At 45.2% G+C, this 72,089-nt stretch overlaps 1 protein-coding gene and 1 pseudogene across 2 annotated transcripts; both read left to right on the top strand.

Annotated features, from left to right (window-relative positions):
• Window positions 1–32,407: 32,407 nt before the first annotated feature.
• Window positions 32,408–35,036, top strand: LOC143764307 (nicotinamide N-methyltransferase-like). Its single transcript, XM_077249737.1, has 3 exons — window positions 32,408–32,595; window positions 33,701–33,908; window positions 34,199–35,036. Exons 1-3 carry the CDS (start codon window positions 32,445–32,447, stop codon window positions 34,620–34,622), a joined length of 783 nt encoding a protein of 260 aa, XP_077105852.1. The 5' UTR covers window positions 32,408–32,444; the 3' UTR covers window positions 34,623–35,036.
• A 5,146-nt stretch (window positions 35,037–40,182) lies between these two features.
• LOC143768800 (nicotinamide N-methyltransferase-like) lies at window positions 40,183–52,794 on the top strand (annotated as a pseudogene). Its single transcript, XR_013214034.1, has 3 exons — window positions 40,183–40,345; window positions 50,911–51,116; window positions 52,295–52,794. The product of XR_013214034.1 is annotated as a nicotinamide N-methyltransferase-like (transcript).
• The last annotated feature ends 19,295 nt before the right edge of the window (window positions 52,795–72,089 follow it).

The raw sequence follows: 72,089 nt of genomic DNA, 5'->3' as shown, positions 1-72,089 counted from the left end.
AAACTACTACTAAGGGCTTGTTTCCATTTGCGAGAAACACGTCCGTGTCTCGCATGTGGAAATCAAGCTCTGGTGCCAGCACTTGGGAGCGGAGCGTGCGGCCGCATAGCAACACATGGAGCTGCACGCTCCGCTCCCAAGTGCCGGCGCCAGAGCTTGGTTTCCACATGCGAGACACGGACTAATACTACAGCTATTAAAACAACTAATACTACTACTAACCCACAAACTTGCTACTAATATTACAGCGTCTAATACAACTAATACTACTACCCATGTAACTACTACTAATACTACTGCTACTAATACAACTAATACTTCTACTACCCATGCAACTACCACTAATACTACTGCTACTAATACAACTAATGCTACTACCACCCACATAACTGCTACTACTGCTACTAATACAACTAATACTACTATTACCCACATGACTACTACTAATACTACTGCTGCTAATACAACTAATATTGCTACTACCCATGTAAAAACTACTAATACTACCGCTACTAATACAACTAATACTACTACTACTACACACGTATCTACCACTAATACTACTGTTACTAATACAACTAATACTACTAATAATACTACTACTAATACTACTGCTACTACTGCTACTATTGCAACTAATGCTTCTACTACCCACGTAACTTCTACTAATATTATTGCTACTAATTCAACCAATACTACTACTACTCACATAACTACTACTAATACTACTGCTACTAATACAACTAATACTACTACCCATGAAACTACTACTAATAACACTACAGCTTCTAATACAACTAATACTACTACCAACGAAACTACTACTATTACTACTACTGCTGCTTATACAACTAATTCTACTACCCATGAAACTACTACTAATACTACAGCTACTAATACAACTAATACTACTACAGAAAAAAATGTGTAAGGTAGCGGCGCTCGTGGGATGGATAGGGATAGCTGCGGGTATTGCTCCTTACCACACAAAGGAGAAAAAGGGAACTAGAACAATAAAAGTAATATTTTAACAATATTTATACCTGCGCTAAACTTAAAAGTACACTAGTCAACATTCACAGTAGGAATTTACCTGTTTGATGAGGAATTTGTTAGAAGTTTTGCTTGTGAGCGTATGTAACGGGTCAGGGTTTGATCATAGGAAGGGACTGGAATGGGAAACAGTAAGAATTGTAAAATAAGATCACAGATACTTGGTCACTCGTGTGTCACTTGATTAATGCATAAAAATAGGATAGTACCATATAAAATAGTTTGTGCGCTATATAGGACTAATACCGATCCATACGTGCTAGATCACTAGTGTGAAACTTAAAAGCTGACACCCTGCAAGTGTGTTACCTAAAATTGAAGGTATGTGCTTCTCCACTTAGTAAGCTAAAATGCGAAGTCCGATACCTGTAGTGCTGACGCTTATAGGAGAAAAGGAGAAACAGTGTCCATATGTCCTTGGCGATAGTAGAGAAGTAGGTAAAGCAGTTTTACTTAGCTGAATGGATGCTTTCCTTGTTGCTTCTCAGGCGGCCTATGCAGGCACCGTCCCGGCCGGTGACGAGCGCCTGCACGGCCTGTGCTCTGTAGATCTTGTGCGGTGCTTCGCAGGACCTGCAGTGGCGTTCGGGTCACGTGATCACTGATCACGTGGTGCCCCTGGCGGTGATACGGAGCGCTGTGGGAGCCAAAAACCAACGCGTTTCGGAAATGCTGCGGTTTCCTTCCTCAGGGTTGGCTCCCCCTGCGCTTCCTGGCTTTTTATACTCATGGCCTCCTCCTCCATAGGTTCAATTAAATGCAAATAGTTCTACCTCATTATTTAGGCCCCTTGGCTTTAAAGTATCCAGTTCGAAAATGTGCCTGGTTTCTTCCCGGGACATCTGTTTAATAAAGTCCCCATTTCGCCAGTCATGTTGGACTACTTTTATTCCTGCCACTTTAATTCCCTGTATAGATCCTTTATGGTGAATGAGAAAATGTTTGGATAATGGATGTGCATCATACTTATTGCGTATGTTCCTGAGGTGTTCATTGATCCTTTTATATAGGGGACGTTTTGTGCGCCCAACATATTGTTTACCACATGGGCATTCTATAACATAAATAACTCCATGTGTGTTACATGTTATAAAATCCGTGATGGGGATTTCTTTACCGTTTCTTGATGACACACATTTTTGTTTCATTGGTTTCAGGGTTTTGCACATTTTACATTTATGACAAGGGAAAAAGCCATGGATTACTTGCTTAAATGGGCCTTTTCTATTGGCTGCGGAATTAGGATGGCGTACCGTAGGGGCGATAATTAAACCTAAATTACGCGCTTTCCTAAAAACGAACCGCGGACGGTTTGATAGTAAGTCCCCTATCGTTTTGTCCTCCTTCAGGAGACCCCAATGTCTATTTACAATTTTCCTCAGTATATGAATATTAGAATTGTACTGTGTAATAATTGGTATTGTAATTTTGGCCTGTTGATCCGGGGAACAGACCTCATCCTTTCCTGCTTCTATGTTCTTGTCTTTTTCGCCCAGGAGTTTTATTCTGGGGATTTCCTTCTGCTACTAATACAACCAATACTACTACTACCCACATAATTACTACTACTACTGCTGCTTATACAACTAATTCTACTACCCATGAAACTACTACTAATACTACAGCTGCTAATACAACTAAAACTACTTCACCCACTACCCACGTAATTACCACTAATACTACTGCTGCTAATACTACTACACACGTAACTACTACTAATACTACTGTTATTAATACAACTAATACTACTACTACCCATGTAACAACTAATACTACTGCTACTAATACTACTACTACCCTGGTAACTACCACTAACACTACTGCTACTAATACAACTATTGCTACTACTAGCAACATAACTACTACTAATACTTCTGCTACTAATACAACTAATAAGTGTGAATAACTTCTCAGATACACCATGCCACTTACAGGTGAAAAGGAGGCATAGGCAGATAAATGCACTATAAAAACATCAGTTTATTTAACATAAATATAAAATAAAAGAAGACAAGGAAATTTCATAAGACTACTGAGGGTAAACCAGGAAAAAATGGAAGAGCTAAAAGGATATCAAATACAAAAAAATTCATTTAAACGCTGCTATATGCAGTATGGCTCATTAGATAGTATTTAATCAAAGTGCATAGTGCTAGATAGTTTTATCCTAAGAGCAAAATAATATTGATTCCTTCAGCAAGTTATTAGATAAAGTGTCTAGTGCAGAAAGTGCTTCAATAAGCATTATCTCCCCTAGCCAATGTATCCTCTTACTCAGATAAGTATAAGTCCTGCCCTGGATGCCTGTCAGTGACCCCGACAGTGCCGTTTTGCCATATTGGCTTCCTCAGATAGGGCATATGTGTACGCTGCATTGTGCCCATTTATTTATAAGCTGATCTCAATGTCAGCGTTACCGGCCTATATTTGCGCATGCGTCGATCTATTAACTTCCCTTAATGTAAACAGTGACTTCCTGTTCTCCGCGCCTGGAACGCAAGCGTGGAACGCTCTACGTTACCGTACTTGAGCGGAGCAGGAAGTCACAGGGTCGTTCTGATCTGCGCATGCGTCAACCGCGCGCTGAGATGAATCAATGAAAAGAATAAATATACTACTCCCCAGTTTGTGAGCTGTTCACGGGGGATAAATAAATGGGCACAATGCAACGTACACATATGCCCCTTTCTGAGGAAGCCAATATGGCGAAACGAAGCTGTAGGGGTCACTGACGGGCATCCAGGACAGAACTTATACTTATGTGAGTAAGAGGATACATGGGCTAGGGGCGATAATGCTTATTGAAGCACTCTTTCTAAACACTTTATCCAGTAACTTGCTGAAGGAGTCAATATTATTTTGCTCTTAGGATAAAACTATCTAGCACTATGCACTTTGATTAAATACTATATAATTAGCCATACTGCACATAGCAGTGTTTAAGTGAAATTTTTTGTATTTGGCATCCCCATAGCTCTTCCATTTTTTCCTGATTTACCCTCAGTAGTCTTATGAAATGTCCTTGTCTTGTTTTATTTTATATTTATGTTAAATAAACTGATGTTTTTATAGCGCATTTATCTTCCTATGTCTCCTTTTCACCTGTAACTGGTATGATGTATGTGAGAAGTAATTGCTATTTGTGGGTGGTAATTCTATTATTGGATTGTTTGATATGCATTAATAAGTGTGAATGACTTGGAATTACACTGTGTTTATTTTTTTTAAGCAGTGCATATTTAACAGAAGCTTTGTTATGGGTTTCTATTCAGATAGATAATGTATCCCTAAGAGAGTGTCAATGGCATCCAACCCGTTGAACACGATCGGACTGGCCCACCGGAGAACAGGAGAATTCTCCCATGAGCCCGGGCTCTGACATCTGTGGTTATACAGGGCGGCAGCTGCTTAGGGCCTCACTGCCCCAGGGGCCACAAGCCAGTGGCATGTCACTAATAGTAGCACACCACACAGCTGCTATAGGGCACATGAGTCAGGGGGGCCTGCCTGGCACCAGCGGAGTGGCAGCGGCAGGGAAGCGGGTGACAAGAGACAGGAGCTGGCTGCTGCGGCCAAAGCCTGTGCCCGGTGCTAAAGAGAAATGAATATTCACTGCTCCCCACGCCTATGGTGTGGAGAGGAGTGAATATTAATTTCTCTTTAACAGCGGGCACTGGCTTTAGCTGCAGCAGCTGGCTCCTGCCTCCTGTTACCTGCTGCTTCACTGATGCTGCCCCCTGCGCACATCGCATTCAACTGTATCAGCATCATAGGAGCCAACACAGTTCAAAGCAATAATGGAGGCGAAAGCGTCAGATGATGCTTCCTCCCCCATCATTCCCCCCTGCATTTGATACAGCCGGTGTGCGATGATGTCTCTTCATTGTGCACCATGCTGTGTGCCGGGCAGATGATAATGGAGCAGATCCGGAATCAGTGTGGGAATGAGGAGGAGAGGTGAGTATTGTGTTTTTTGGGTTTATATATATATATATATATATATATATATATATATATATATATATATATATATATATACACTGTGTTCCAAATTATTATGCGAGTAATATTTCCTCATATTTTCTCTAAATTACCTATCTGAATTGCAGTCATTGTTATTTTCCAGTCATCTACTATTCTAGTATAATTGCAATGTTTTGGAACAAACTGCCTATGAAAACAGTATCTTTAAAAAAAAAAATAAACACTCAAAATGCATGTTCCAAATTATTATGCACAGCAGAGTTTTCAACCTTTTTTTTTATTTTGAACAAAAAAATGGTCAATTGTGAAGTTATAAGCATTATCAGCTTATTACAAAATGAAATCAAACAGTTTTCAAGTGAAAACTTTATTCTAGGTGATGTTGCATTTGCACATAGGACCCCTTGTTCGAAAGAAGCTTCTGAACTCTCTCGTCCTTTGAATTTGTCAGTTTTTGGATGGTTTCTGCTTCAATTGTTTTGCATGTGGACAGAATACCCTCCCAGAGCTGTTGCTTAGATGTGAACTGCCTGCCGCCATCATAGACACTCCTTTTGATGATGCTCCAGAGGTTCTCAATGGGGTTGAGGTCAGGGGAAGATGGTGGCCACACCATAAGTTCGTCCTCTTTTATGCCCATAGCAGGCAGAGATGCAGATGTGTTTTTTGCAGCATGAGACGGTGCATTATCACGCATAAAAATGATCTTGCTGCGGAAAGCACGGTTCTTCCTCTTGAACCATGGCAGGAAGTGTTGTTTTAGAAACTCCACATAGATTATGGAGTTCATCTTTACCCCTTCAGGGATCATAAAGGGGCCGACAATCTCTCTCCCCATGATTCCAGCCCAAAACGTTACTCCACCTCCTCCTTGTTGGCGCCTTAGCCGTGTTTTCATGGGGTGTCCATCGACCCGCCATCCTCCACTCCATCCATCTGGACCATCGAGCGTTGCACGGCACTCATCGGTGAACAAAACAGTTTGGAAGTCAGTCTTCATGTATCGTATGGCCCACTGGAGCCATTTCAGCTTGTGGGTAGTGATAGAGGTGGTTGACAGGATGGCTTACGTACCTCTGAAGGACCCTGCATCTTGTTGTTCTGGGGACGTTGGAGGCATCAGCAGCTTCAAAAACATGTCTGCTGCTATGACAAGGCATTTTTGCAGCTGCTCTTTTAACCTTATGCAATTGCCTGTTGGAAAGAGTCCTCAATTTTTCCTTATCAGCACGCACACGTGTGTGCTGGGAATCAGCTACATACTCCTTGATTGTGCGATGATCACAATGAAGTGTCTTGGCAATGTTGATTGTAGTCATGCCTTGACCTAAATACTCCACAATTTGTTGCTTCTCAGCAGCCGACACATCCTTTTTCTTTCCCATTTTGGCAAAAAATGTAGGCTGCTTAATAATGTGGAACAGCCTTCTTAAGTAGTCTTGCCTTTATTTGGACACACCTGCCAAACTAATTTGCACAGGTATCTGCAATTGCTTTCAGTGATATAAAGAGCCCTGACACACATCACCATCCATGAGTTTAAATGACAAACAAAAAAATTCTAACCTTATCACTCCTAAACTCTTTGTGCATAATAATTTGGAACACAGTGTATATATATATATATATATATATATATATATATATATATATATATATATATATATATCACTGAGTGAGTACTCTGGGGCTGGATTATGTTGTATGGAAGGGGCTACATTATATTCTATAGAGGGGGGCTGCATTATACTCTCTGAGGGTCTACATTATATTCTATGGGGGGCTGCATGATACTATATGAGGGGGGCTACATTATACCCTATGAGGGGGCTGCATTATACCATATTGGGGGCTGCATCATACGCTATGGGGGGGCTGCCTTATATTTTATGAGGGGAGCTACATTATATTCTATGAGGGGAGCTACCCTAACCCCTGCCATATCATTAAAACGTGTGCTACCTTATATTATACCCTGATATTAGCGTACTTTACAACACAATTGATGGTCTTGCATTTATTTCTATGTAGCTACATAGTGGGCCCCAAGAATGATTTTCTCTGGTGAGCCCAAGGTTTTCCAGTCCAACGCAGCAGCTGAACCTGAAAACACTATGCCAAACTATTGGATCACAGTTCCTTTTCGGTTGAATCCAGGGTTGGACTTCATTGTCTGGTTGGTGTAGACTTTGTTCAATAATGGGTGCCTAGTACAGCAGAGTCCTTGGAAATGATGACCCATTGGAATTAAATTACTCTAAAGTATATTTCTGTGTATGCTGGGGTGGGTGTGCACAGAATCATAACCTATGATTGGAACCAAAGAGTTCACGAACTTAACACTTTGGTTCAGACATATCAATACTTCCATACATGAGAGCTGTGTCTGACAATGTAGGCAATGTATGCTTCAAGATAAATCACTGGAAAACCCTTTTAGCTATCATGTGTTTGGTAAGTCTTATCTAATCGATAGTCTCATCAATGCTACACTCTTAGGACTCATGCAGATGTCCGTGAATTTAGGTCTATTATTGGGCTACAATGCATGGACTGACCACAGCCCTCCTTATCAGAGCATGACAGCTTTTTGTATTTCTATGGTGCCTTCACACTCACGACGGGGAGCTGCAGTCAGAACGTGCATTAGTGCATTAGCGGTCTGTTCTTGGACTGATTTGTACGGACGTCTGAATGAGCCCTTACATGTTATCGTAGCAAGCATAAAGCACTTGTCCAGATCAGTATAGTGGCCAATTGAACCTGTTTCTTTCATATTTAAATGAGCATTTTCTAAACTTGGTGGCACATAGTGTGTTATAAACCTGGTTATGCAGTGACATCAGTATCACTTTTAGACCCCAAAATGATTTAGGGTCAAAACATTTGTTGGGTTCTGAAGAGGAGGCTGATGTGGTGACACATTCTATTATTATTTTTTGGGAATTTCTGATATAATGCATCTTTATTAGTAATGCGAGAACGTGTTCAGATCAGGTGTTATCCAATCATGTTCAGGTGCTAACCGAGTCACTTCGGCATGATCGAATAATATGTTCGAGTCCATGCAGCCTGTATTGTGGCTGTTCGACAGCCACAACACAAGCGTGGATATACCTGTCTGTGGCCCTGGGACTGGGGCAGAGCAGCACTTGTCAGTCCCGGCCCCAACGTGCAGCGGCGTGACAAGGACGGTGGTGCAGAGGACATGGTGGGCACCGGTAAGCGCTCCAGGAGCCGAAGATGAAATGTTTATTTCCAGGAGCCATTATGGAGCAATGGGAAAAACTATGGGGGCCATTATGGGGGACATAGTGAAGCTATGAAGGACATTATGAGGCTATGGGAATTATGTGTACATTTTTATGCTTATTTTGTTTTATCAGAAACGCTGGATCTCACAGACTCCTGTAACCTGAGGTGATCACATGACCTCAGGATACCATGATAATCATTAAGATCTTTTAGTAAGCAGTAAAAGAAGTCTCGCACTCAACTTAAATATAGATATTTTTGCAGGTTTTATTGGTACTGAAGTAGCACTGGAGAAACGTTTCAGCCTCAACTAGGCTTTCATCAGTCACTACAACATTCAAAATGAAAACAAAATATAATATAATACAGTGTACAGATAACAACCCAGTATATATAATAAAATAAAGTATATACAATTCATAGACAGAGCCATATTTGTAGACTATTTCAAAATTCATGACAGAGTGTAACCAAGTACAATATTCTCGCTAAACATGGCGATCTCTTAATCAAATGTGAGGAAGACATAACGGGAGAAACACATACCATACTGTGTCTTTTCAAAGTGTGTGGACAGTTCCGATAATCGGGACGCAGATCTTACGTGTTGCCTGAAATGGCGTGACAGAGGAGGACAATCATTCACAGCTGTGTATGACGTGAGAATATAGCTGGTAGTGCATTGGGAAGGATAGTGGTACTTACAAAAATTAGCCGCTTTGTGGAAGCGTGCGGTACTGTACGAATCGGGATCTGAGATAAACTGTGAAATAATGATGGTGACATAAGAAAGGAATGCGGGTATGTTTCCACAGTATCTTGCCATGTCAATTCTAATGACACCTCGCCTATTGTGTGATTACCTCAGTTAGACTTGCCAAGATATAAAGCAATAACCTCCGAGTGCGACCTGTTGTGGACTATGCCGGCTGAAAAAATAAATAAGGGGGCTGGATGTTGCACTAAGTGGATTACCGGTTATATAGTCATGGGTATCGGAAGTCACATCCTACCTGGAGGGGAGCCGCTGTGGGGAAATGCGATCCTCGCAGACGCGGTGTCCACCGCTTGTCTAAAACAATGTGAGAGCGGTACTTTTTTCTATCTCTGGGTATGAGTCATATGCAGGCGTTCTGACCGGAAGTGACGCTGTATTGCAGCGGCCAGACCGGAAGAGCATGGCCGTGCGTGTCAGCCGGTGTGGATGCGTTCCACAGTGTCAGCGGTAATGTATCTAGCCAAAAAGCTAGATATTACGCTGTTGGCAGGTTGCAAGCTGCAAGATCTAGTGGCCGATATGTGGGCATGTGAAAAATAATATTTGTACAAAGCTGGTACCTCAATACAATGGAAATGAGATGGGTGGACCTAAAAGGGGGTGGGAATAAAGGGTGGAGGCAGGACCTAGTTATAGTGGTATGTGCTGTCACCGAGTTACTGGGATTGAAAACCACAGGGGGACACAGTGTATACCGAAATATGTGTAGATATGTAAATATATATTGCAGGGCGCAACATGCGGGCCATATGTGATACATGGTGGTACATAGAAGTGAATATGGTTGAACATACACAACACAAGTGCCAACAGACAAGATGGATCTCAGGGTGGTCCGTGGTGCATAGTGACAAGTGATTGATCCGGTGGAAATTCATGCTGTGTCAGACATCATTAATACAGACGATTCTAAAAGATAAAAATAGATGTCAATCAAACATGTCATGTCACATATGCAATAAAACGTTATACAAACATCCTGCGATGGTACCAACCAGATCGATAATGTCTTTAGATGAAAGCAGACAACTCATATTCCCTGTTGAGTCCTTTTGGGGACAGTGTGTCCAAACAGTGAATCCAATATGCCTCACGTTTTTTAAGCATAAGTACTCTGTTGCCCCCCCTGCGTTGTGTGGGGACATGTTCCAGAACCTGAAATTTTAGCTGTGAGATACTATGTCCTGATATGTGGAAGTGGTGGGGTAGTGGTAGTAGGAGATTATTGCAGCGTATAGTGGATTTGTGCTTAGACACACGATCTCTAATGGGTTGTGTCGTTTCTCCTACGTACAATAAGCCACAGGGGCATTTAATTACGTAAACTACATAGGCTGAACTGCACGTGAAAAATCCTCGAATTTTAAACTCCTTCCCGGAGTATGGATGTCTGACTACGTTCCCTTTCAATACGTTATTACATTGGACACAATTTAGGCAGGGAAAGGTGCCCTCCCTTGGTGTGCTCAAGAAGCTCTGTCTTATAACCGACTTGGTGCCAATATCCGCCCTGACAAGATTATCCCTCAGACTTGGGGCTCTTTTAAAGCAAGGAAGGAAGGGTTGTTGGAACTCCCTGACCTTAGGAAAGGCATTGGAGAGGATTGACCAGTTGCTACGTATCGCCCTATGTAATTTGTACATGTAGGGATGGAAAAAATGTACAAAGGGGATACGTGAGGTGGTGTCCATTTTCGGTCTATTGGTGGCGGTTCTGGATGTTTCTAGAACGGATGAAGGATAACCCCTGGCCCTGAATTTTTTCGTCATCTCTTGTATGCGTAATTCCCTGGTGTCACTATTGGAAACTATGCGCTGTACCCTTTGATATTGTGCTTTGGGTATGGATTTCTTGGTTGATGGGGGATGAAGACTTTGAAAATGTAGGAGACTGTTGCGGTCTGTATTATAGAGTAGTATATATTTGAACCCCCTCTTTAGGGAGAATGTTATCGTATGGAAGAGGTACATAGATGATGTTTTCTGTGTATGGCGGGGATCTGAGGAGACCCTCCACACCTTCCTATCGTTTTTGAATACCTCTTGGCCAGGTATCACATTCACCATGAACTATCACATGTGGAACATGAATTTCTTGGACACTCTGGTGATTAAGGACACTAGCGGTCTCCTTAGTACTGATCTATATTCTAAGAATACAGACCGCAACAGTCTCCTACATTTTCAAAGTCTTCATCCCCCATCAACCAAGAAATCACTTGTCACTATGCACCACGGACCACCCTGAGATCCATCTTGTCTGTTGGCACTTGTGTTGTGTATGTTCAACCATATTCACTTCTATGTACCACCATGTATCACATATGGCCCGCATGTTGCGCCCTGCAATATATATTTACATATCTACACATATTTCGGTATACACTGTGTCCCCCTGTGGTTTTCAATCCCAGTAACTCGGTGACAGCACATACCACTATAACTAGGTCCCGCCTCCACCCTTTATTCCCACCCCCTTTTAGGTCCACCCATCTCATTTCCATTGTATTGAGGTACCAGCTTTGTACAAATATTATTTTTCACATGCCCACATATCGGCCACTAGATCTTGCAGCTTGCAACCTGCCAACAGCGTAATATCTAGCTTTTTGGCTAGATACATTACCGCTGACACTGTGGAACGCATCCACACCGGCTGACACGCACGGCCATGCTCTTCCGGTCTGGCCGCTGCAATACAGCGTCACTTCCGGTCAGAACGCCTGCATATGACTCATACCCAGAGGTAGAAAAAAGTACCGCTCTCACATTGTTTCAGACAAGCGGTGGACACCGCGTCTGCGAGGATCGCATTTCCCCACAGCGGCTCCCCTCCAGGTAGGATGTGACTTCCGATACCCATGACTATATAACCGGTAATCCACTTAGTGCAACATCCAGCCCCCTTATTTATTTTTTCAGCCGGCATAGTCCACAACAGGTCGCACTCGGAGGCTATTGCTTTATATCTGGGCAAGTCTAACTGAGGTAATCACACAATAGGCGAGGTGTCATTAGAATTGACATGGCAAGATACTGTGGAAACATACCCGCATTCCTTTCTTATGTCACCATCATTATTTCACAGTTTATCTCAGATCCCGATTCGTACAGTACTGCACGCTTCCACAAAGCGGCTAATATTTGTAAGTACCACTATCCTTCCCAATGCACTACCAGCTATATTCTCACGTCATACACAGCTGTGAATGATTGTCCTCCTCTGTCACGCCATTTCAGGCAACACGTAAGATCTGCGTCCCGATTATCGGAACTGTCCACACACTTTGAAAAGACACAGTACGGTATGTGTTTCTCCCGTTATGTCTTCCTCACATTTGATTAAGAGATCGCCATGTTTAGCGAGAATATTGTACTTGGTTACACTCTGTCATGAATTTCGAAATAGTCTACAAATATGGCTCTGTCTATGAATTGTATATACTTTATTTTATTATATATACTGGGTTGTTATCTGTACACTGTATTATATTATATTTTGTTTTCATTTTGAATGTTGTAGTGACTGATGAAAGCCTAGTTGAGGCTGAAACGTTTCTCCAGTGCTACTTCAGTACCAATAAAACCTGCAAAAATATCTATATTTAAGTTGAGTGCGAGACTTCTTTTACTGCTTACTAAAGGATTTGGGTACCTAGTCTCTGCACCATATTATAGCAGTGCACACGGTGTTTTCCTTGTAATCATCAAGATCTGTGACTCTCATTGCGGGGATCCAATGGTTACTAAGGGGGTCTTGTGACCCACATGTGACAACTTAAATACCTCTGTTGTGATTGATAGCTGTATTTAAGAGGTTAATCATCCCCAAAATTGTTCGGAAACGAACTTGCAGGGTGTTAGCTGTCATGTACAGGTGACGATCCATGGTCGGCTTTATTCTCATATTCCCCATCTCCATTTTAAAACACCAATGAGGGAGTAAGGCCCCTTATCGACCACCGGTTTAATGCGTATCGGTGATCGTAAGGGTTGAATTGGGGATTTTCTCTTATATTTACTGACCGGCTTGGGATTTTCTTTTATATCATTTGGATTTTGCACCCATCTGACCCAGGAGATGGCAATCCTGTGGGCTGATTTTAACCCTCCAAACTCATTCTTAAAAGTTTGCAAAAGCTGTAAACATTAAAAGGCCTAATATATTGTGATGATAGCATGGGAAAACATATAGTGAAACCAATCTCAACAATGCAATAAAAAATCTGAACTATTGATCTTATAACACACAATTTCAGACATTTCTTTCTAGAAAATATCTTAGTTTTTTTTTAATGGTCTTAGGCTCAATCTTGAGGCACGGTGACTTGATGGATGAATAATCTATAAGAGGATCGATCTTGCGCAAGCCTAGATAGATCCACCAGGGTCTTCTCCATGGTTATCTTGATTCTGTCAAGTCATAGGGTTGCTGGTCTTCCTCTTTGTCTTGTTCCTTCTATTCTTCTGACCATGATGTTCTTCTCTAGTGATTGTTCTCTTTGTATGATGTATCCAAAGTAGGCAAGTTGTAGCTTGATGATTCTTGCTTCAAGTGACATATCTGGCTTGATTTATTCCACAGTTGATTTGATTGATCTTCTTGCCATCCATGATATTGATAACATCATTCTCCAGAACCAAATTTCGAAGGCATTCATTCTTCTTCTTTCTTGTTTCTTTATCGTAGAGGTTTCGCATCTGTATGTTACCACAGAAAACATCAAACTATGCATGAGCCTCAATTTAAAGACCTTGTCCAGTGACTTCATTGATGATTTGTCCATATATATTCTCTTATTGACTTATGTTGTACATTACTTAATACACCATTAAAGGTGTTACCTTCACCTGCAGCCAATCCATCAGCTGTCACTAATGAGGATACAGACTATCTGCATTGGTCACCATCTGCACGACCAGAGCAGGAAATGTCTGTTTATTCTTAACCCAAACTATTCACACAAAAATGTAAGGAAGGAGAATGGCTGGGAACCTGGGTAGCTCTACAGAGGAATGATGGTTAATCGGTAGATTGACTAATTGTGGATCAGACTTTCTAGAAAAATATTACTTAAGTACCCTTTAGCAGACACAAAAATTATTCTCTACTATTTATAAGACATCATGAAAAAAGAGGCTCCACTGGATTGTAAGATGTCATGGAAGGAGGCCATAATTGGCTACTAGAGCACATAATAATAATCCAAGCTTGGCCATTAATAAATATAAAAGGAAGCTATACTTGCTGGGTATGAAGGGTGAGTATCAGTTTTATTTTAACTTATTTTTCTCACCTCCCAGAGCCCCTGAATAAAGGGTTATCAAGTTTACTATACTTTTACGTTATGCCTCTGGTATAATTCTTTCCAGAAAGTCAAAAAAATAGCTAGTGGAGCGCCCCCACACCACCGCAGGGCCGAGGGGTACCCGGAGCCGGGCCTCTGGGTCTCAGTCCTGGGGTTGTCACGGTGGCTAGACCCGGTCCGTGGCCCTGTCTGTCAGTGGGGGACGTCCGGTGCAATAAGTGGTGTTATAACGGTGCAGTTGTGGGGTGCAGGTCGCGGTAAATAACGAGGACACCAGGTTGCAGTCTCTTTACCTCTTTACTGGAGATCTCTGAGTCCTCAGTCCAGAATACGGTTCACCAGGCTGCGCAAGTCCGGCCGGTCCAATGGCACCTCCAGAGTTCACTTCACAGGTGGAAATCGGTGCCTTCCTTCTTAGCGCTATGTGTTGTAGTCCTCCCCTGCTGTGCTTACGGAAAGTACCCCACAACCGTTGTGTCTGTTTCTTAAGTTCCCTCACAACTCGATTAAATGATGTTCTTCTAATCTTCCGTCCCTTCCTGATGTTACAGTTAGAACGGCACCCGTTTGTCGGATAGGCCTGGAGTTCTTCCGGGACCCTAGAGACGCCCCTCTCCCGCAATTGCCTCCCAAGACTTCATAGGTGATATGTGTTAGACAGCCCGCCTTAAACTGACTGTCCTGCCGCTGTTTAGAGTATTGCTTGAAGCTGAATGTTATAATACTCCCTCGGCGTTCCGGCCACCGGTAGTGCGCCTCAGTAGGGTGTTGCTCCGGTCTTACAGCACGACCCCTACTGGAATTCTCCTATTGCTTGATCTCGTTTCTCACTCAGCACAATCTATCTCGCTTCTAGTCCTTTCTTGGGTCCCGCCGCTTCCCGGAGCTGGCGCGGACCCGTTACGTTCTTTTCAATGCCAAGCCTCTGTCAGGATCCCACCCCTGACAGAGACCCTACTGTCTCTTCCTCCACAACACCCTCTGCCACTAGGTGTTGCTTCGTCCAATCCAGTCAGCTTTCTGATCTAACTTCCTGCCTGACCCCCAGTTTACCCACTATGGTGGGGAGTGGCCTAATGAATAGAACCCTTAGCTCCCCCCGGAGGCCCGGCTGTGAAATGTATTGGTGTCTGTGATACCTGGTCAGATGAACTCCTTCAGTGCCATCGGACGCACCATAGCTCCCCATAGTGGCGGAGCCACAGTACTGCAACGACCAAGACTCTGGGGCACTGCACTCCCCCCTGGTTAAACACAGTACTCCGGGACTGGGAAGAAAACAACAATACAAGTTTAGCAAAAAGACATACAATTTTGTTGAGTGCAAATAATAAGTATACTTGAACAGAGCTTCCCTTTATGGGAGGTGAGGACACTTGAACGTTACAAAACATGGTTAAATATTAAAACATTATAAATTACAGGCTATAAATAACTCCTGTTACCCAACCGGGTATTCTACTAAGTGCAAAAACTGCTGAATAACATTTTAACATTGCCCTTAAGGACATACACTCTGTATCCATCAAAGGCCTTCCTATAATCACATTATAAGGTAAGTTAACTTTTTCATTCTCCTTCTTTGAGTCTGCAGGACCGCCTGTCCTATCGGCACCAGACCTACTGCCTCTCCTTTCTGTTACAGGACCTTCCCGTTCAGCCAGGACCTACTGCCTTTTCAACTGCTATACATAGTATAGGACATAACATACTTTCAGTTTTAGAAGCTTTGAGCCATCTACGTATGGCTCCTAGGAGGACTCACTACCTAACCCCTACGGGTTCACTTTCTGTCCTCTGTAACACATTACTAACTCTTTCTTAACTTTCTATGGAGGACTCAGGGTTTACCTTCTATCCCCATTTTCTTATCAACATTATCAACTATCTTCTTAGATCATCAACCTTCATTAATACTTTCTTACTTCCGACTATGCAGGACATTCTGTCTACCCCTAGGGGCCTACTGCACCTTCCTTCTGTCTCTCAATCTTTCTTCTAAGGAACATTATCAGCATTTCTTTACAGTTAACCAGTTGGATACATATAACTTTTACATGTAAGTATCATCATTTTCTCTTATCAAACATCATTGCTATCTATCAGTCTTAAAGCAATACCATTTCTTTAAGTGCAACATGTGAACATCCCCTTTAAGAGGGGACCAAGTCTTTAGGAGGTAGCATTTGTTCTCTAGCTACCAGTCCTTTCTCAGCAAAAGCTCCGGTATGGTATCTTCACAAAGAGTCTTTAAGTAAAACCAGTAGGAAAGGTATCTTCACAAAGAGTCTTTAAGTAAAACCAGTAGGAAACACCCTTAAGAAGGTGTAAACTATTTACAAAGAAGAGTTTGTATCATGCACGGTCCATGATTACTGCAGTTCTTTCAACTTGTGCAAACTTGAGGAAAAATAAACAAACAAGAAGGATCCCGGGTCAGCAGAGGGATCCATAAGAATTACCGTGGACGGGTTTAGCAGCAAACAATCAGGAAACAAACAGTTAACGAAGAACTATTTACATTTTCATTTTTCCGAGGTTTGTTCTTATTCAGGTGGCCTTGGCCCCCGATCCCCGGCTACTGTGGCACGAACACCAGCGGCAGGCCCCGCAGGGACCACCAGGTCACCCGTCGTCTGAATTTGAAGACTGACCCTGCTGGCAAGTTCGGGAGCTGCTACAAAGCGTACAGTAGTGACAGTAACGAGATCTGGCGAACCTGGATCAACCATGGTTGGGGCCACAGGTGACACTCCCTCAGGCTCACATCGCTGAACATTCCGGGCACGCCATCCTTGTGCGTTCCAGTGACGGGTGTACGTCACCTGATCCCCTTCTCGCAATGGTTCACCATCCCGATCACAGCAGGGAGTTTCCACATCATAACTAGCAACGAAGACGCCAGTCGATAGGCCCGGTTCCTGTATAGAGCCCCATCCTTTCCTTGGGTGGAAGGCCGACACCGTTCCTCGCTTTACCACATCGTTCTTGCCATGTACAAACTTCTTGCGTTGCGTCTCCCGTTGTTCAACTTCATTTAGCTGTTTCCAGTGCTGGAGCACGCATTGATTGTACTGGTCCCAGGTAAGTATCGCGATGGTGAGGCCATCCACCGGAACCCCATCCTGCTCAACCCAGGGGGTGTCCCACCGGAACATCACTCCCCCCGGGTCCATCTCTATGGGCTTCCCCCATCTGGTTGGTAGTGGCGGCAACAACTTCCCTATCGCGCTGGGGCCGAGGACCACCCGCTCGATGGTGAACGAAGGGCTACTGCTGCAGGGAGGGTCGGTCGCGGGAGCGGGATCGAGCGTGGAGGCAGGGGTGTCTGCCGTACCTGCGCCTGATGTGGTTCCACCGATGTCGATCCGGTCCGCTGACAAGAACGCTGGAGTCGGCTGCTGCCCGGACCGCGGCTCCTCCAATACGGTCCCCGAACACGGCTCCGCCCGCTGCGGTTCCTCCTCCGCTGGCTTCGAGGTCGGGATTGGTGGACTCGGCTCCACTATCTGTTCCAGGGGCTTCAGATTCTCCGGCTGCAGGGAGCACGGGTCCACCTCCGGTGAACAAGGGCAAGCCGGGATTACTCCTTCTTCGTTCCAGTACTCGCTGTTCCTCATCATGATCTGCTGATCGGTGGCAATGCATACATCGGACTCCGCCATTTCTCCAGGGCCGAGCTCCTCCTTCACCTGCTTCCCGCCATTGCAAATCAGGGGGTCGTCCTCTGCTTGAAGGCAGGTCCTCTCTTTGCAGCCAGAAGCGCAGGGGGCGGTAGCCATTTCTCGCGCCACTCTGGTAGTCTCCTCCCATGGCACGCCCTCCTTCTTCTCTGGCGTAGCAATGGCGGCGGCTTTTGGCGGGAACTTCGCTGGGTTAATGGCAATACACAGTCTCTCAATAAAGTACAGTCCAAGCACAACAAATCACAGTTCCAAGGCACACATGACCTGATTCTTCAGGCTTAAGTAGATCCTGTTCGTGACGCCAAGTTTGGAGCGCCCCCACACCGCCGCAGGGCCGAGGGGTACCCGGAGCCGGGCCTCTGGGTCTCAGTCCTGGGGTTGTCACGGTGGCTAAACCCGGTCCGTGGCCCTGTCTGTCAGTGGGGGACGTCCGGTGCAATAAGTGGTGTTGTAACGGTGCAGTTGTGGGGTGCAGGTCGCGGTAAATAACGAGGACACCAGGTTGCAGTCTCTTTACCTCTTTACTGGAGATCTCTGAGTCCTCAGTCCAGAATACGGTTCACCAGGCTGCGCAAGTCCGGCCGGTCCAATGGCACCTCCAGAGTTCACTTCACAGGTGGAAATCGGTGCCTTCCTTCTTAGCGCTATGTGTTGTAGTCCTCCCCTGCTGTGCTTACGGAAAGTACCCCACAACCGTTGTGTCTGTTTCTTAAGTTCCCTCACAACTCGATTAAATGATGTTCTTCTAATCTTCCGTCCCTTCCTGATGTTACAGTTAGAACGGCACCCGTTTGTCGGATAGGCCTGGAGTTCTTCCGGGACCCTAGAGACGCCCCTCTCCCGCAATTGCCTCCCAAGACTTCATAGGTGATATGTGTTAGACAGCCCGCCTTAAACTGACTGTCCTGCCGCTGTTTAGAGTATTGCTTGAAGCTGAATGTTATAATACTCCCTCGGCGTTCCGGCCACCGGTAGTGCGCCTCAGTAGGGTGTTGCTCCGGTCTTACAGCACGACCCCTACTGGAATTCTCCTGTTGCTTGATCTCGTTTCTCACTCAGCACAATCTATCTCGCTTCTAGTCCTTTCTTGGGTCCCGCCGCTTCCCGGAGCTGGCGCGGACCCGTTACGTTCTTTTCAATGCCAAGCCTCTGTCAGGATCCCACCCCTGACAGAGACCCTACTGTCTCTTCCTCCACAACACCCTCTGCCACTAGGTGTTGCTTCGTCCAATCCAGTCAGCTTTCTGATCTAACTTCCTGCCTGACCCCCAGTTTACCCACTATGGTGGGGAGTGGCCTAATGAATAGAACCCTTAGCTCCCCACGGAGGCCCGGCTGTGAAATGTATAGGTGTCTGTGATACCTGGTCAGATGAACTCCTTCAGTGCCATTGGACGCACCATAGCTCCCCATAGTGGCGGAGCCACAGTACTGCAACGACCAGGACTCTGGGGCGCTGCACTAGCATCAGCAAACAGGTGACAGGTGACTATTTGCACAAGCCTGTTAGTGTTGGTGACTGATGATATTTTGTTATTGAGATATAATGTTGACTTCATTAACATCTAACCATAAGAAAACATGTATGCATTACATCTTGTGATTTGCCTGACCAAATATTATAAGTCACTAACAGTCAAGTGATAGAAGCGTAGAAGAGTAAATTACTGCTGGGTGGTAACGCTAAAAACTTACACGATGGTCAAAATTCATCATGCCTTCATAATTAGGGATGAGCAAACCCGTGAATGTTCAGGTCCGTCGGGTGCCACCGACCTTTACAAAAAAAGTTTGGTTTAGGTACTAGAACAGTACTCAAACTGGATCCTGAAACCCATTCTGGTCAATGGGGGGGCCTGAAAAGCCAGCGGCTCCCACCTGCTCCTCTGCATGACAGCATGGGAAACAACAGCTCTGACTGGTGGTAACCTTTCTGAAGTCATTGTTGGTGACAGCCGCTGGGTTTTGCGGACCACTGCCTATTCCCACGCTGTCACACAGGCAACAGCTTGTGAACCAGTGGCTGTGACCGCCAGTGACAAGATTACTGCCGGTCATGCTCCAGCTGATGACTACTATTGTCATCATCGTGTGCCTAATCTCGTTAATAGCAGTGAGAGCAGGCGTCACTTATGTAGTCATCAGCTGGTGTCTGTGCTTAGCGGTAGCTTTACTGCTATCAATGGGCGCCGTTGGCCAAGAAGTTAAATGTAGATTACTTTGTTGGATCATTTGATTAATAAATTGGTGAATGAGGGCTAGTGTGGGGATTACTTTATTGAAATAAGGTTATTTTTCTTTGTGTTTATTTAATTTTACTACTTGGTTAGTCATGGGGATCTGACTGAAACTTCTCCTTAACTTCTACTAACCCCAAAAACAATTACCCTGACTGCCACTACACAAGGGCAATCGGGAAGAGCTGAGGCTAAGTGTCAGACTTGGTGCATGAAATATGATGCACAACTGCTGGAGCATCAACAAGCTGATATTTATAGGTTTGGAATGGCTCAATAACCACACTATTAATATAAGCCTGCAGCTGTCTGCTTTCCCTTAGCTAGTTATTAAAAATAGGGGCGTCCCCATGCCATTTATTTTTCATTCATTCATTTATTTATTACTTATAAATTTATGAAGAATACTAATAAATAAATAAATTAAAAAAACAATGTGGGGTCTCCCATAATTTTTAATAACCAGCCAAGGGAAAGCAGACAGTTGTGAGCTGGTCTTATCATGCTGGAAAGGGGCCAATATGCATGGACCTTCCCAGCCTATTATTATCAGCCACCAGCTTTCTGCTTTGTCTATATCCCCTTCTCAGCCTAATGAAACCAGCCCTCAGCCACCCCAGAAATGGCACATCCATTAGAAGTATCAAGTCTGGTGCATTGCCTCGGCTCTTCTCAATTGCCCTGGTGCAGTGGCAATCAGGGTAATGGCATTTTGGAGTTGATGTCACCTGTGTAATATTCCCTGGCATGAAGCTCATGGGTTGGTAATGGAGTGGCATCTATCAGACACCCCCATTACTAACCCAGTTAGTAAAAAGAAAAGAAAACACGCTGAAAAAAAATCTTTATTTGAACAAAACTACCCATCAATTTCCTTATTTTCCTTATTTATTAAAAAAAATCTACAGGGTCCGCCGTAGTCCAAATGGAGATCCCACAATGATACCTGTTTTCTTCATCCAGTCTATGGAGCGCAGTTCAGATAACGCAACTCCATAGACTGGAGCAGCAGACACTGGCCGTATATATATTCACTAGAACAGTGGAAATAAAACATGAACAAAATGGACTACTTTTAACAAATCTGCTCATCACAGGAGGGGCGGAGGCAGATTAGCATGCACGCGTTGCTGTAGCTGCCATGGCCTGGACAATGATAATCACCAGGTGATAAAACCTTCATTGTAAGTAAACAACATCCCACCGACATGTGACAGATCGTTGAATTCTGTGCTGACAGCTTCCCTTTAAGTTGGCACTCTTTTTCTTACCTTTGAATAGAACAGATCTGCAAGATACTACAGTTCATTGCACAACCTCTAAACATTTCAAGAGCTGCATTCCTATGAATCTCAGCCTGTGTAGAGCATCATTTTGTGTGTATACAATAGTATACATTGATTGGATAGTATTGCAGTATATAGAAATTTGCCACATATCAATAAAAAATCAGCTTGCCTTGCACAAAAATTATCCCTCACATAAGTCCACTAATGTAAAAGTAAAAAAAAATAAAAAATTCCACAAATAGTGACACAAATCAATTTTGGCTTTTTTACAAATTAAATTTTTTTGCTTCTTAAACAAAAAGAAAAACTATTCAAGTTGTGTATCGCTGTAATCATACTGACCTAGGAAATCATATTACCAGGTCATTTTTTTGGCACATAACGATCACTGTAAAAGAAATCCCCCAAAATATCAGTTTTGCATTTTTGCTTCATCATTTCATTCCATATTTCCATATTGTAGCATTTAAAGGGAACCTGTCAGCAGATTTTGCCGCTTTAAGATGTGACCACTGCCTTTCAGGGCTTATCTACAGCATTCTATAAACTATAATGCAGTAGATAAGCCCCCGGTCAGACCTGTAAGTGAAGAAAAATAAGCTATATTATGCTCACCCGGGGGCGGTCCGGTCTGATGGATATCGCAGGTCTGGGTCCGGTGCCTCCCATCTTCTTGCCATGCTGCCCTCCTGCTTCTTCATTGCTCCCCGGCATCAGCGCTCCTGCGCAGGAGTACTTCTCTGACCTGTTGAGGGCAGAGCAAAGTACTGCAGTGCGCAGGCGCTGGGCCTCTCTGACCTTTCCCAGCACTTGCGCACTACAGTACTTTACTCTGCCCTTAATAGAGCAGAGAAGTACGCCTGCGCAGGAGTGCGATGCCGGGGAACGATGAAGAAACAGGAGGGCAGCATGGCAAGAAGATGGGAGGCGCCGGACACCCATCAGACAGGACCGCCTCCCCCGGGTGAATATAATATAAATTATTTTTCTTTACTTGCAGGTCCGACCGGGGGCTTATCTACAGCATTCTATAATTCTGTAGATAAGCCCTGAAAGGCAGTGGCCGTATCTTATAGAAAAAACGAAATTTCCAGCTTACTCTTGATAAAATGTAAATCTTTAATCCAAATGGTTAAAATCGCAATACATGCTCCCTGGACCCACCATGACCCCGTGAGGGAGAGCGACGCGCTTCGACTGACAAGCAGTCTTTATCCAAGCTAATCTATCCCGTACAAACACCGGTATATAAGGACCCAGCAGCCAATAAAATTGCTGTATACTGATCACATGATATATACAATGCAAAGGTCCTGAGAGAATGTTGCAATAAAATGTATCAAAATACATGGAAATTACGAATATAAACAAATTATATATATATCAAGACTGCTTCCGTGCTTCTCTCTACGGTCGGTGAGCTGGCTCCCATTTTTTTCTTTTTCTCTGCCGTATCTTATAGCGGCACAATCTGCTGACAGGTTCCCTTTAAGGGGGCCCAGAATCAGATCCCTATATATATAGGTCATCAATATTAATGTCTCAGAAAAAAACCCAACAATAATGATAAATGTTATGTTTATCTCCAGCTTCAAACGTTCTCCTAATTACAATGTAACAGTTCCATTAACTGTTAAATATAGAGATGTGTTATAGTAGTAATATAATGACACTAATAAGTGAAATGTAGAATATAAAAATTATACACACTTTCATTAAAATATAAAAGAAATGTACAATACAGATGTGATTTCTTTACCTAATCTTTTGGCACAATATATCCTGAAATATTTGGTGCAAGCTGGCCAGCTTCTCAATAAAACATGATTTTGCGATACTGTCAATACACTTGAATTGAGCAGGGCCGTGACCATCTAGTCGTAATGTGGCCAGGATTATGAATAGTGCATACGTGCGGTTACATTACATGCCTGCCCACTTTCGGCGCCGGCAACGAGAATTCTCACAGTACCCAGTGCATGTGATGTGAGGATTTACAAGTTTGTAGTCACATTTAGTTGCTAAACTGTAATTTTGTGAATTTAGTTGAAGACTGGACAATGCCTTTAGCCATTGTATGGGCTGTATTTACTTATATACATGTATTTAACCATTGTCCTGCTGGGAGATCACAGAATGGATTTACTTTTCTTTACCAGTGATTACCCATTGCCCTGCTGGAAGATCATAGACTGCATTTACTTTTGATATACCGGAGATTAACCATTGCCCTGATTGATGATCACAGATTGCATTTACTTTTCTTTACCAGTGATTACCCATTGCCCTGCTGGAAGATCATAGACTGCATTTACTTTTGATATACCGGAGATTAACCATTGCCCTGCTCGATGATCACAGATTGCATTTACCTTTGATATACCTATGATTAACCATTGTCCTGCTGGGAGATCATAGAAGGCATTTACTTTTTCTATAAAGGCGATTAACCATTGAACTGCAGGAGGATCATAGACTGCATTTACTTTTGCAAAACTGGTGATTAACCATTGCCCTGCTAGAAGAACACAGACTGCATTTACCTTTGATATACCTGTATTATACCTGTGATTAACCATTGCCCTTGCTGGAAGGTTACATACTGCATTCCGATAATCAACTGCAACCTTGCTGAAACAGTTTCCTATGCAGTCACTGTTCTCACTTGTACCCGCAATCCTGACACTGCTTCATCTGTGCTACCTTCTGCACTTGTTTGTCTATGGAATCCATCCAAGGAAGAGAACATTCTTGTTAGGGTTGGCGGAACGCACAGAGCATATATATATATATATATATATATATATATATATATATATATATATATATATATATATAAATATATATATATATATATTGAGTACTAGGTGCGTTTGCAACCCGGGGTCCACCGTGCAGGAGAGAACCTGCTGCTAGTAAAAGACAGTACTATATGGTGGTATAAGCAAACTCTGTTACTTCACAGATTTGCTTGAGAAAGAGAACGCTGTGCCCTGTTAACCTCACAGGGGAACAGCTACCTAATAGAGCCAACAGTGGTCATGCAGTCAGCATAGCACACACAAAACTCCTCACCGGAGGTACCGGTATTCTAGGGGCTTATTTCAGCCAAACCCTGAATCCACATACACAAACTCCTCACCGGAGGTGCCGGTATTCTAGGGGCTTATTTCAGCCAAACACTGAATCCACATACACAAACTCCTCACTGGAGGTGCCGGTATTCTAGGGGCTTATTTCAGCCAAACCCTGACCACATGCAAGCATGACCACACTGGCGCTGAGCTCATAACTTAGGTTAATACTAGCGCATTGCCGTGCGGCCATGCAAACCTTTTATAGCTGCAGCAACTTTAGGACCTTCCTAGAGGACCAATGGAAGCTGCTACAGTACCTGAGCAACTTCGGGACCTTCCTAGAGGACCAATGGGAGCTGCCACAGTACCTGAGCAACTTCAGGACCTTCCTAGAGGACCAATGTGACCATCGACCTCCAATGAGAGTTCTTACAATGGCAGAGCCTGGAAAGGCAGCAGTAATCATCCAAACCGTATTAGGCTGAGCCAGATGCTGGGACCGACGTCTCCACTGCGGCTGGAGAAGAATGGGAGACCGCAGTGGAGATGTTTCGAGATTCCCCCTGTGCAGAGGCAGAAACTCGACCCCTAACAATTCTTCAATTTAAAAAAAATCACAAAATTAACAATGGAATTCAATATTTCTAGAAAAACACCAAAAACAATGTCCAAACACACAATAATTACTAACACAAAAATGCAACTTTTGCACCTACCCATTACATCTACTCTGGAAAAAAGACATGTTAATGGTTTTAACATTATACACCAAATTTCTCCTTCACACTAGAGAGCCCAAAGTGGGACCCAACACACTGATGCCTTTTTTTAGCGCTAGTCAATGGACACCAGATAAACAAAGAACCCCAATTGATTGACAATAATTTCTATCCAGAATGGAGAAAAAGTAAAAAATATATCCACAAGAGTGAAAAATATAATGATATAATGAGAGTTTTTGGACCACTGTAAAAAAAATATTTAATCTACCAATCTATAAATTAAAAGAAAATTAGCTGAGAATCCAGGAAAAGGTCTTATTATTTTTAATGTGATTTGTAAATAAACGGTCACAGAAGTGCTGGAATGAGACTCAGGCCGGCGTCACACTAGCGAGTTTTACGGACGTATGAGCGCAGAAAATACGTCCAGAAAATACGCATTGCACACGGCACAATGAATCTCTATGGGGCTGCTCCTATCAGCCATATATTACGCATCCGTAATATACGGTATTGTACGGGCATAGAAAATCGCAGCGTGCTGCATTTGTCAGCGTATTGCGCACAAAATACCCCAATGCAAGTCTATGGGGGCGCGCAAAATATGGAATGCATACGGACCATGCGTGTGACTTGCGAGAAATACGCTACACTCAGGCAGGTGCCAGGAAATGTCCCAAGGCCTCAATCAGGAAGCTGAGACATGCTAATTAGCTGAAAAAGCCAGACAGTGAACCCGGAAGTCTGCTGCACGCCTCCACGGAGTGAGAATCAGCATGGCTACCATCATAAATGTGGACATGTTAATTATTTTTGTGCAAGAAAGACCAGTAATTTGCGACCAGAGAGATCCCAACTATGCCAACAGGGCCCAAAAAGAGGCAGCATGGAGGAGTATATGTGGGTCCCTATTCCCAAATTATGACCAGCAGCCACGTGAGGCACAGAGCCAAATAATTAAGTACACTCATGTTTGTAAATTGATTTTAATGTGAAACAGCAGTACCTAACTCCTTTGAAGTATTTATCCTAAATTTGTTAAGTATTTGATATATTAATTTATATAACACCATTAAGTCCATGGTGCTGTACATGAGAAACATGTTAAATACAGGGTTCTTACAGATGTCCCTTACAGTGTTCAACAGCAAAAATACATACTGGGATAGAGGGTTGTGGCCTTACATTCTATTTTTTTTTTTACATTAATAATAAATATATTAAACAAATGCAGCTTCCTAGGCTACACTACAATCTGTGTAGTCAATTACACCTTGTGTGACCACTGTGCATAATGGCGTAATAAATTATTTTACTCTATTTTGTTGCAGTGGATGATGTGATGAAAAGATGGCAGAGCATCCGCGATCGATATAGGAAGCAGAGGCAGCAGCGTGACAGGAGTGGGTCAGGCGCACCTCCCAAAAATATATATATATATTATGATCGCTTGACCTTCTTGAATCCCAGTATGGACCTCAGACCGTAAGTACAAACCTCACAACACATTTTCCACATATGTTTAGAATGGTCCGACATTTATGTTTTTTATTTTTCCTACATACTTTCATAACAGAACACAGTCTAACCTCACTGAGAGGGAGACAGGGTCGGATTCGGAGGTGGTCATAGAACCAGTTGGGGAAGGAGGAGAGGTGGCTGGTCCATCTTCACATGCGTCATGCTCCGTCCCTCCAGGATCCTCGTTTACCACCCATCCAGCTCCAGCAGCACAAGCAAGCCAGGATGATCATGCCTACAGCCCTGGAGCGCTCATCACAGGCTGAAGGGATGTCACAGCATGCTCTCCGCAGAAGAGAGCTCCTCCAATGTAGGACAAATGTTGATGCTGGGGTGTTGAACTACCTGGCAAGGGTTACTGAGAAGATGGTGAGGAGGGCTTTACGAGGAGCCTGGCCCGGTACTTACGTCCCCTAGAGCGTGAGGTGAGGCTTCGTGTGAGAGGGTGCATTCAAATCCTTATTGATGCATGCACCCCCCCCAAATGACCCATATGAGCTTATGGAGTCTATTGAGAATTGGCAGCTGTCAGCACGTAATGCCCTGCGGCTGCAAAGATGTCAACAGGTGCATGTGCAACAGGGATTAGAAGCACCCCCTCCATGTGAGCCTACACCCCAACCCCTACCCACACCAAACCCACCATGGCAATCTCAGTACCATATGGCAGACTATCATCAACCTTCCCAATATGGCCACTTGTCCAGACCCAGTGCTGGAGGCTGGTCCCAACCTGGGTTTGCACGACATGGCCATATTGGGGTTGGGGTTGGATATGATTCCAGGCCATATTTTCCACAACCTGAGGGATTTGGTCAGATTCCTTATGGCCATTACACAACTGGGCCACATGAGTCAAGGCCGAATTTTCCTCCAGCCCACACATCATCCACACAGGGTGAAGGACAATTGGCCCAACAAAGCCCACCTGACCAGGACCCAGAGCTACCCCCATCTCCACCACCTACTTACCAAAATCTGTGATTTTTTTGTGTTGTTTTTGTGTTTGGTGAACATAACCATGTGTTCTATATGTTTGTGCTGTCATAGCACTTTGTTATGATGTTCAAGTTCTAAAAAAAAAAAGCCAACTTGAATTGGCTGGAAAAAAACAACATAAGTTTACAAAAAAAAATTTGAGTTAAAAAGGCTTTTGAGGTAAGTAAAAAATATCGTTTAAAGCCTAATTATGTTTGTGGTCCAATCATTCTTACATCACACACACATGCTCTGTTCATAACCATATGTGAATTAAGTAAATACAACACACAGAGTTTATATTAGAATTTTTTTTGGTTTGGTAAACTTAGAATATATTTTCAAAGGAAAATAATCATACATGCAAAACTGCATAATCTTGTCAGGGAGTGGCACCATGAGGAGAAACAAAATAATTTGTGAATACATCCCTAACTTTAAGACCAGAAAGGGGACGGCGTGGAGGAGGGGCATGTGGTGTAGGCCTAATCACATTGCTCAATAGGTGTTCACCAATATCAGCTGAGGAACAATCATGTATGCGGGTAAAATTGTGCAGAATAACACAGGCTTTTATGACTTCATTGACTGTACACTCACTGAGCTGAATGGCAGACTGGAGAACACGCCATTTTGCCACCAGAATCCCAAAGGCGCACGCCACCAGTCTCCACGCCCTGGAAAGCCGCAAATTAAAGACCCTCCGCCGGTGGTCCAGGTTGCGCCGGGGATAAGGCTTCATGATGTGCCTCGTCAGCTGGAAAGCCTCATCTCCAACAAGAACAAAAAGCAGTGCTTCCGCATTGGAGCCTGGGAATTGTTGTGGTGGTGGGAGGTCTAACTGGTTGTCACGTAGCCGCCGACCCATAATGAACGAATTGAAGACCCTAGAGTCTCCAGTTCACCCATAGGCCCCAATGTCTACAATTATAGTTACTGTCAACTACAGTTAACAGAACTACAGAGAAAAACTGCCTATAATTGTAGAATTGGGAGCCTGAGTTCGGCGGCTTACACACCCTGATATGTTTCCCAATCCACAGCTCTAATGCAGTTAGGGAAGTCACAAGTGTCCTGGAAGCCACTGGCTATTTTGAGCCAATCCTCCTGTTTTGGCTCAGGCATAACAAGTTCCTGAAGTTTAGCCCATATTTGACTACAGGTTGACCGCACAATGCCTGAAATTGTCGACCGCCCAATCAGAAACTCCATGTGTAGTCCCGCTTACGACAAGCCAGTGGACAGGAAGCTGAAAGGGAGAAAAAAATATGAGGTATGTAACAAGAGTTCAAACAAAACATGAAGAAGCACAAGTAGATAGTATATTTTTAAAAACATGATTAACACTGTAAAATTGTACATTTACCTAGGGTACTTTACTATAAGATTAAACACAGTTTGGTTGATCTGCTTGTGCCCTAATGTACACATATACTTTCAAAAACCTGCTAGAACACAACACATAAAAAAAAATATCAACATACAGTATGTGAGAATGTTAAATACATATCGTAAGTAGGGTTGAGCGAAACGGGTCGGCCATTTTCAGAAGTCGCCGACTTTTGGCAAAGTCGGGTTTCATGAAACCCGACCCGACCCCTGTGTGGGGTCGGCCATGAGGTCGGCGATCTTCTGAATCTGGTATCGGAATTCCGATACCGAGTTCCGATATGTTTGCGATATCGGAAATCGGTATTGGAATCCATATTTAAGTGTAAAATATAGAATCAAAATAAAAAATATTGATATACTCACCCTCGGACGCACCCTGGTACTAACTGGCAGCCTTCCTTCCTAAGAATGAGCGCGTGAATGACCTGCGGTGACGTGATGAAAGAAGCCGAGGGTGAGTATATTCCTATTAGGTATATACTCACCCTCGGACGTGCCCTGCTTCTTTCCGGCAGCCTTCCTTCTTAAGAATGAGCGCATGAAGGGCCTTAGATGACTTCACGGCTTGTGATTGGTCGCGGCCGCCCATGTGACCGCTCACGCGACCAATCACAAGCTGTGACGTCATCTAAGGCCCTTCACGCGCTCATTCTTAAGAAGGAAGGCTGCCGAAAAGAAGCAGGGCGCGTCCGAGGGTGAGTATATACCTAATAGGAATATACTCACCCTCGGCTTCTTTCCGGCAGCCTTCCTTCCTAAGAATGAGCGCGTGAAGGGCCTTAGATGATGTCACGGCTTGTGATTGGTCACGGCCGCCCATGTGACCGCTCACGCGACCAATCACAAGCCGTGACGTCATCTAAGGCCCTTCACGCGCTCATTCTTAAGAAGGAAGGCTGCCGGAAAGAAGCAGGGCGCGTCCGAGGGTGAGTATATACCTAATAGGAATATACTCACTCTCGGCTTCTTTCCGGCAGCCTTCCTTCCTAAGAATGAGCGCGTGAAGGGCCTTAGATGACGTCATGGCTTGTGATTGGTCGCGGCCGCCCATGTGACTGCTCACGCGACCAATCACAAGCCGTGACGTCACCGCAGGTCATTCACACGCTCATTCTTAGGAAGGAAGGCTGCCAGTTAGTACCAGGGCACGTCCGAGGGTGAGTATATCAATATTTTTTATTTTGATTCTTTATTTTACACTTAAATATGGATCACAGGGCCTGAAGGAGAGTTTCCTCTCCTTCAGACCCTGGGAACCATAGTATCCCATTGCACTGCATTGGGTTTCGTGTTTCGGCCGACCCCGACTTTTTTATAGGATCGGCCGATTTCACTCGACCCGACTTTTGAGAAAGTCGGGTTTCGTGAAACCCGACCCGATCCTATAAAAATAAAAGTCGCTCAACCCTAATCGTAAGGTAAGGAGAAGACGCTCCTCTGCAGATATGGCTTTGCGCATCCTTGTGTCTTGATAGGTGATACCTGGACGTAAGATCTCCAACAAGATATCAAAGGTACTGATGGTCATGCGACAGTACAGATAGAACTTGTCAGGATGTGGCCTCAAAGCTGTATAGAGCCTCTCAAAATGTCTTTTAGTGAGGCGTTGGGTCAATAGAGGATGCACCCACAATCTTCGTCTCCTCCTTCGCGGATCAGCAATCACAGGATAGGGCTGCCCAAAGCGATGCGACAACAGCCAGTGAAACAACACCCACTGAGTTGTGATTAAAGACAGATGGTCAGACATGTTTTGAAGGTAATACCAACACACCCAAAAGAAGCACACAAACTAAATGGCCAGATAGAAGGGTGCCACCTTTTGTAGAGGGCTTAAATAGGGTTGGTGATGATGATTTAAATTATTTTCAGGCCAGAAAACTGTTAAATGTCCATTTTGTGCTGTTGCGTGAAAAATATGCATTACGGATCACATATGGATCGCACATGCAACACTACATGCGCAAAATATGCGACTACACCTTGGCAACGAATTACCTACGGAACACTATTTCTGGGACTTTACGCGCATATTACGGCCGTAAATCACGGACTGTATTGTCCTACGCCTAGTGTGACGCCGGCCTCAGACACAGGAGTAGGGTCAATCCACCACTTGTTTCATCAGCTAATCCGTCTTCATCAGGTGGAGGTTGAAGACGGATTATCCCTTGAAACGCATTGTGGATCAACCCTACTTCTGTGTCTGAGTCTCATTCCAGCGCTCCTGTGACCCTTTATTTACAAATCGCTGTCTCTATCCTCCTACGGAGGTTCTCGGCTGGAGCTGCGGTGGGACCTGGCATTTACTCACTCCCTTGGCTGCTTCCTGGGCGCTCCCCCATGAGCACTTTTTCACTGACTTTAATTATTATTTGTAATGTCAATCTGGTTTCATTTCTTTAACATCAAATAAAATTGAATTTCCCGAAAGAATTTGAGCAACTTGGTCAAATTAAAATTTTCAAGAACTGTTTGTGGGACAAAAGCGCACAGACATAGAGCAGTATCACCTACTAAGGATTGTGAAAGATGGGAGTATGTGCTCACCTGGCCATGCTGTATTAAGGCATAACACCTGTAGATTCATGTAGCTGGAGGAACAAAACTTCTTCTAGATGAATAATAATAGCAGAATGATACCACCTTGAATGGGCTGCACTTCGGTAAATAAGATTTTGTGTTCCAAAATGGCTTTTTCATTGTCCCAATGCTTTTTGGTGCTGGATTGTCGCTTTGCTCAAGGTAAGAAAACAAAATATAGAAAAAATATATATGTTTTATTATTTATTTTTACAATTTTTTTCCTCTTTTTCCTTGAGAAAGGCTTCGGTTCAGTGCTGAAATTCATTGGGACTATAAAGAACCATTTTGGAACACAAAAGGCTTCTCATTTACCATAGCATAGTCCTTTCAACGAGATATCATACTTCTCAACTAACATTCACATTTTGGCAATCTACCCTTCAGCAATAAATCAAATATATTCATTTGAATATTATTTACTTTCGATGCTAATTTATTGTAATATTTGTTCACATGACTATCTCATGATGAGATAAGCAATTCTTACACAATTTGTAAATTGAATCTTTGCAATTTTATAAAAACCCTGAGCATCGATGTAGAGTTAGTCTCCCTGTCTTTGATACAAGGAAAGGTGATGGAATCCAGAAAATATAAGCTTTATCATGAATATGGTTTTGATTCTAGACAACATCTTGAGCATTACTTTTCAGATAGCGCTGATATGATCTTTGAAGAGGATTTCTTGATATTTCCTATTAAAAATCTTAGAAAAGCTTTCACAGAAGGTATGTGTTTTTATCTATTTTAATTATATCTTTTTGTAGTTTATTAAACAATTTACATTATTTAAACAACAGTAGTATCTACTTAATAAAAACCAAAGTGTTCTTCTTCAAATCCCCTCTCAACACATTGAAACTGACGATGAAAACAGAAGAAATGTTTCTTAACTTTATCCGAGGACTTTAATTCATTTTAAATACTTGAATACAAAGTGAGCAAGTTTATTATTGGTGTGTGAGAGATCTAAGAGGACAACCAAGCTGCATCATTCATATCAATTAAGCTTGAATGAATATCAATGAAGCTTGAATATGAAAAAGAATATAGAATATTGGGGGGAAGTAGAGTAATTTTCATTTTCCCTCTGTAGTCTCCAGAATCTTGAAAGATTAATTGAGAAAGATGATGGATGTTAACTGGCAATTTTTTGATTTACCACTTTGTACTACTGTTATTTTCTGAACTTCTGCAATTCTGTTTTAAAGAAACTAGACCTTATTTCCCGAATCTAGGAGTCACTGAAAGACATCTGTTCTTATAAACCACATACAGCAAATAATTCTATGATACAGTGTTAATAAAATAATAATTGACTGTGATGGTAAATACTTTTTGTGTCGAAAAGGCAAAAGTATTATATGAGGGACACCAGAAAATTAATATCTGCAAGCTTTCAGAGCAAAGAGGTTCCTTCATGCCAACTAGGAATTGGCCAATGAGGATCCACGTTCATTTGACTTAGGCCGGTGTCCCACTTGCAACTGCAATGCGAGAACTTGCGCGAGTCTCTCGCCTCAATACCCGGCACTGCCACCGGCACTAAGGGACTGGAGTGTGCCCCTGCATGTATTTCTATGCAGCTGAGCGCTCTGGTCAGAACCTCCTGCAGTAGTGTCGGGTATTGACTCGAGTTTCTCGCATTGCAGTTACAAGTGCTACAAAATATAACCACATATAGCCTCTGAAGATAAGTTTTATTTTTTTTTTCTAAATGATAATAATCCCAAGTTTCTGTATTTTGCTTGAAGTTTATGCTATTGGTTCTCCACAATATCTATGAGGGTTTAACATATTGCCTGCTTCAATATTTGGAGTTTTATTCTGCAGGTCATATTGAAGGAGATGTTTTGATTGACCTCAGTATTGGATCTATGATTCATCATCTGTATTCAGCCTGTGACTTTTTCAACTACATCATAGTGCTGAAGATGAGAGACAGATGCATCATGGAGCTGAAAAGATGGGTGGACTCACGTACAGGAGCGTTTAGTTGGTGCCATGCTGCAAAACTTCATGTAGAGATAGAAGGAAAAAGGTGATGTATCTGTGTAAATACTGGAGGAATCCCACTGTGATTGCAGAATTGCTAATGTACAAATGATTTAAAGCTTATAAAGTCTATTCAAGATGAAATTTAATATTCTTACCATTAGTGTGTCATATATAACTGGGCACTGTTTGAAGGAACGTAATACATTAGCCTTTGCTAAGTTCAAGTTTTTTTCCTCTGTACTGTAAGCCAATAATCTATCACTAAAATGTCATACTTCAATAATAATTTTCACCGTGGAACACTATCTTTCAATAATTTTTCCCATTTTTCAGTGATCTGTTACAGGAGAAAGAAGAAAAAATGAGATTAGCAATAGAGCATGTTGTGAAATGTGATCTTGAGAAAGAAAACATGGTGGCTCCAATGGTCTTACCACCAGCAGATTGTGTCATCAGTGCTTGGCTCCTGGATGTTATCAGCAAAAATCAAGATGAATATAAGAAATATATCAAGAAGTTCTCAAGGTTGTTGAAACCTGAAGGACACATCATAATAATTGGATCTGTAGATGCAACGTATTTTACAGTCGGGAAGGACAAGCTCCATATTTTCAGCTATAATGAGGATTTCGCCAGAAATGCACTAGTTGGGGCAGGTTTTGCTATCGACCATTGTGAGGTTATGAAGAGAACGGTTGAGAGTGACCTTTCTGACTTTAAGGGCGTCATATTCATTGCAGCCCATAAAGAGAAGTAGGAGAAGACACAAGTAAAATTTCTATGTTAAACTTTAAAACAGAATATTTATCAAGAGATTTTATAGAACTTCATGATAATTTGCCTAATTTGTGTGTATTGCATGATACAAATACATAAAAATGTAATTCAGTATGAAACGTGTTGTGAATTTTGTCTCTCCCAGGACATATACTGTATAGTCCTTTAAAGAAATTATTTTCGTGATATAAAAGTTCTAATTTCTATAATTTCTATAATAGAAATAATCTGGAAACTCTTTACGAGAACTTATTGTGGAGCTTCATCACCTAGAGCATCATGAGATCCTGATCTATTTGGAGCTGTAACTTTTATATTGTTGTTCTGCAACATTTTTGTTTTTCATAAATACATATTGTATAAATGATATCGTAATAAAATGAAGTTTAACACATTTCTCTTTTGATGTTCCTTATAAAGGTAGCAACTAAAACAACAAGTGCAAGTAGCAACAAATGCACTGGAAAATAGAGATAAGCAAACTGTTTGAAATTCTCATTTGCCAACTTCACTGAATTTTCACAAACATTTAGATCTGTAGTGAATACATTTGCTGTGAATCGGTATACGATACAGCATTTAATTGCCTTGAAAATAGTGTTTAACACTCAGAAGTCTCCTATGACTGTATTAACCCTCATTGTGCTTTTCAATGCAAGCATAGCTTTATTAATGTACAACTAAACTCAACATTTCAAACTAGGTGAAAATGGATGGTAATCACACACCGAAGTGTCAGACTTGTTAGGCAACTTAAACAATAAAATACAGTCCAAAAATTATCCATTTTAGGGGACAGATGCCTGTTGCTGGTGTTCATATACAGACAGTGCAAAAGAAGAAGCCATGGCTTTTTCACACAGAGTGATGCAAAACATATCCCTGTATGGGGAGTTTCAATAGCTTTTTTCTTTGGTAAATGAAGAAGTGCTAAACAGCAAAGCCACAAAAAGAGGACTAAAAATCCTCCAAAAAATCAAACAAATGCCCTGTCAGGATGCAGTGGACCCATGTAGTTAAGATTGCAGCAAAAATACCGATAAGACAACCACTCATGGCCTACCAATCCATGGAGGGGGTGGTTGCTTGGTATATTATTGCACAATAGAGGCTTGTATGGGGCACTGTTCACATACAGGTGATGCACAGCATCCAGGTTACCAGCCTATTAGTGACACCCATACTATTGGATCAGGTGGGCTGCCCAGCGCTATCCAAATGCATTCCACTCTGCTACAACAGCAGCTAACATTTTTCTGCATATAAGAGCACACAGCAGGTATCCCCTTCCGTGAAAAATAATCTCAGCTGTATGTCTTCTAGAGAGGCTAAATGCACACCATCATTTATCAAAAGGCAGCAGACTTCATACGTTGGTATAGCAAAGACTACCCCACCAATAATTTGACCAGGTGAAAGATTAGTTGGAAAACTAGCAGATGACTTGAAGAATACACACAATCACACACGATGACGCACAATCAGGGATGGATATTTGTCTGTACTATGGAGAAGGAGCAGAAGACGTGCTCAGAGCATGACAAGCCACAGTGGTGGATAACAAGGATGACGTGATGAGGACCCTGACCATGTAACACATTAGGGTGTGGCTTGACTAACAGAAAGACTTGCGTGACAAGAAGGGAAAGGAGGATAACTTGAGGCTTGCTCTGCTCGCTTTTCCCAAATGAGCAGGTGATGCTTATTCATGTGCTGATAGAAATAAATGGCATGAGACAGCTAGTCCTCTAGTGATAATCACTGAAATAGTGGAGTCCATGTCGGAGGATATGTTGGCACTCATTTATACAGAACTGGACTATCGTATAGACATTTGCCATGTCACCCATAGAAAATACTTTGCACATGTGCAGTGTATATATAAAACTTTTGTTCAATAGTGTGTTTTCATGGTAATAAATTTGTGTTATGTTCTCTAATTTAGTTAGTAAGTAGGCTTCCCCAGGGATAGGGGAAATAAAAGCAACGCTATCTAAGCGCAGTGATTGTCTGAGTATAAAAAGTGAGAAATTTGTGGTATATGCTCAACTGAGATGGTTATGCTAACTAAGGCACAAGTCTAGAAAGACCCAATATTAACCACAATGCAGAGTGCAGCCAGCCCGGAGGTATGTGGAAATGTTTCGGATGGAGTTCTAACAAGGGAATGTGTAAGGAAAACAAAATTCAGATGATAGGCACTTCCTCAATGGGAGTGTGGTAGAGATTTGATACATTTTTTTTTCAAAAAGGATTTGACTCCTGATGAAGGCTGTATACAGACGAACCGTGTTGTGCTTTAAAAGCCATTTCTAATTTAATAAAAAATATAATTGAGCTCAGCTCCAGTGCAAAGGATATTTTACTATCCCAGTTTCAACCTCCTTTTTGGAAATAAAAATATTTATTTTTTATCCAATCTCTACCATACCCCCACTGTGGAGACCCCAATCACCCAGATTGAGCGACTTTTACTCTTTTCGGATCGGGTCGAGTTTCGCGAAACCCGACTTTGTCAAAAGTTGGGTCGGGTGAAATCGGCCGATTATTGCGAAAAATCGGGGGCCGACTGAAACACGAAACCCAATACAAGTCAATGGGGAATCAAAGTCGGCAGTGAGTGGAGGACAGGAAAACACCTACAGTGCCCATTTTAATGCCAAAAACATAAATTCTTATTACTTAAGCTTGTCAATCTTAATTTACTTTATAATAATAGTTAGGCATTGAAAACTGGGGGTCATTTGGCTAAAGTTGTGGGGGGGTAGGGCTGGCTCAAGATTTTTGTGGGCCCAGGAAACGCGGAATACGTCACGGCAGTGGAGCAGGGAGAGGTAAGTATTTAAACTTTGCAAGTGCTGTGATCCTGAGCAAGCAGGGGGGCCCACTCGTTGGCACTGGCACAGGGCCCCTCATAGTACGGCGGTGTGTTTGACGGCGGGTGGCGCCTCCCACTGGCAGAGACACTTTTGCGTACTATGAGGGGCCCTGTGCCAGTGACGTTGCCAACGAGTATGCCCCCCACCTGATGAAGGAACCTGCACTTTCATCTGCACCTTCCTCTTTGTCCCCGTGTAAGGTGGTATAGTATGCGGGAAGGGGAACCAGACTTTCAGCAGGGTCAGATTCTGGCTGTGTAGAGTGCAAGGGGAATGTAGTGGTCTGGGTCAATGTACCAGCAGACTCATCTAGCAGTGGCTGGGCAATGGGCAGGATGAGGAGGAAACACAGATACAGGCCCAAATAATAAAGTAGGCTAAATGCAGTTCAAAATTGGTAACAGGACTAAACAGGGGGCATTGCTTTGTTCAGTGGAGGAAAACTGTAATGAGTGGCAGACACAGTTAGTAGGCCCAAATAATAAAGTAGGCTAAATGCAGTTCAAATGTGGTAACAGGACTAAACAGGCGGCATTGCTTTGTTCAGTGGAGGAAAACTGTAATGAGTGGCAGACACAGTTAGTAGGCCCAAATAATAAAGTAGGCTAAATGCAGTTCAAATGTGGTAACAGGACTAAACAGGCGGCATTGCTTTGTTCAGTGGAGGAAAACTGTAATGAGCGGCAGACACAGTTAGTAGGCCCAAATAATAAAGTAGGCTAAATGCAGTTCAAATGTGGTAACAGGACTAAACAGGCGGCATTGCTTTGTTCAGTGGAGGAAAGCTGTAATGACTGGCAGACACAGTTAGTAGGCCCAAATAATAAAGTGGGCTAAATGTCTGCGAAAATTTTTTTCATAAATAAACAGGCGACATTGCTTTGCTCAGTGTCAGAAAATTGTAATGAGTAGCAGACTAAGTTAGTAGGCCCAAATAATAAAGTGGGCTAAATGTCTGCCAAAAAATTGTTCATAAATAAACAGGTGGCATAGCTAGGTACAGGGGTGGGCTCCTCTGCTGAGTAGCAGACAGTGGTAGTAGGCACAAAGTATTAACTGATGTAAATGGAAGCCAGGGCCCCTGTATATTTTAACTATCATCTATCATTTCAACAAATTTGTATTGGCAGTGCCATTGAAGGATTTGACAGCACAGACTACACAGTGGTGGAGCAGGGAGAGGTAAGTATTGCAAGTGGTAGAGCACTGTTCGAGCTGGGGGGAACACTCTCGTGGGCAGCGGTACTGGCACAGGGCCCCTCATATTACGACGGTGTGTCTGACATTGGTTATGCACCACCACCGTCAGAGACACTTCATTGCACTATGAGGGACCCTGTGCCAGTGCCGTCGCCCAAGAGTGGGCCCACCCACCTGTCCAGGCAAACGGCACTCGCACGGGTGCTTGCACCAGGTGGTGACCACGGCCCTGTGAGGGGAGTCAGCCCATTTAGGGAGGTATAAAAATGGCCTATGGTGGACATTCAGCAGCTGCAAATGGAGGAATTGGAGAAGTCAGTAAGAGGAGGCCAAAAGCAAGACATTTTTCAGGCAAGCTACATGTCAGCAGGGGAAGGTGGGGCAAAATAATTTGAAATCCATGATTGGTTCATTTTAATGAAGGTTAGATCATCAACATTTTGGGTAGCCAGACGAGTCCTTTTTTCGGTCAGTATTGAACCAGCAGCACTGAAGACTCTTTCTGATAGCACACTAGCAGCCGGGCAAGCGAGCTCCTGTAATGCATATTCTGCCAATTCAGGCCAGGTGTCTATTTTAGATGGCCAGTAATCAAAGGGGAATGACCTGTGAGGGAGAACATCGATAAGGGAGGAAAGTTAGTTCGTAACCATACTGGACAAATGCTGTCTCCTGTCACTTTGAATCGATGCAGCAGTACCTGTCGTGTCAGCGGTCATTGCGAAATCACTCCACAACCTGGTCATAAAACCCCTCTGTCCAATGCCACTTCGGATTTGTGCACCTCTAACACCTCTGCCATGTTGCCCCCTACGGCTCGTGTGAGAACCATCACAGCCATCAGTACCAGCTGGCAACCACCGCCCACGGGCTCTTCCACCAGACTTCCTCATTTTTTGGAAAATCTAACCAAAATAACAACCGTTATATGGTGCTGTAAAACAAGGTAGAAGCTGTATATAAACTTGTTGAGAATTTAAATCTCCCTTTTTTGGGGGGGGAGACTGAACCAAAACTCAGGCCCAGTGTATATAACAACGCAATCTAAGTGGCAGAAAGTGGCTGGCTGACATACGACAAACTAACAGGACTGAAGTATATCCACTTTGTGAGAATTTGAATCTCACTTTTTTTTTTTGGAGACTGAACCAAAACTCAGGCCCACACTAGGATTGGGTCGGGTTTCATGAAACCCGACTTTACCGAAAGTCGGCGATTTTTGAATTTGTCTGATCCGTTTCGCTCAACCCTATTCTCTAGTTTATCAAAACTGAGACTTTGTCAATAAGACTGTTTTTTATCATTGAAATATTAATAATGATATATTTAAACATATTATTACTCATGACTGACTCACGAAAATAAGTTATGATGTGCTAAAAAAATATTTGAACTGCAAATTAGATTTCTCTTTACTATATAAAGACTTTGAGATTAGGGAGAGTCATTCTGTCTGTGATACAAGATTAGGCGATGGATTCTGAAAACTATAAGCTCTATCACAAATCTGGCTTTGATTCCAGGCAATTTCTAGAGCATTACCTTTCAGATAGCCCAGAAATGGTCTTTGTAGAGGATTTATTGAAATTTCCCATTGAAAATCTCAGAAAAACTTTCACAGAAGGTAAGTATTTTTTAATATTTAATCATTTTTTTCAAACTTTTATTTAATTACAATTTACCTAATATTAATGGTATCCCATTGTCCTGCTTTCCATATGGGGAGGAGAGAATAGTGTAAGATGATGAGAGGGTGAACCGTGCTGCCCCTATCAAATTACTGTACTTTGGGGTTTATAAAATCACCGGGTTATAAGACGCATCCCAAATTTGAGGAGGAAAATAGGAAAAAAAACTTTTTTTTAATAAAATGGTGGTGCTTATTACAATCCAGGCATTTTATTGCTTGCTGGGGGTGGTGGCTGCGGTGAAGCGGGGTCCCAGGGTTGCTGCTGGTGTTTGGTGGTGCAGGCCACAGTGGAGCAGGGTTGCTGCTGAAGGAGGCAAGAGTGGCGCCGGGGCAGTGCATGCGCAGATGGAGATCTTGGAGCTGAGATTTCCATCTGCACCTGCGCCGTATCCGCGGCCATTTTCCTGGTGACATTGCATAGAGACAGGGGCAGATGGAGATCTCGGCTTTCCTCCATCTGCGCCTATGCTGCCAAGTTAGAGGCTGGAAGATGGAGGCCGGACCCCAAAAGAAGAATGGTGGCCACCATATGCTGCCGCCGCAGGGCTACAGCTCGCCGCCGCACCACCACCGCTCGCCGCCGTACCACCATCGCAGGACCACCGCTCGCCACTGTACCACACCACACACCACAGGACCACTGCACCACCACTACAACACCCCCACCCGGGTCCACAGCATTGACCCCTCGGTAAGAACAGTGTTCGGTTTATAAGACGCACCCCAATTTCCCCCTAATTTTGGGGATCATTAAAGTGCGTCTTATAATCCAAAAATATGGTAAGTAATGGGAGCAGAGCAAAGCCTTGACAAAAATGAATTGAATATCTTGAACCTATAGTGTAGGGTTTAGCAGAGTTATTGTTTTCCCTTATAATATCCAGAACCTTTGACGACTTTTAAGGATGATAAAAAGTAACTCTTAAATTCCAGATTGTGGAGGTAATTACTTTAAATCTGCTCTTATCTGAAAATCAGCAGTTGACTAGTTTTTGCTTCTGTCATTCCCTAACTTGTGAGTTTTGATAAGCTAGAATTTCCATAATCTACTGTTCAAAAAATTATATATTCAAACTACTAGTAAAACTAGGAGAGTCACTTAAAGAGAAGGATCTGGATGTACTTGCAGGTCACAGAGTAAATAACAGCATGTAAAGTCAATTAACAGCTGCTAAGGCCAACAGGATATTGTCATATGTAAAACGAGGCATGGACTTTCTGGAAAGGGACATAAAACTAACAATTTACAAAGCGTTAGTGCAGCCTCATCTGGAATATGCAGTCCAGGAGGCCCTGGAGTTAAAGGGAATCTGTCACCCCATTTTTCACCTATAAGCTAAGGCCACCGCCATCAGGGACTTATCTACAGCATTCTATAATGTTAAATCAGATTAGAAAATATTGTACGCAAGAACCAATCATAAAAAAATTACAAAACTTTATTGACAAACAGCAAAAAACAAAAAAGAAAACATGCAAGGTATTAAAAGTGGGAAACCAAAAAAATGGAAAAGGAAACCCACCGTGTTGTGTACAGAGGAACTACATGAAGCTAAACACACTAATATACTACACATGATTATACATCAAGCAAAGAAACCTAAATACTGAGTACAACATTATCCTATCCACAGACGTAACATAATCAACAGAAAGCGTGTATAATAGTAGTACAAAGATTACCTCTGGTGGGTGCCAATGCCTGCCACTACGTACGTTTTGGCTAATTGTCTTCATCTGGGGACCCCCAGCAGCAGGACCGCTACCTCAGCCTTTGTGCAAGGAGGAGCAGGAGGAGCACTCCAAAAGCCCTGCAAAACGACCTCCAGCAGGCCACAAATGTGCATGTGTCTGCATAAATGAGAGTTAGAAACCGACTCCATGAGGATGGTCTGAGTGCCCGACGTCCACAGATGGTGGTTGTGCTCACAGCCCAACATTGTGAAGGGCGCTTGCTATTTGCAACAGAACACCAGGATTGGCAAATTCGCCACTGGCGCCCTATGCTGTTCACAGATGAAAGCAGGTTAAAGGGAACCTGTCACCCCGTTTTTTCCGTATGAGATAAAAATACCGTTAAATAGGGCCTGAGCTGTGCGTTACAATAGTGTATTTTGTGTACCCTGATTCCCCACCTATGCTGCCGAAATACGTTACCAAAGTCGCCATTTTCGCCTGTCAATCAGGCTGGTCTGGTCAAATGGGCGTGGTGACATCGCTGTTTCTTCCCCCAGATCTTGCTTATTTTTCCGTTGGTGGCGTAGTGGTTTGCGCATGCCCAACTGCCGAATCCACTGCACAGGTGAGGAAAAAGTGCGCGATCTGCGCTATTCCCCTGGTGATCGGTGGGGGCGGCCATCTTCCTGAGGCCGCCCGTGCGCAGATGGAGCGCTCTGCTGCCCGGGGCTTCAGGAAAATGGCCGCCGCGATCTCCATCTGCGCACGCGCGGCATCCCGCGGCCATTTTCCTGAAGCCCCGGCAGCAGAGCGCTCCATCTGCGCACGGGCGGCCTCAGGAAGATGGCCGCCCCCACCGATCACCAGGGGAATAGCGCAGATCGCGCTCTTTTTCCTCACCTGTGCAGTGGATTCAGCAGTTGGGCATGTGCAAACCACTACGCCACCAACGGAAAAATAAGCAAGATCTGGGGGAAGAAACAGCGATGTCACCACGCCCATTTGACCAGACCAGCCTGATTGACAGGTGAAAACGGCGACTTTGGTAACGTATTTCGGCAGCATAGGTGGGGAATCAGGGTACACAAAATACACTATTGTAACGCACAGCTCAGGCCCTATTTAACGGTATTTTTATCTCATACGGAAAAAACGGGGTGACAGGTTCCCTTTAACACTGAGCACATGTGACAGACGTGACAGAATCTGGAGACACCGTGGAGAGCGATCTGCTGCCTGTAACATCCTTCAGCATGACCAGTTTGGCAGTGGGTCAGTAATGGTGTGGGGTGGCATTTCTTTGGAGGGCCGCACAGCCCTCCATGTGCTCTCCAGAGGTAGCCTGACTGCCATTAGGTACCAAGATGAGATCCTCAGACCCCTTGTGAGACCATATGCTGGTGTGGTTGGCTCTGGGTTCCTCCTAATGCAGGACAATGCCAGACCTCATGTGGCTGGAGTGTGTCAGCAGTTCCTGCAAGATGAAGGCATTGAAACTATGGACTAAGGCTACGTTCACATTTGCGTTGTGCGCTGCAGCGTCGGCGCTGCAGCACACAACGCAAACAAAAACGCAGCAAAACGCATGCACAACGCTGCGTTTTGCGCCGCATGCGTCCTTTTTTTCATTGATTTTGGACGCAGCAAAAATGCAACTTGCTGCGTCCTCTGCGCCCGGACGCGGGCGCCGCAGTGACGCATGTGGCTCAAAACGCAAGTGCGACGCATGTCCATGCGCCCCCATGTTAAATATAGGGGCGCATGACGCATGCGGCGCCGCTGCGGCGCCCGACGATGCGGCGCTGACCGCAAATGTGAACGTAGCCTTACCCACCCATTCCCCAGTCCTGAATCCAATTGAACACATCTGGGACATCATGTCTTGCACCATGCACCAACGTCACATTGCACCACAGACTGTCCAGGAGTTGGCGGATACTACTGTCCAGGAGTTGGCGCATACTTTAGTCCAGGTCTTGGAGGAGATTCCTCAGGAGATCATCCACCACCTCATCAGGAGCCTTCCTAGGCGTTGTAGGGACATCATACAGGCACGTGGAGGCCACACACACTACTGAGCATAATTTCCTTGTCTTGAGGCATTTCCACTGAAGTTGGATCAGACTGTAACTTCATTTTCCACTTTGATTTCGAGCATCATTCCAACTCCAGACATCCGTGGGATATTAGTTCTTATTTACATTGATCATTTTTAGGATTTATTGTTCTCAACACATTCCACTATGTAATGACTAAAGATATCTAGGATGTGGGATTTCAGTGTTCCCTTTATTTTTTTGAGCAGTGTATATTTATATACATATGTAAATAAGCACTCATACAGTTATATTGACATCAAGATAAAACGTTAGGGTCTCAGAAAAAGGGGAGGAAAAAATGAAAGCCCAAAAATTAAAGTCCTAAGATTAATGTAATAAATTCCTTTAATAGGAAAAAGAGTCAGCTCACCACTCCAGAAGTTTGGCGCACGGATACCTGCAGTGCCACAGGAAATAGCCAAGAAGAAGGAGAAATATCCAGCATCCGAATCTTCAGCAAAGTGAAATCTCTACTTAAAAATATAAAATTTACATACAGTAGATATAAAAGTCGCAGCAATGTGCATGGGATTAGACACGTGAGCCAAAAACTTGTGACAATAGTATGCAATGATTAAGGATCTCTGTCATGATTCCCAATGGCAGGGACTTAGACAAAAACGGACAAGCTCTAGGAAGGATGGTATCTTAGGTAACCGCGATACTGAACCTAACACGCAACTAAAAATAGCCAGGGGGTGTGCCTACGTTGTCTCTAGACACCTCGCGCCAGCTGGAGAACTAACTACCCCTAATAGAGGAATACACAGACCTGACTTGCCTCCAGGGAAACCCCAAAGGTTATAGTAGCCCCCCACATATAATAACGGTTAGGTAAGAAGAAAACACAAACGCAGTATGAATATAGATTCAGCAAAGCGAGGCCCTCTGACTAGATAGCGGAATATACAAAAGAGGACTTCGCGGTCACCTCAAAACCCTGAACAGCCATCCTGGAATTACCTTAACTCCGTTGTCAACTCATGACACCGGAGTAGCAATTCCAGATCACTAGAGCTTCCAGCCGCACGAGATATGAAAATGCATGCTGGACAAAACAAACACAAAAGCCAAAGATTCAACTTAGCTGACTTGCAGACTTGGAGCAGGAAGCAAGCAACAAGGTGCTCTGATAACATTGATTGCCGGCACTGCAATGACTGGGAAGCCAGACTAAATAGGAGACTCCCAATTTCCTAATGGAAACAGGTGCACTGGAAAAAACAAGACACCAGTCAACCAGTACCACCAGTAACCACCAGAGGGAGCCCAAAAACAGAATTCACAACAGTACCCCCCCCTTAAGGAGGGGGCACCGAACCCTCATGAGAACCACCAGGGCGATCTGGATGCGCCCTATGAAAGGCGCGAACCAAATCCGAAGCATGAACATCAGAGGCAGTCACCCAAGAATTATCCTCCTGACCGTATCCCTTCCATTTAACCAAATACTGAAGTCTCCGTCTGGAAATGCGAGAGTCCAAAATCTTCTCCACAACATACTCCAATTCACCCTCCACCAGCACAGGAGCAGGAGGCTCAACAGAAGGAACAACCGGTACCTCGTACCTCCGCAACAACGACCGATGGAAGACATTATGAATGGTGAAAGATGCTGGTAGATCCAAACGAAAAGATACAGGATTAAGAATCTCCAAAATCTTATAAGGACCTATAAACCGAGGCTTAAACTTAGGAGAGAAGACCTTCATAGGGACAAAACGAGAAGACAACCACACCAAGTCCCCAACACGGAGATGATGACCCACACGACGATGACGATTAGCAAACTGCTGAGTCTTCTCCTGAGACAACTTCAAATTGTCCACCACATGACTCCAAATCTGGTGCAGTCTATCCACCACAGTGTCCACTCCAGGACAATCCGAAGATTCCACCTGGCCAGATGAAAAACGAGGGTGAAACCCTGAATTGCAAAAGAAAGGAGAAACCAGAGTGGCAGAACTGGCCCGATTATTGAGGGCAAACTCTGCCAACGGCAAAAAGGCGACCCAATCATCCTGATCAGCAGACACAAAACACCTCAAATAAGTCTCCAAGGTCTGATTAGTTCGCTCCGTCTGGCCATTAGTCTGGGGATGGAACGCAGATGAAAAAGACAAATCAATGCCCATCCTGGCACAGAACGCTCGCCAGAACCTGGACACAAATTGAGATCCCCTGTCAGAAACGATGTTTTCCGGGATACCATGTAAACGAACCACATTCTGAAAAAATAAAGGAACCAACTCCGATGAAGAAGGCAATTTGGGCAAGGGTACCAAATGAACCATCTTAGAAAAACGGTCACACACCACCCAAATGACGGACATTTTCTGAGAAACCGGGAGGTCCGAGATAAAGTCCATAGAGATGTGCGTCCACGGCCTCTTCGGAATAGGCAAGGACAACAACAATCCACTAGCCCGAGAACAGCAAGGCTTGGCCCGAGCACAAACATCACAAGACTGTACAAAGGTACGCACATCCCGAGACAGGGAAGGCCACCAGAAGGACCTGGCCACCAAATCTCTGGTACCAAAAATTCCAGGGTGGCCCGCCAACACAGAAGAATGAACCTCTGAGATGACTCTACTGGTCCATTCATCTGGAACAAACAGTCTCCCAGGCGGACAACGATCAGGCCTATCAGTCTGAAACTCCTGCAAAGCACGCCGCAAGTCTGGGGAGACAGCAGACAAAATCACCCCATCCTTAAGGATACCCGTAGGCTCAGAATCACCAGAGGAGTCAGGCTCAAAACTCCTAGAAAGAGCATCTGCCTTCACATTTTTCGAGCCCGGCAAGTATGAAACCACAAAATTAAACCGGGAGAAAAACAAAGACCAGCGCGCCTGTCTAGGATTCAGACGCCTGGCAGACTCAAGGTAAATCAGATTCTTGTGATCAGTCAAGACCACCACCTGATGTCTAGCACCCTCAAGCCAATGACGCCACTCCTCAAATGCCCACTTCATAGCCAAGAGCTCCCGATTACCGACATCATAATTTCGCTCGGCGGGCGAAAATTTTCGAGAGAAGAATGCACATGGTCTCATCACTGAGCAATCGGGACCTTTCTGCGACAAAACCGCCCCTGCTCCAATCTCGGAAGCATCAACCTCAACCTGAAAAGGGAGCAAAACATCAGGCTGACGCAACACAGGGGCAGAAGAAAAGCGGCGCTTAAGCTCCCGAAAGGCCTCCACAGCCGCAGAGGACCAATTGGCAACATCAGCACCCTTCTTAGTCAAATCAGTCAGAGGTTTAGCAACACTTGAAAACCCAGTTATAAATCGACGATAGAAATTAGCAAAGCCCAAGAACTTCTGAAGACTCTTCAGGGAAGTAGGCTGCGTCCAATCACAAATAGCCCGAACCTTGACAGGATCCATCTCAACAGAAGAAGGGGAAAAAATATACCCCAAGAAGGAGATCTTCTGAACCCCAAAAATGCACTTTGAACCCTTTACAAACAAAGAATTAGACCGCAAAACCTGAAAAACCTTCCTAACCTGTTGAACATGCGACTCCCAGTCATCCGAAAAAATCTAAATATCATCCAAATACACAATCATAAATTTATCCAGGTATTTACGGAAAATATCGTGCATAAAGGACTGAAAGACTGAAGGAGCATTAGAAAGACCAAAAGGCATTACCGAATACTCAAAATGGCCCTCGAGCGTATTAAATGCAGTTTTCCACTCATCTCCCTGCTTAATCCGCACCAAATTATACGCACCCCGAAGATCAACCTTAGAGAACCACTTTGCCCCTTTAATACGAGCAAATAAATCAGTCAATAGTGGCAAAGGATACTGATATTTGACTGTAATCTTATTCAACAAGCGATAATCAATACAGGGCCTCAGGGAGCCATCTTTTTTACCCACGAAAAAAAAACCTGCTCCTAAAGGGGATGAGGATGGACGGATATGTCCCTTTTCCAAGGACTCCTTAATATACTCTCGCATAGCAGCATGCTCAGGCACAGACAGATTGAACAAACGACCCTTGGGAAACTTGCTGCCAGGAATCAATTCTATAGCGCAATCACAATCCCGGTGAGGGGGAAGAGAACCAAGTTTAGGCTCCTCAAAAACATCACCATAATCAGACAAAAATGCCGGAATTTCAGAGGGAGTAGATGAAGCAATGGAAACCAAAGGTACTTCCCCATGAGCCCCCCAACATCCCCAGCTTAACACAGACATTGTTTTCCAGTCGAGGACTGGATTATGAGTTTGCAACCATGGCAATCCAAGCACTAAGACATCATGCAAGTTATGCAACACAAGGAAGCGAATCACCTCCCGATGGTCAGGAGTCATACACATAGTCACTTGTGTCCAGTATTGTGGTTTATTCCTAGCCAATGGTGTGGAGTCGATACCCTTCAGAGGGATAGGAACTTCCAAAGGCTCTAGGCTAAACCCACAACGTCTGGCAAAGGACCAATCCATAAGACTCAAGAAGCGCCAGAATCCACATAGGCATCCACAGTGATAGATGACAATGAACAAATCAAAGTTACAGACAAAATAAACTTAGATTGTAAGGTGCCAATTGAAAAAGACTTATCAACCTTTTTTGTGCGTTTAGAGCATGCTGATATAACATGAGCAGAATCACCACAGTAGAAGCACAACCCATTTTTGCGCCTATAATTCTGCCGTTCACCTCTGGACAGAATTCTATCACATTGCAGAATCTCTGGTGCCTGCTCAGAAGACACCGCCAAATGGTGCACAGGTTTGCGCTCCCGTAAACGCCGATCAATCTGAATAGCCATAGTCATGGATTCATTCAGACCTGTGGGCGTAGGAAACCCCACCATGACATCTTTAACGGCGTCAGAGAGACCTTCTCTGAAATTCGCCGCCAGGGCGCACTCATTCCACTGAGTAAGCACAGACCATTTTCGAAATTTTTGACAATATATTTCAGCTTCATCATGCCCTTGAGAGAGGGCTAGCAAGGCCTTTTCAGCCTGAATCTCCAAATTAGGTTCCTCATAGAGCAACCCCAGTGCCAGAAAAAACGCATCCACACTGAGCAGCGCAGGATCCCCTGGTGCCAATGCAAATGCCCAATTCTGGGGGTCACCCCGCAACAAGGAAATAACAATTTTAACCTGCTGAGCGGAATCTCCAGCGGAGCAGATCTCAGAGAAAGATACAATTTACAATTGTGCTTAAAATTCAAAAAACGAGATCTATCTCCAGAAAAGAACTCGGGTATAGGGATCTTGGGTTCAGACACAGGAGCATGCATAACATAGTCTTGGATATTTTGAACCTTAGAAGCGAGAGCATTTAGGTTTGAAGCTAAACTCTGGATATCCATTTTTCAACAGCAGAGATCTGAGCCATTCAGGGGTTAAGAGGAGAGAAAAAAAAAAAACAGCAGACTGCAATTATGGCTAGGAGAACTTCTGAGCAAAAAAAAAAAAAAAAAAAAGTGTCAGAAACTTCTTTTTACTCTCTTTCTTCAGCCAATACTCTTAATACATTGGGCCGGCAATACTGTCATGATTCCCAATGGCAGGGACTTAGGCAAAAACGGACAAGCTCTAGGAAGGATGGTATCTTAGGTAACCGCGATACTGAACCTAACACGCAACTAAAAATAGCCAGGGGGTGTGCCTACGTTGTCTCTAGACACCTCGCGCCAGCTGGAGAACTAACTACCCCTAATAGAGGAATACACAGACCTGACTTGCCTCCAGGGAAACCCCAAAGGTTATAGTAGCCCCCCACATATAATAACGGTTAGGTAAGAGGAAAACACAAACGCAGTATGAATATAGATTCAGCAAAGCGAGGCCCTCTGACTAGATAGCGGAATATACAAAAGAGGACTTCGCGGTCACCTCAAAACCCTGAACAGCCATCCTGGAATTACCTTAACTCCATTGTCAACTCATGACACCGGAGTAGCAATTCCAGATCACTAGAGCTTCCAGCCGCACGAGATATGAAAATGCATGCTGGACAAAACAAACACAAAAGCCAAAGATTCAACTTAGCTGACTTGCAGACTTGGAGCAGGAAGCAAGCAACAAGGTGCTCTGATAACATTGATTGCCGGCACTGCAATGACTGGGAAGCCAGACTAAATAGGAGACTCCCAATTTCCTAATGGAAACAGGTGCACTGGAAAAAACAAGACACCAGTCAACCAGTACCACCAGTAACCACCAGAGGGAGCCCAAAAACAGAATTCACAACAGATCTCATTTTGAAGCGCGTTTGCCCACATGTCTAATCCCATGCCCATGGCTGCGACTTTTATATTTGGGGAAAGTTTATATTTTTGAATAAAGATTTCAATTCACTGAAAATTCTGATACTGGATATTTCTCCTTCTTCAAAGTCCTTTAATGGTTAACATAGAGTCTACAGCTAGGATTTGTAAACCTTCCTTTACATACATATCAATATCTATAATTGGGTCACATCATATAATTTATGTGCATCTGGATTTAGTGTCTTTATTAACCACTTACTGAAATCCGCAGCACATGTGAGGCGGAAGACGATAGGGAAAATGCTTATGGGGTGAACTCGCCACATGCTCAGTAGGTCTCTCCATTACCACCAAGACCTGCCCCTAACTGCCGTTAAACCTCTACATCTACATGCCTCTATTTCTCTTCATGCCTTTACATCTATGAGGGTTTGATATATCAGGTTTGAATATTTGGATTTTTTTCTGCAGGTCATGTTAATGGAGACATCTTAATTGACCTCAGTACTGGTTCCATGGTTCATCAATTGTTTGCAGCTTGCGATTTTTTCAAACACATCATATTGCTGAAGTTCAAAGACATGCATCATGGAGCTGAAAAGATGGGTGGACTTACATACAGGAGCATTTAGCTGGGGTCATGTCACAAAACTTCATACTGACAATGTAGAAGAAAGGTGAGATGAAAAGGAGAAACCAACCGCTGCACGATCAGCTCTATCCTCACCTACTGTATTCTCACCCATCCCTTGTAGATTGTGAGCCCTCGCGGGCAGGGTCCTCACTCCTCCTGTACCAGTTATGACTTGTATTGTTCAAGATTATTGTACTTGTTTTTATTATGTATACCCCTCCTCACTTGTAAAGCGCCATGGAATAAATGGCGCTATAACAATAAATAATAATAATAATAATAATAATAATAATAATAAATGGGGCAGATCTACTGACTCAACACTGTCGATTGTAGCTTTTTTGCTGCCAGAAGCTTAAACTTAGATAGTTTTTCTGGTGAAAACAAGTTATCAGTAAAGCAAAAGAGAGTTAATGACCTAGTCATCGGTGAAGACCTGACCACTTGGACCTGCACTGGTCGGCAGAATGTAGCACTTTTCTCCTCATTAGAATGCAATGGCGGTGTGCATGCTCCATTCATTTCCTTTGGGCTGCCGAGCACTGTAAAGAATAAATGGAGACAGGTTGACATCCAACCTGCTGTTTAACTTTTAACGAGCATAGAAAAATCCCTGTTCTGCCAATTGGTGTGGGTCACTGCAGCCAGATCCCCAGTGATTAATTCGATAACTTATAATCGCCAAGCAGCCCTGTTGAATGGTGCACCCTCCTAACAGACTATTGCCAAATCACACCCTAAGTGGTGATACTGTGGTAAGCAGAATATATTTCATTAGGAAAATTCTGACCAATGAACTTTTGTGCATACTTCCCATGACAACATGCCCTTAGCCTTGATAAATTTTATCCCTTGAAGCTGAAAAGACAGTTTCCTGATCTGCTCTGGAGGTGACATTGTGGGCCATGCACATATTCTATTTTTTCAATACTAACCTATTCACTATCAAATATCATTTATCCACAAATATCATTCTATTGATTCATGCATATCATCATGTCCTGTAAAATAGTAGCTACTATTGGAAGAAATGTAAAATCCTTGGCTGCATACAAGTCTTTCCTCTAGTAATAGCTTTAAAGAATTGTGGCCTAGTATACCAGACTTGATTGCACAAATGTCGTTCTGCAATTATTCTGCATTGGAAGCAAGTGTCAAAGCTTACATTTTACCCTTTTGATCTTGATTCTGGAACAATCACTTTCTTCATTTTTTTTTCAGTGAAAACTTACAGAAAAAAGAAGAAAAAATGAGGTTTGCCCTTCAACATGTTGTGAAATGTGACCTCGAGAAAGATAATATGATGGATCCAATGATTTTACCACAAGCCGACTGTATCATCAGTAGTTGGCTCCTAGATAATATCAGCAAAAACCAAGATGATTACATAAGATATCTTAGGAAGTTCTTAAGGTTACTGAAACCTGGAGGGCACATTATATTAATTGGGTGTTTGGATACCACATGTTACACAGTTGGGAAAGATAAGTTCCATCTTCTCAATTATGATGAGGAATTTGTCAGGAAAGCTCTAGTTGGAGAAGGTTTAATTATTGACCGCTGTGAGGTAATGAGGAGAACAGCTGTGAGTGATCTTTCTGACTATAAAGGCATCATATATGCTGAAGCTCACAAAGAAAAGTAAGTCTGAGTAGAAAAAAATTAAAGGAGTTGGGCCATAATATCAAATTTTTGCTTATGCATGGGATAAGTGGAAGTTTGGTGATTAGTGTTGAGCATTCCGATACCGCAAGTATTGGGTATCGGCCGATACTTAGCGGTATCGGAATTCCGATACCGAGATCCGATACTTGCCGCGTATCGGATACCGGAATCGGAAGTTCCCAGGATTCAAACTGCACAAATTTGTACGAAATCAGCCAATGAGAATGATTCCAAGTGTGGGCACATCCTGTTCATCATGGAGGGCCTGAAACTACTGGCAAGGCTGTGATTGGCTGCTGAAATGATGTCATGAATCATGATGCAGTTTAAAAGTCGCTGGTGCCATTTTGCGCTCACTCTGCTGTGAATTCAGTTAGTGACAGGACGCTGTTTGCTGACTGAGGGCCAGTTTAGACATAGCGATTTGCTTCTTTGTGCTTTTCAAAGGCTAATTTAGCAACCGCTGTGTTCACCTACTAATCACCTTGCTTTTGCCTTGTAGCGCTGTTTTCACAGCGATCTGCAAGGTCTGTGTGTGTGTGTGTGTGTGAGTGCAGCCCACTCTCTAGTCTGAGTGCAGCCATAGGCCATCCATAGCTGGTTGTATTCAGTTCAGGGAGGGTGGTTCATTGCCTCATACTGTTCTTTTTTTTTTTTTTTCAAGTAGTGTAGTCTGCTGCTCATTTTTTTAAAAAAAATCCTATTAGTGTATTTCCACCCGTATCCAGCTAACTTGTGGAAAAACACTACATAGGATAATGTAGAGGAGGGTTTTTGGGCCTTGCAGCGCCGTTTACGGCTGTCTGCACGGTCTCCGTGTGACTGCAGCTCGCCCTGTAGTCTGTGAGCAGCCATAGCCTGGTTGTCTCCAGCTCAGGGTTCTTCACTGCGTCATACCGTAAAATCAATTTTCCTTTTGTTTTAAGTAGTGCAGGCTGCTGCACATTTTTTCAAAAAATTCCTATTAGTGTCTTTCCACCCGTCTCCAGCTAACTTGTGGAAAAACACTACATAGGATAACGTAGAGGAGGGTTTTGGGGCCTTGCAGCGCCGTTTACGGCTGTCTGCACGGTCTCCGTGTGACTGCAGCTCTCTCTGTTGTCAGTTCAGCCCCCAAAAAATAAATACATAATAAAGTTCACCAAACACACCAGTGACACCACTTTACATTTGTGTAGGCCACATTAGCTCATATTAAAGTCTAGTCCACACTTTAGAAAATTAGTGTTTCTTATACCTGTTAGGAGCTGTTCAGGAATAAGCACACAAAGCCGTTAGTACTCTTCTGCTTATCTTTATCAGTCAACCAAGATGAAGAAGGCAGGGAGTAAGGCACGTGGGCGTGGGCGCGGAGCAGGGAGAGGACGTGGGGATTCTGTGCCTGCTGCGGGCACCGTTGACTCCTCAGCACCCAGTGTCACCAGGGAACAGTCCTTCATGCGCAGCTTTGTCGCAGAGCGCCGTACACCGCTGCTGCGTGAAGACCAAATTGAAGCCGTTGTCGGATGGATGGCAGCTAACGCATCGACTTCAATTAGTGCCACATCATCTCAGACACGGAGCACTGGAGAGCAGCCATCTGTCTCTTCACCACCTGCCAAATTGGCCAGGCAGACAGAGAGCCCAGGACAGGAGCCGTCTCTACTTCTGTTCTCTGAATCTCTTGGCTTGGAAACAGGGGGCCAGCCAAGCAGCATTGGAGAAATGGAAGAAGAGGCAGGGTGCAGTGATGCCCAACAGCTTTTTCTCTCTTCCTCTGAAGAGGCAGGTGGGCCAGTGCCTCCGGTCACCACATCGCAGGCCGCATCCGCTGATGATGACACTCAGGTGCCACTTTCTGGTGCGTGCTCTGCTGCTGAGACTACCCAGGAGGAGCAGTTGCTGGCAGAGGGTAGTGTAGATGATGAGGTCCTTGACCCATCGTGGCGTGAGGGACAGGAAGGTGGTGGGAGCAGCTCCGAGGAAGAGATTCCTAGGACGGGCCAAAGAGGTAGAGGGAGGGGGAAGACTGCGCAGCCTGTAGCCTCCACTTTGGCACCCGTTAGGAGCATGTCTGTTCCAAAAGCCAAAAAGGGCGCTCCCAAGACTTGCAGTGTCTGGCCCTTTTTTGACACAGTTGCAGATGACATTTGCTATGTCAAATGCAAGGTGTGTCATCACAAAGTCAAAAGAGGTCGAAATGTCAGCAACCTCAATACCTCCAACATGTGGAAACATGTGCGCAACAGGCACGCGGCGGAGTTAGAAAAACACACTGAAGAGCTAGGCCAACCAACAGCGGCAGCTACCACCTCTTCAGCTCGTGTTGCCTCTTCCTCCAGCTCACACGCAGCTGGTTCGGCTTCCTCCCAGGATTGCCGTGGAAGAACCTCTGGCCCTGTTGTCCAGAGACCCGCTGTAATTCCACCCGCAGCACCACTTTCCCAGTCATCCACACACTCCCAGCCCAGTCTACAGCCATCGGTAGTACAGGCATGGGAGAAAAGGCGGCCTTTCTCGTCAAACCACCCACGAGCACAGGCTCTGACTGCAGGCATTGCCAAACTTCTGTCACTGGAAATGCTGTCATTCAGGCTGGTGGAGACTGACAGCTTCCGTGACTTGATGTCATTGGCAGTCCCACAGTACAATGTGCCCAGCCGCTTTTACTTCAGCAGGCAAGCTGTCCCTGCCCTGCAAAAGCATGTGGAGGGACACATAAAACACGCGCTACTGAACGCCGTCAGTAGCAAGGTCCACCTCACCACCGATGCGTGGACCAGTCAACATGGACAGGGGCGATACCTTTCCCTCACTGCCCATTGGGTTAATGTCGTTGAGCCAGGTACAGATCGTGCGAGTGGCGCAGGACGTGTCCTGCCCACTCCAAGGATTGCAGGAATCCATTCTGTACGCATTGACTCCTCCTCTTACACCAGTTCCTCAGAATCATCGCTGCAGGAGCCGTCACAGTCCACCTCCACATGGACCCGTGATGAACGTTTACCTGTTACGACCGACATGAGCACAGCCGTGGCCAAACGTCAACAGGCCGTCTTGAAATTAATTTCTTTGGGGAATCGAAGCCACACAGCGCAGGAGCTCTGGAATGCCATCAAGCAGGAGAGCGATGTGTGGTTTGTGCCAGCGAATCTCCAGCCAGGCATGGTAGTGTGTGATAATGGCCGAAATCTGGTGGCAGCTCTGGGCCTCGGCAACCTCACTCACATCCCATGTCTGGCACATGTGCTCAATTTGGTCGTGCAGAGTTTTTTGAGGGACTATCCGGATCTTGATGCACTGCTGCACAAGGTCCGCCTAGAGTGTGCTCACTTGCGGCGTTCCAGCACGGCAAAAGCGCGCATTGCGGCTCTGCAGCGCCGACACCACCTGCCAGAACATCGCATCATATGTGACCTACCTACCAGGTGGAATTCCACGTTACATATGTTGGAGCGGTTGTGTGAGCAGCAGCAAGCTGTAATGGAGTACCAGCTGCATCAGGCGCAAAGAAGTCGCACTCCGCGCCGTTCAGACTTCACAACCACAGAGTGGGCCACTATGAAGGACGTCTGCCAGGTTTTGCGTCCCTTCGATTATTCCACGCGGATGGCGAGTGCAGATGATGCACTAGTCAGCATGACTGTCCCCCTTATCTGCCTGCTTGAAAAATCACTGCAAGCGCTAAGGGATGATGTTGTGGAAGAGGTGGAGGATGAGGATTCACCATTTCCATCATCTTCTGGACAGTCAGCGCCACGTGGTTCCTCACAAACGCGTAGGCAGGGGACACTTTGTGAGGAGGATGAGGAGGAGTCAATGGAGGAGGAAGACATCCGTCCAGAGGAGGGAGTTACACAATTGTCCAGTACTCAGTGTGTACAGCGAGGGTGGGGTGATGACGAGCGGTCAGAGATCACGCCTCCAGCAGGGGACAGCGTTTCTTGGGCAGTTGGCAGTCTGCAGCACATGGTGGATTACATGCTGCAGTGCCTGAGAAACGACCGCCGCATCGCCCACATTCTCAACATGTCTGATTATTGGGTGTTCACCCTCCTCGATCCTCGTTACCGGGACAACGTAGAAAGCCTCATCACACCGTTGAACCGGGAGCGAAAAATGCGGGAGTACCAAGAGACACTGATGAATTCCATCATCTTCTCCCTTCCAACTGAGAGAAGTGCTGCTAGTGCATTACAAAGCAGCTCAGTGTGTCCAGGCAGTGGAGGAGGCTCTGCACAAATAGGGAGCAGAAGCAGTGCCTCTGCCCAAGGCAAGACCAGTATGGCCCAACTGTGGCACAGTTTTTTGTGCCCGCCACAAAAGTCTACACCATCACAGACGGCTCCAGTCAGCAGGAGGCAACGGTTCCGTCAGATGGTGACAGACTACATGTCTTGCCCTCTTGCTGTACTCCCAGATGGCTCTTCCCCTTTCAAGTTTTGGGTCTCAAAGCTGGATACATGGCCAGAGCTAAGCCAGTATGCATTGGAGGTGCTGGCTTGTCCTGCGGCTAGTGTATTATCGGAACGCGTCTTTAGTGCTGCAGGTGGTGTACTAACTGACCGTCGCATGCGACTATCCTCTGATAACGTTGACCGGCTTACTTTCCTGAAAATGAACAAGGCCTGGATCTCGCAGGAATTTGCCACTCCTCTTCCTGATTAAATAATTAGGTGACTGTCTACAGTATCCAGGTCTCCTGTTGTGTTCATCTTTCTACCACCTGAACTTTAATTCCTGGGCTCCAACACCGCCAGTTGAGGCTCAGAAGTGCCGTCTGCACAGTCAAAACTACGACCAAATGTTATTGGGTTTCAGTAACGTCAGCTGATCCCCAGCTGTGTAGCCGGCAATGTGTCCTGCGACCGCCACGCTGACACAACAACTGAAATGTAAGGGAACCTGTCCCCCCCCCCAAGGCATTTGTTACTGAAAGAGCCACCTTGTGCAGCAGTAATGCTGCACAAGGAAAAGGTAGCTATTTTTGTTTAGCTCCTTGCACATGCAGAACTTTTCACTTATAAAATGTGTCCACTGATACCGTGAGACCGTCCCGGAGGTGGGACTTTCCTTCGTAATGTGACGCAGCACAGCCGTCATTCTTACCCCCCCGGCGCCGTGCGCCGGCTCCTCAGCGTTGTCTGATTCTGTCTCGAAGCCTGTGCTGTTATGTTATCCCTTGGCCAGGCACACTTAGCGCTGCCCCTCTTCTGACATCATTTGGTGTCAGGCTGACTGCGCCTGTGCTGCCGCGCTGGCCGAGAGCCCGCCTCGCAGTGTCTTCTGATTTAATCCCACTGCGGGCCTGAGATCCATGGACATGCGCAGTGCATATCTCAACCTCCGCCTCTCACTCATCTCCCTACACCTTCTTCAGAATGTGCGCCGTCAGCTGATCCCTAATAGCATGCCACGGCCGTGACGCCGCACAGTCTGAAGAAGCCGTAGGGAGGGGAGTGAGAGGCGAGGATATGCACTGCGCATGGCCACGGATCCCAGGCCCGCAGTGGGATTACATTAGACGACTCTGCGAGGCGGGCTATCGGCTAGCGCGGCCGCACAGGCGCAGCCAGCCTGACACCAAATGATGTCAGAAGATGGGCAGCGCTAAGTGTGCCTGGCCAAGGGATAACATAACAGCACAGGCTTCGAGACAGAATCAAACAACGCTGAGGACCCTGGGCACGGCGCCGGGGGGGTAAGAATGACGGCTGTGCTGCGTCATATTACGAAGGAATGTCCCACCTCCAGGACGGTCTCACGGTATCAGGGGACACATTTTATAAGTGTTTAGTTCTGTGTTTGCAAGGAGCATAATGAAAAGAGCCACCTTTTCCTTTTGCATCCTTTGTGCTGCACAAGCTGGCTCTTTCAGCTACAAACGCCTTGGGGGGGGTTAAAGGTTCCCTTTAGACTTTCTCCAATCAGGCTTCGGCCTACACTGTGTTCACCTCCTCCTCCTGCTGCTGTCCCTGGGCTCCAACACCGCTAGTTGCCGTCCAGAAGTGCCGTCTGCACAGTCCCAACAGTCCCTCCTCTGTTATTGGGGTTCAGTAACGTCAGCTGTTCCCCAGCTGTGTGTGTGGCAATCCCTCCTATCTCCTCCACCTCCTCCTCCTGCCGCTGTCCCTGGGCTCCAACACCGCTAGTTGCCGTCCAGAAGTGCTGTCCGCACAGTCCCAACAGTCCCTCCTCTGTTATTGGGGTTCAGTAACGTCAGCTGTTCCCCAGCTGTGTGTGTGGCAATCCCTCCTATCTCCTCCACCTCCTCCTCCTGCTGCTGTCCCTGGGCTCCAACACCGCTAGTTGCCGTCCAGAAGTGCTGTCCGCACAGTCCCAACAGTCCCTCCTCTGTTATTGGGGTTCAGTAACGTCAGCTGTTCCCCAGCTGTGTGTGTGGCAATCCCTCCTATCTCCTCCACCTCCTCCTCCTGCTGTCCCTGGGCTCCAACACCGCTAGTTGCCGTCCAGAAGTGCTGTCCGCACAGTCCCAACAGTCCCTCCTATGTTATTGGGGTTCAGTAACGTCAGCTGTTCCCCAGCTGTGTGTGTGGCAATCCCTCCTATCTCCTCCACCTCCTCCTCCTGCTGCTGTCCCTGGGCTCCAACACCGCTAGTTGCTGTCCAGAAGTGCTGTCCGCACAGTCCCAACAGTCCCTCCTCTGTTATTGGGGTTCAGTAACGTCAGCTGTTCCCCAGCTGTGTGTGTGGCAATCCCTCTATATCTTCCACCTCCTCCTCCTGCTGCTGTCCCTGGGCTCCAACACCACTAGTTTCCGTCCAGAAGTGCTGTCCGCACAGTCCCAACAGTCCCTCCTCTGTTATTGGGGTTCAGTAACGTCAGCTGTTCCCCAGCTGTGTGTGTGGCAATCCCTCCTATCTCCTCCACCTCCTCCTCCTGCTGCTGTCCCTGGGCTCCAACACCGCTAGTTGCCATCCAGAAGTGCTGTCCACACAGTCCCAACAGTCCCTCCTCTGTTATTGGGGTTCAGTAACGTCAGCTGTTCCCCAGCTGTGTGTGTGGCAATCCCTCCTATCTCCTCCAACTCCTCCTCCTCCTCCTGCTGTCCCTGGGCTCCAACACCGCTAGTTGCCGTCCAGAAGTGCTGTCCACACAGAGCCAAACACCTCGTCAATGTGTTAGTGGGGTTCAGTAATGCCTGCTGCTCCCCTGCTGTGTGTACGGCAACGTGTCCTGCGACCGCCACGCGGGCACAAGTTAAATTTAAGGGAACCTGTCCCCCCCCCCCCGGGGCGTTTGTTACTGAAGGAGCCACCTTGTGCAGCAGTAATGATGCAAAGGGAAAAAGTGCCTCTTTTCGTGGTGCTCCTTGCACATGCTGAACCTAACACTTATGAAATGTGTCCCCTCACACGGTTAAACCGTCCGGTCGGTGGAACTTTCGTTTGTCATGTGACGCAGCACAGCCGTCATTCTTACCCCCTTGGCGCCGTGTGCCTCCTCCTCAGCATTGTTTGAATCTGTCCCGGAGTCTGCGCTGTTATGTTATCCCTTGGCCAGGCACACTTAGCGCTGCCCGTCTTCTGACATCATTTGGTGTCAGGATGGCTGCGCCTGTGCGGCCGCGCTGGACGAGATCCCGCCTCGTAGTGTCTTCTGATTTAATCCCACTGCGGACCTGTGATCCATGGACATGAGCAGTGCATATCTTAACCTCCGCCTCTCACTCATCTCCCTACGCCTTCTTCAGACTGTGCGCCGTCAGCTGATCCCTAATAGCATGCCACGGCCGTGACGCCGCACAGTCTAAAGAAACCGTAGGGAGGGGAGTGAGAGGCGAGGATATGCACTGCTCATGCCCATGGATCACAGGTCCGCAGAGTGATTACATTAGATGACATAGCAAGGCGGGCTCTCGGCTAGCGCGGGCGCACAGGCGCAGCCAGCCTGACACCAAATGATGTCAGAAGACGGGCAGCGCTAAATGTGCCTGGCCAAGGGATAACATAACAGCGCAGACTCCGGGACAGATTCAAACAACGCTGAGGAGGAGGCGCACGGCGCCAAGGGGGTAAGAATGACGGCTGTGCTGCGTCACATGACAAAGGAAAGTTCCACCGACCGGACGGTTTAACCGTGTGAGGGGACACATTTCATAAGTGTTAGGTTCAGCATGTGCAAGGACCATAATTAAAAGAGCTAAGTTTACCTTTTCCAGCATTAGTGCTGTACAAGATGGCTCTTTCAGCTACAAATGCCTGGGGGGGGGGGTTAAAGCTTCCCTTTCAACTTCCTCCAGTGCAGGCTTCGGCCTACACTCTGTTCCTGCTGCTGACCCTGGGCTCTAACAATGCCAGTTGGGGCCCAGATGTGCTGGCTGCACAGAGCCAAACACCTCGCCAATGTGTCAGTGGGGTTCAGCACCGCCAGCTGTTCCCCTGCTGTGTAGCCGGCAACGTGTCCTGCAACAGCCACGCAGACACAAGAACTGAAATTGAAGGGAACCTGTCCCCCTCCCCCAGGTGTTTGTATGTTTTACAGCCACCATGTACAGCAGTAATGCTGCATGTGTGCAAGGTGGCTCATAAACTTATTCTCCTTGCACACGTGGAACAGAACACGTCTACAATGTGTCCCCTGAGACCATTAAAATGTCCCTGAGGTGTGACTTTACTTTGTAATGACACGCAACAACCCCCTTGGTAGCACAGCCCGTCTTCTGGCATCATTGTTTGGCTGGCTGCGCCTCTGCGGCCGCCCTGCCCCACACAACGCCCCTCGGTGTCTTATTTATTTTGACTGCGAGGGTGTGATTGACGGGCATGAGCAGTGCATATCTTCGCCAGGCTGTCACTCAGCTCCTTCCGCCTTCTTCAGACTGTGCGGCTTCATGGCCGTGGCATGCGATAAGGGATCAGCTGACGCCGCACAGTCTGTAGCAGGTGTAAGGACACGAGTGAGAGGCAAACATATGTACTGCGCCAGGCCATGAATCCCAGCCCCGCAGTGTGAAACACTGTAAAGACACTGCGGGGCTGGGATTCATGGGCATCGCGAACCGCACCAGCCGACATGAAATGATGTCAGAAGACGGGCAGCGCATGGCCAAGGGATAACGCAACAACGCAGACTCCTGTACAGCAAAATGCGATGCTCAGGAGGCCGTGCCAAGCACCAAGGTGGTATTTTTGCCAGCTGTGCTGCGTCTCATTACAAAGGGAACTCTCGCCTCCAAGACAGATTGACTGTATAAGGGCCAAAATGTTGTACGTGTTTCATTCAGCTTGTGCAAGGAACAAAATTAAAAGAGCAACCTTTGACTTGTGCAGCACTACTGCTGCATAAGGCGTGGCTCTTCTAGTTTGTAACAGCTGAGGGGGGGTTAAAGGTTACCTTTAGAATTGGTTCAATTAGTCTTCGGCCTACACTCTGCTCCCTCTCCTCCTGCTGACCCTGGGCTCTAACACCGCCAGTTGGTGCCCGGTACTGCTAGCTGCACAGAGAAAAACACCAGCCAATGTGTCAGTGGGGTTCAGCACCGCCAGCTGTTCCCCTGCTGTGTAGCCGGCAACGTGTCCTGCAACAGCCACGCAGACACAAAGCTGCCACCAGTGCAGGCTTCGGCCTACACTCCGCTCCCTCTACTCCTCCTGCTGACCCCGGGCTCTAACACCGCCAGTTGGTGCCCGGTACTGCTAGCTGCACAGAGAAAAACACCAGCCAATGTGTCAGTGGGGTTCAGCACCGCCAGCTGTTCCCCTGCTGTGTAGCCGGCAACGTGTCCTGCAACAGCCACGCAGACACAAGAACTGAAATTGAAGGGAACCTGTCCCCCCTCCCCCAGGCGTTTGTATGTTTCACAGCCACCTTGTACAGCAGTAATGCTGCATGTGTGCAAGGTGGCTCATAAACTTACTCCCCTTGCACACGTGGAACTGAACACGTCTAAAATGTGTCCTCTGTGACCATTAAACCGTCCCTGAGGTGTGACTTTCCTTTGTAATGACACGCTGCAACCCCCTTGGTAGCGCTGCCCGTCTTCTGGCATCATTGTTTGGCTGGCTGCGCCTCTGCGGCCGCCCTGCCCCACACAATGCCCCTCGGTGTCTTATTTATTTTGACTGCGAGGGTGTGATTGATGGGCATGAGCAGTGCATATGTTCGCCTGTCCCTCATCGCCTTCCGCCTTCTTCAGACTGTGCGGCTTCATGGCCATGGCGTGCGACAAGGGATCAGCTGACGCCGCACAGTCTGAAGCAGGTGTAAGGACCCGAGTGTGAGAGGCGAACATATGTACTGCGCCAGGCCAGGAATAACAGCCCCGCAGTGTTTTAACAATGTAAAGACACTGCGGGGCTGGGATTCATGGTCATCGCGAACCGCACCGGCCGACATGAAATGATGTCAGAAGACGGGCAACGCTAACAGCGCAAGGCCAAGGGATAACACGACAGCGCAGACTCCTGTGCAGCAAATAACGACGCTCAGGAGGCCGCGACCAGCACCAAGGTGGGATTTTTGACAGCTGTGCTGCGTCTCATTACAAAGGGAACTCCCGCCTCCAAGACAGATTGACTGCTTAAGGGCCTAAATGTTATACGTGTTTCTTTCTGCATGTGCAAGGAGCAAAATTAAAAGAGCAATCTTAGACTTGTGCAGCATTACTGCTGCCCAAGCTGTGGCTCTTGTAGTTTGTAACCCCTGAGGGGGGGGTTAAAGGTTACCTTTGAAATCGGTTCAATTAGGCTTCGGCCTACACTCTGCTCCACCTGCAGAGCCCGGGCTCCAACAACGCTAGTTGCTGTCCGGAAGTGCTGGCTGCACAGAGCAAAACACCCGCCACTCTGTCAGTGGGGTTCAGCACCGCCAGCTGTTCCCCTGCTGTGTAGCCGGCAACGTGTCCTGCAACAGCCACGCAGACACAAAACTGCCGCCAGTGCAGGCTTCGGCCTACACTCTGCTCCCCCTGCTGACCCTTTGCTCCAACACTGCTAGTTGGGGCTCTAGGAAGACAAGCTTGAATAGGTCCCCATCCTGTTTCCAGCACCGTCAGCTGGTTCCGGGCAGAGCCTTTGGCTTAGGTGCCTCCCTTTGGGTATCCGAGTTCCACCAACGTCAGGTGGTCCTTGGTAGTGCTTTCAGGCACGGGTACCTCCTGCTTAGTAACCGGGTTCCAGTAACGTCAGCTGGTCCTCGGTAGTTCCATTGGCTCTTGGACCTTCGGCTACCCATCCGGGTTCCAGTACCGTCAGCTGGTTCTCGGCAGTGTCTTTTGCTCTTGTACCTTCTGCTCCCCATCCTGGTTCCAGTACCGTCAGCTGGTTTCGGGCAGAGCCTTTGGCTTAGGTGCCTCCCTCTGGGTATCCGAGTTCCACCAACGTCAGGTGGTCCTTGGTAGTGCTTTCAGGCACGGGTACCTCCTGCTTAGTAACCGGGTTCCAGTAACGTCAGCTGGTCCTCGGTAGTTCCATTGGCTCTTGGACCTTCGGGTAGCCATCCGAGTTCCAGTTCCATCAGCTGTTTCTCGGCATTTTCTCAGCCTTCTTGTACCTTCTGCTACATTTCCAAGTTCAAGAGACTAAAGACGATGACCCGGAAGACCACCTCTAAGATGACGACGACACCAGAGACGACAACCACTGAGATGACGACGACCCTGGAGACGATGACCCTGAAGACCACCCCGATGACGACGACCCCGGAGACGACGACCCTGGAGACGACGACGACCTGGAAGACCGAGAAGCAGAAGAACAAGAGGCTGCAGAACAAAGAGCAGAAGAACATTAAGCATAAGACTAAATATCAGAGCAAAAGATATTATCTAAATTATAAGCAGAAGAAGACTAAGCAGTGTATGGGGGTGAGTCCGTTCCTCCTCGTGGTGCCCCTGGATAAAGCCTGATGCTGCAGGCCAAACTGAACGCGGACAAATGTAACTCTTTTGTGACAGGCAGAACGGAAGGTGTAATCTTCAAACTTTTATAGATAACAACTACGGGAATGCCTGTCACAAATAAGAATATGATGAAGAAGTTGAATATGAAGAAGATAATAGTTAAATAAAAAGAATATGAACAATGTAACAAAAAAAATAATAGGTAGAAGATGAAGAAGAAGATGAATAAGGTGAAGAAGTTGATGTCAAAGAAGCTGATGATGAGGATAATGAAGAAGAAAGTGTGAGAGAAGTAAAAAAGAAGGTGAAGGGCGTGGAAGTAGTGAAACATCAATATCTGACAAAATAAAAAAAAAATTAACATAGTCAAAAGCTTTCTAACGCGGAATGTCATAAAAAAAAAAAAATTCCTGCTATTCTATTTGATTGGGCTAAACCTCTGTGACTTTAATGTCTCCGCCATGTTCCCCAATACATCCTACATTATTCTTAGTTGTTTTCCTTCATGTAGAATGAACCTACAAGGAAAGAAAGGGTTTATTTTAATTCCGATATTTTCGTCCCATTGACTTGCATTGGGATCGGGTATCGGTATCGGATTAGATCCGATACTTTGACGGTATCGGCCGATACTTTCCGATACCGATACTTTCCGATATCGGAAGGTATCGCTCAACACTATTGGTGATCCCTTGGGTCAGAACTCTAGAATCCTCAATGCTCCCATGAACTGAGCGTTTAAGGACCTTAGTGAGCTTAGCAGTAATCTGACATACAGCACATGCGCCATCACTCCATTTACTCTTTTTTAGAAGTATAGAATTTGCTGAATCTCATAGGTAATGTTCAGCTAGTTGTTGCCTATCTACCTGCTTTCATGATTCAACCCCTGTAATCCTGCATGTATTTTATTATCTCAAATTATAACATTCCACTAGTTTTCTGCAAGGCAATTGGATCCTCCTTCTCTTATAAAAGAGTTTAAAATCTTCTGCTCAAACTGATTATTTCTTTAATCTTTAATCTTTATTTGGAACAATAATTGTGTAAAATGAAGATAACGCCAGGACCTAATGTGATCGTATGGTATTATATGACTTTTGGATGTGTGATATCAACGTTGTAATGAAAATAATGCAATATTAAATGTGAATACTGTAATTTCCTTGAGGGTTATTATTATTATACATTTATATGGCGCCATTTACTCCATGGCGCTTTACATGTGAAAAGGGGAAAATGTAGACAAGCACAATAAATATGAGCAATGCAAGGCACACACAAGTACAGAAGGAGAGAGGACCCTGCCCGCGAGGGCTCACAGTCTACAGGGGAGGATACACTAGGACAGGGTGGAGCTGGTCGTGCGGCGGTTCAGGATTACTGCAGACTGTAGGCTTGTCAGAAGAGGTGGGTCTTCAGGTTCTTTTTGAAGGTGTCCATGGTAGGCGAAAGTCTGATGTGTTGGGGTAGAGAGTTCCAGAGTATGAGGGAAGCACGGGAGAAGTCTTGTATGCAGTTGTGGGAAGAAGGGATAAGAGGGGAGTAGAGAAGTAAATCTTGAGAGGATCAAAGTTTACATGTGGATAAGTGCCGGAGACCATGTCACAGATGTATGGAGAAGACAGGTTGTGGATGGCTTTGTACAGTATGTCATAGTAAGGGTTTTGAACTGGAGCCTCTGGACAATAGGAAGCCAGTGAAGGGCTCAGCAGAGAGGAGAGGCTGGGGAATAATGGGGAGACAGGTGGATTAGTCAGGCAGCAGAGTGTAGGATGGATAGGATGGATTGGAGTGGTGCCAGAGTGCTAGAGGGGAGGCCAGAGAGTAGGAGGTTGCAGTAATCGAGGCGGGAGATAAGGGTGTGCACCAGCGTTTTTGTGGTTTCATGATCAAGGAATGCACATATCCGGGAAATATTTTTGAGTCTGAGTCGGCAGGAGGAGGCAAGAGCATGGATATGAGGCTTGAAAGAGAGGGCAGAGTCAAAGATCACCTCGAGGCACCGAGCATGAGGGACTGGGGAAAGTGAGCAGCCATTGACATTGATGGATAGGTTTGGTGGAGGGGTAGAGTGAGAAGGGGGAAATTCTGTTTTGTCCATGTTGAGTTTTAGAAATCGAGCAGAAAAGAAAGCTGAAATAGCAGAAAGACATTGTGGGATCTTGGTGAGTAAGGAGGTGAGGTCGGGTCCAGATAGGTAGATCTGCATGTCATCGGCGTAGAGATGATACTGCAAACCGTGGGATTCTATGAGCTGTCCCAGGCTGAAGGTGTAGATGGAGAAGAGCAAGGGCCCTAGGACTGAGCCTTGGGAAACACCGACAGACAGGGGGCGAGGTGAGGAGGTGGTGTGGGAGAGCGAGACACTGAAAATTCGGTCTGTTAGATATGACGAGATCCAGGATAGGGCCAAGTCTGTGATGCCAAGAGATGAGAGAATCTTTAGCAGGAGGGAATGGTCGACAGTGTCAAAGGTAGAAGACAGGTCCAGGAGAAGGACGACAGAGTAGTATTGCTTGCTCTTGGCAGTTAATAGGTCATTGGTGACTTTAGTGAGGGCAGTTTCAGTTGAGTGATGCGGTCGGAAGCCAGATTGTCACCAGTCAAAGAGGGAGCAGGAGGAGAGGTAGGAGGACAGTTCAAGATGGACATGCTGTTCCAGTAGTTTTGAGGCCTAAGGGAGAAGAGATATTGGGTGATAGCTAGACACAGAGGATGGGTCGATGGAGGGTTGTTTGAGGGATGTTTGTGATCTTGGCATGCTTGAATGATGAGAGGAGAGTCTTTACCTGATTTACTGGTGGTAGCAGTCCACAGACCAGGGTACCAGGCACAGGTGGGGTGATGTGGTCCGGCCGGCCTGGAGGCAATAGTGGATCCCTCTCCCAGGTGAGGTCCGTAAGCCTTCCTACTTGCGCTAGTATTCAAGGTCCCTGCTGCCTGTAGCTTGCTGGCAAAGTCCTCTCCTTCCTGTCCTGAGATAGATACCTGTATAGAGGGCAGCTTGAGCCATTTTGTAGGGTCTCTATCATGACCTGGGCTCCTCAGGTGCTGCTTCACCTCCAGGCGTAGTGTGGGAAAATAACATACAGTCCTATGCCCTCTGGTTCTGCTATGTGTCCTAGAGTACAACACAGCCTCAGGCTCCCGGTGCCCAGTTTCTGTGCTTTGGCTCTCAGGGTGCCTGGGCACAGTTGCCTTTTGAGCCCCTTGCTTTCTCCTGTGCTCCTTTCCTCAATAGCCCCACTACATTCAACCCCTCGGGTTCTCTTCCTTCCCTGGAGCTGCAGCTCAGTCCTGGCTGCATGACTCCATTGTCTACTCTCTGTTCCAGACTTCCTTCTCTGTCCACTGTCTCTCACTAAATGTCTTGTTTGGTCTCCCTGGACCAACTAACTCCTCCTCCAGGCCAGAACACTTAAAGCCGAGGAAGCTCCCCTGAATCCGGGTCCTGAGCTCCCCCTTCTGGCCTGGATTCAGAATGTGTTGAATGTGGGTGCGTTACCTGGTAAAGGGAATCCTTCTTGCCTCCAAGCATGATATCACCCTCCCCAAAAGGAAGGCAACATCACTGTAACAACCGGTTACCGGAGGTGTTACAGAAGCATCAATGGGGATGTTGAAGTCACCCATGATGATAGTGGGGATGTCAGCAGAGAGGAAGTGAAGTAGCTAGGTGGTGAAGTGGTCGAGAAAGGTGGAGATGGCTAGTTCCTGGGGCGGTAGATAACAGCCAGCTGGAGGTTGGAGGGGGAGTAGATGCAGATGGAGTGCACCTCAAATGAGGGAAGAGTAGTGGAGGGTGGTAGCAGAATTGGAGAAAAGGAGCAGGTATGAGACAGGAGCAAGCCAACTCCTCCACCATGTTTGTTGCTGGGGCGAGGGGTGTGAGAGAAGTGGAATCCACCGTAGGAAAGTGCAGCTGGAGAGGCTGAGTCAGAGTGAGTGAGCCAGGTTTCAGTGATGCCAAGGAAGGAGAGTTTGTTTGTAATAAAGAGGTCATGGATAAACGGCAGTTTATTGCAGACAGAGCGTGCATTCCATAGTGCTCCAGGTAAGGGGATCGGGGGAGTGGGGACTGGATGAATGGTTATGAGGTTATCATGGTTGAGAAAATGTGTAGAGGATCGTGGCAGGGGGTTAAAAATGAGAGTGGGGATGTGTTGAGGTTGAGGGTTCATTGCTTTTTGCCTCTTTCTTTGACAAAGAGTTATCAGTTTGGTTTCTGAGCCTTTCATGATGTTATTAAAGCTACAGAGCCTTAAAGGAGTTGTGCGATTAAAGCAAATTATCACCTATCTGTAAGACAGGTGATAACTTGCTGATTAGAGGGTTTTCCGCCGCTAGGACCTGCACAGAATGGAGAACTTCTATTACTGATCGATGTGAGCAAAATCCACTCTCTTCTATGCCTATGAACTCTGAATGATAAGATTTCTTTTACGAGCATCCAGGAAATCAATACAGCACAACGTTTTAGGTGTACTAAGTAGGATTTCTAGTTTATTAATGCACAGCTGAAGTTTAAGTTGTGTCAAAGACAAAGGAAACTTCCTTCAGAAAGATGAAGCCAATTCGAATTTAGTGGAGCGAGCATAAATGTGAATATGTTATCTCAGTTTCATCCTTTTGTGACCAATAATGTGTATTTCAGGAGCTATATAGAGACATGCTGCAATTGTCCTCAGGACTTTCCAACCTGCTTTACCTCAGTTCCCTATCAGGACACCCATAACTGTATCACAACAATGATCTCTTCTTAACCATAAAACTGAGATATCGCGCTATAGCACTGTGTGTGTTAATCAACTTATTAGATTTACCAGAGACCTTCACTAAAATAGCATAAACTAATAATAATATAATAAACTACCGCCACTCCGAGTGTCAGAACCAGTATGACTACTGTACAGGAGGTGAGCTATGCTCCTTACCTAGAAAGTGGCTTGATACGGGTTACAGCTGATATAGCGATACTGATGGTAGGTGTCAGTTGTTGGAGATGCTCGACACTTGGCGGCAGGAGTGAATACCAAGAATGCCTGTAGTCTAAGAACACGCAGAGCCAGAAGCGCTCCGGCCGGTAGCGCTCCTGGATGCGCGTATGGAAAAAATGGCCGCCGCTGCTAAACAGCAGCGTGTGACGTCACAAGAACCTACGGTGTGTACCACAGGGCAAAAAGACTAACCAACGCGTTTCGAGGGACTCCGTCCCTCTTCGTCAGGGTTACCGCCCCCTCACTGCCGATCGCTATATATAGATTGCTAATATAATTGGTAAACCAGCAAATTAACCCCTACAGGAAAAATGAGAGTGTGCAATAGTAGCTTACAATGATTGACAATGATTAGTTATAATATATGGGATATTACCGCACTATGTAATGTAGAATTACCACAGTACCTACATACAGTAACATAAAAACAATTTTATTTCAATTATGATTAAAATCATTATATTTCTATTATAATTAAAAATTTGCCCCCACCAAAGGGGTGCAACCATTTAACCTATATATTACTATGAAGAAATATTTGCGCAATCTTGCACTTAAAAAGTTCTTCATTAAAAAGGGACCATCTAACATGGCCAGTACACATCAGGGGACGGTAGTCCACACCAATTTGGCCAAAACCTCTACCTATAATCCACTCCAGGAATACTCTAGTGCCTTCCACACATTCAACATGCTTGTGTCCAAAGACATAAGGAGAATGGGTTATAGAAACCCAAAATATGCCCCACATAATTTAACATCTAAAGAAAAAAGGGCAATTAAAGATCTCCAGAATAATCAGGATATTATTGTACGGCCTGCGGACAAGGGGGGAGGGATAGTAATCCTTGACCGATCTATGTACCATAAGGAATCGGTTAGGCTTTTACAGGACCAAATAACTTACAAACAACTTACTGGGGATCCCACCTCACATTATATCAGCAAACTGAATGTCCTGGTACAAAAAGGCAAATTATCGGGCATTCTGAATGCTAAGGAATTTAAATATATAATGAATAAGAATCCAAGTAGGGCTGTATTCTATCACATCCCTAAGCTCCATAAGAGCCTCACCTGCCCCCCAGGGAGACCTATAATATCAGGTATCAATAGTTTAACATCTAACCTGTCACGATATGTGGACATTCATCTACAGAAATGCATGCCAAAAATACCGTCATATTTAAAAGATACAGGCCATACTTTACAAGTTCTGGACACTATAAAATGGAAACGGAACTATATTATAGGTACACTAGACATTAGGTCACTATACACGGTCATCAACCAGGACAAAGGGTGCCAGGCAGCTGAATATTTCCTTACGGCCCTTGATACATACACAAGGGAGCAGATTCTCTTTATTGTGGATTGCATTACATTCATTTTGCAACACAATTACTTCACATATGAGGGTCACTACTATCTACAAACTTGGGGCACCGCCATGGGCACGCGGTTTGCCCCAAGTTATGCCAACATCTATGTGGCCAGGTGGGAGGAGTCCCACATATATAAGGAAGGCAAGCTACATCCTGGTTTGGTGATGTGGCGTCGTTTTATTGACGACATTTTGTTTATATGGGAGGGGTCCCAAGTTGAGCGTAGTACCTTCTTATCCGGACTTAATAATAACTCCTATGGTCTTGAGTTTACAGCACATACAAGTTCCGTGGAGGTTAACTTTCTGGACCTCACCATTTATGTGGAGAATAACCAGTTGTGTACGAAATGCCACCGGAAGGCGGTAGATTCTAATAGTTTTATACATCTTACTAGCTGCCACCTTCCGGTTTGGCTTACGAATATACCGAAGGGGCAATTTACAAGGATAAGACGTAATTGCTCAACGATTGAGAACTACCACTTGGAGTCAAGCTTCCTCACTAAGAAATTTGTGGAAAAGGGGTACCCTAGGCCGCTGTTGGAAAAAACGAGAAATGAATTGGCCGGAACAGATAGGCGTGCTCTGCTTGCACCAACATCTAAAGAGGACCCAATGCATGGGGACTTGTCAGAACAAGTGTATGGTTTACCATTTGTTACACAATTCCATGCGGGTTACAATAAATTTACCCGCATTATCCGCAAACATTGGCCTGTCTTACAGCAAGATAAAGTGGTAGGTGAATTCCTCCCTCCTTATCCTAGATTTATATATAGGAAGGCACAAACGTTGGGCAACCTTGTAGCCCCCACTTTGGCTATTAATAGCAAAAAAGGCGCTCAAACAGCGAACCAACCAAATGCTGTTTTTTTGCCATGCGGCGGCTGTTTCGGCTGCCTACATACCTCTTTTAAAAAGACCCGAATAAATGCATTTTATGACACAAATGGCACTAAAGAGTTTTTAATTAAGGAAAACATCTCCTGTTTCTCCTCGGGGGTTATTTATTTTATTAAATGCCCGTGTGGGAAGTTATATGTTGGTCGTACCAAATGCCGCCTTATGGAGTGTATCAAGGAACATTTTAAAAATATACAAAAGGGCTTCTTAGGACACCC

Source organism: Ranitomeya variabilis, chromosome 4 (genome assembly GCF_051348905.1).
Source record: "Ranitomeya variabilis isolate aRanVar5 chromosome 4, aRanVar5.hap1, whole genome shotgun sequence".
Classification (NCBI taxonomy): Eukaryota; Metazoa; Chordata; class Amphibia; order Anura; family Dendrobatidae; genus Ranitomeya; species Ranitomeya variabilis.
The sequence above is the reverse complement of the archived record's forward strand: the minus strand, read 5'-3'. Positions and strand labels throughout refer to the sequence as shown.

Coding starts and splice junctions, on each gene's coding strand:
- LOC143764307 (XM_077249737.1), top strand. CDS start 32,445: ATGGAATCCAGAAAATATAAGCTTTATCATGAATATGGTTTTGATTCT. Junction 32,596..33,700: donor TAGAAAAGCTTTCACAGAAG/GTATGTGTTTTT, acceptor TTTATTCTGCAG/GTCATATTGAAGGAGATGTT. Junction 33,909..34,198: donor GTAGAGATAGAAGGAAAAAG/GTGATGTATCTG, acceptor CCCATTTTTCAG/TGATCTGTTACAGGAGAAAG.